This window comes from Lactuca serriola, chromosome 2 (genome assembly GCF_051521515.1).
Source record: "Lactuca serriola cultivar US96UC23 chromosome 2, Lser_US96UC23_V15, whole genome shotgun sequence".
NCBI classification, from domain to species: Eukaryota; Viridiplantae; Streptophyta; class Magnoliopsida; order Asterales; family Asteraceae; genus Lactuca; species Lactuca serriola.
The window spans coordinates 35,090,254-35,162,342 of NC_136409.1; the positions used below are offsets into that span (position 1 = coordinate 35,090,254).

A 72,089-nucleotide genomic window follows, 5' to 3' on the forward strand; every position below is an offset into this window, starting at 1 on the left:
ACATCTGGAATCACTTTTCAAGATAAAACAAAACTAAAAGAAAACTTAGCACACAAATTAAAACAAAAACAAAATTATTTTTGGATTTTTTGTTTTTCTGATTTTTATTTGATTTTTGAATTTTATGATTTTTGTTTGATTTTTGATTTTTTTTAATTCTCCCCCTAAATTTGCGCATAGAGAAAAACTATGAACAAATTTAACAAAAACAAAAATATTTGGAATCAAAGTTGTGAGACAACCAGAACGTGATTATCAGTACCATTTAACTGACGACGACCACGGGTATTGTTGTTCACTTAAATTAAGCAGCGAGATCTACGTACAACCTCTAAATGGTTCAATTTTAGTTGCACTAGAACGTATTCCCCACTTCTCAATATACCCTGGTTATCAAGAACTTCCTAAGGACTCCTTACTTTAGGTGAGTAAACAATTATTAAGGAGGAAGTCAGATTTAGAGATAGATGCATATGTTGTGTCCCAGGTCGGAACTCTTTCAATCACGCAGAGGGGACAACATATGACTAACAGAGATAGAGAGATTTAGAGATATAATAGTGCATATGTTGTGTTCCAGGTTGGATATATTTCAATCACGCAAAGGAGACAACATATGGCTAACAAATAGAAAGAATTTCATAGACAGGGAGGTGCATAGAAATAGAGTTGCATATCCTTCATTCCAGGTCGTATCTTTCGATCACAGAGAGGAGGAAACATATGACTAACAGAAATAAAGAAAGAAAATAATTTTCTATAGACCTAATTTATCGGAATTCCCCAGTTGCCCTGTCAATATCCGAATTAAGGACATAGTCCGCACATCAAGGAAAATAATTTTCCTGTCAAGCTCACAACCTCCATAATTACTATCAGCAAAAGCATATAAATCAAATTCATAATTTTTTGGATACCAAAGACCCAATTTTGGGCTGCCTTTGAGATACCGAAAAATTCTTTTGACAGCAATAAGATGTGAAAGTTTAGGATTAGCCTAATAACGTGCGCATTGACAAACTGCAAACATGATGTCTGGTTGACTTGCAGTTAAATATATCAATGAAGCGATCATCGATCTGTAGTGAGTTTGATCTACGAAGTCGCCATCAGATATCTGGATTCAGCAGGGGTCTCTCCGCTATCGGTGTCGGGGCAGGTTTTGCATCTCTAAACCCGAACTTCTCAAGAATATCCTCCATATGCTTTGCTTGATGGAGCAGTATCCTAGTTGATGTTTGTTGGACCTGAAGCCCCACAAACATGGTTATTTCTCCTAATGAGCTCATCTCAAACCTCTTATTCATAACTCCTTCAAACTCTTTGCACAGTTGCAGACACGTAGACCCAAAGATGATGTTGTCGACATAGATTTTGTCACACCGCAAAACCGGAACGGCGGAAACGTTCTGGGGTGGATGACGTCATGTCAAGTATCACAACACATGCATTATAGTAATCAAAGTACAACAAAACATTGCATTAATAGTAATAATTTTTACATTGTTACATTACAACAATTCAAAGTAATACAAGTAATAGAATAGATACAACATGATGCTAAGCTATCTTCATCAATAGCTCCGAGATGTACCTGTCTGATGCTAACCTGAGAATACAAGTTATTTGAAAAGCGAGTATCAGCATTTTTACAAATACTGGTGAGTTCATAAGCATTTAGTGACGTTTTCATTCAAATAACTTTAATAAAGTAGTAGTTTAAGAGATTTCAGTGTATTAAAGTCCTTTCCAGAAAATCCTATATTTTCTTTAATAAAAGCAGCTTTCTACCAAGAGTGGTCAGTGTTATGTGGTAAAAAGTTATTTTCCCTAAATTGCTATCATTATCAAAATACTGAATTTGATTATCGAGGAAAGCAAATGACATCAGGGAATAACATATGCCGCAGCATTGAGGACTGCTGACTAAGGCAAGGAATCATAGACTCCAGTAGAGTATCGAACGAACGACACGCCTGGTTCAGTCTTAACAAAGAGAGACACAGACCCCAGAGGGTACCAAATGAAAGGTACATCTGGTAAGGTCCAAAACAGTGAATACAGACCGCAGACAATATCAAATGAAAGATACGTCTAGCAAGGTCTAAAACAGTGAATACAGTGGATACTGTGAATACAGTAGATACAGACCCCATACAACATCAATGAGAGATACGTTTTGTAAGGTCAAAACAGAGGAGACAGACCCAAAATAGTATCAAATGAAAGGTACGTCTTGTAAGGTCAAAACAGAGTGACTCTGAACATGAATTACCAGCATACAGTGTAAATTGCTGGCGAAATACCGTTACCTTAAGGCCAAAGAATTATAAGGTAACCCGGGATACTCGTAACCATACTGACTAGAGTACCAGACGCCCTACAAGCGTCTAAAATGTGACATTTGTCACCCGTTGGCTTGGTAGGCCGGGACTGTAGCTAGCAGTCTGGGTGCGGGGTTGTCAATCCCGTATAGATCTATACACACAATGTCCGCTCTCCCTACAGGAGACTCTGGTTACCAACTAGACGACGGAGAAGGCCGTGTCCTAAAGATGCATCCCAAATAGCGGGTAGAGACTTCCAACTAGTGGGTTTCTAATGTAAGTGTTGAACTAGAGGTAGAGACTCATAACTGAACTGACTGAAGTAACCCATATGTCTATGCTTGTGTACATAGTATATAACTAATGAATCGAACGACCTTCGGATGGAAATCCGATCCCACCAGACCACATCTCAATGAAGAAAAGGAAATACGGCGGACAAGCCTTCCTAAGTCCTTCAATCATTATTTATATGCATCTATACAAGCACAAACATACATCTAGCTACGCTTGAGTGTGTATTAAGTGGAATCATATCGTGAAGTATAAGTGTACAATGTGGAATAACCGTCTTGTGAAGTATAAGTGTACAGTGAACTATCCGAGTCGTGAAGTATAAGCGTACAGTGAAATACTCGAGTCGTGAAGTATAAGCGTACAGAGTGGGATAATCAAATCGTGGAGTATAAGTGTACCAAGTATAAGTGTATCACGAAGTAGAGACGACAATAAGTGAAGTAAAAGCGTCTATCAAGTATAAGAGGCTACAAGTATAAGCGTTATAGAGACAAAATCCGATATAAGCGTATCACAAAGTGAAAGCGTTATCGAGTAGGAGTTTAAAATAAGTAAAAGTGAAGCAGCAGTAACAAGCAAGTAAAAGTATACGTCGTGAAAGTGAATTTTGATGAAAAACCTTTATACTCGGGAAAATCACAATTTGTATTCTTTTGTAAAATATGTTTGAAAACCTTTGGACATCTTTCATGAACCAGTTTAAAATGAATTTAGATAAATCAGTGTAATTAAGAGTTTTGAAACAAATGAAAAGCTTTTTGAAAACCATTGTAGTGTCCTACTCGGTTATACAGTGTATAATGGTAAAATCTTGTGCATGCGGGTTATCAATCACATGCGATTGATATGATAACTGGCATGTTTAACTTGTATCCCCCCCTATAAAAGATGTAAAAACATTAAAAGGTTCATTCAGGGGTATGAACTCACCTGGTGTAAGTAGATCCGACGAAGGTGCCGTTTGGGCGTTCGGTGTCACGTAAAGACTCAAACACACTCAATGACCTATATAAAATATGATAACATATGTTCACATACAATTAGTATATTTAATACTAATTAAACACGTATACACACTCAAAGGAGCGGAAAACACTTTGGTTGAGTGTTTGGGTGTCCCGGGTAGCGTCTAAAGGTGTGTATGGCTAAGGAATGGAGTTTACCCTCCGAGAGTAAACCCTTAATACCATGTTTATGGCCAAGGGACTACTCACCATGAGTTTACGGCCGTAAACTCATGGTGAAGGGTTCTAGGGTGTTTAAGGCTTCTAGCTTGTTCATGGGATTTTTCTAAGTACTTTTCCAAAAAGGCATGAGTGAGTTTAGGGCTTCTAAGGGCTTCATTAGGGAGTTTACGGCCTAGGGACACTCCTAAGGGAGTTTACGGCCGTAAACTCTCATTCTTTGAGTTTTGTGAAGTTTAAAGCCCCTAATGCCTTGCTAGTAATTTATAATGAAGTGTTATGCCATTTTGGGGGATTAAAACTATCATATTGGCACATTTAGAGGTGTTTACGGCCTTGGAACATAAATGGGCCGTAAAATCCTTTTTCCCCTTCATTTTGATGTGTTTAATTGATCCAAACCCAAAGCACAAGCCCCTAATTTATGTCTTAAGCCTTGGTATGAATTTAGGGCACCCTTTAACATGTTTTTATGAGTTTACGGCCCTGGAACTATTTCTTGGGAAGCTTTGGCCGTAAACTCCTAAATGGAGTGTATTTGACATGTTTAAGGTCCCCAAACTATTTTTATCTGATCCTAGGATTTATTCCAAGGCTATTGGTGAAGTTATATGGCTTTTAGACATGTAAAAGTTAGTTTACTCCCCATGTTTGATGGGTTTACGGCCCAAGCACATTCCTTGGCCGTAAACTCCTATTTGCTCCTCAAAATTTATGATTAGGGTGTTCTAAGTCCGGATTTGCAAGCCATAAGGTTGTATCTAAGTCCCAATGTTGGTTTGGAGGGGGTAAATTGCTTAAAAACCCACTTATTAAGTGTTTACGGCCCAAGCATGCTCCCTGGCTGTAAACACATGTTCTAAGTCCAATTCTATGCTATAAACACGAATCTTAATGTTTAGAGTAGGCTAGGGTAAGCGGACTTACAATTTGGAAGCGTTTGGTTGCGGATTCGGGGCGAAAACGAGTCTAGAGAGAGAGAGAGAGTATAGAGAGAGAGTGTTTAGGGAGTGTAAAAAGTCTCCAATGGACTCCACTCACCTTTATATAGGGGTTCGAGTTGGGGCTCAGTGGAATTCTACCCGATACTGCCGTCAAACGGGGCTTTTGGTCGCACCCGATTTAGGGGTCGTAATAATAAAACTTAACACTTTCCAAATAAATGGAAATGTGTGATGTGTGTTTTTATTCCCTTTTATCATGACTTAACGGCCTATTAAATAATAAACAAATGAAATGTTTATTTAATTGACGACCTCTAATTAACGGAACCTTTATAAACTTGAATATTCCGTTAACGGTAACAGGGAAAATGTAACGGGACAACTTGGGTTCTCACATCATCCCCCCGTTAGAGGGAATTTCGTCCTGAAATTCAGGTCTAGGCAATGAAGTAGGTATGAATGGCCAAGTAGAGGTAAGGGAGTACTTCCTATACGGTTGTCCTCGCATTCCCAAGTGATCTCTGGTCTGTGTTTGTCATTCCAATAGACCCTCACGTATGGGATGCGTACTCCGGCTCGTGTAGTTAGTAGGTTCCAACTGGTGTATCTACAAGGTTAGGGTTCTCAATGGATTCTATCGATATGAGTGGGGTACGAAGAGTGATGTCGGGAAATCACATATCAAGTCTAAGAAGTGGATCTATCGGGTGTGAATCTTGTGGGGTATTCGAAGGTAGCAGCGGCCTGAAAAGGGTTGGACCAAGTCTCCATGGGGATTCTCATATGGTCCTAAGCTCTCGGAATGGTAGGGCTTTTCAGTACTTAGAACATAGTGTACTTCTATGGCAAGATCATCACTGGCGTGATCGCCATTCCGAAGTTCCTAACATTCTCACTCGTACTGGTAGTGTAGTCCTTCAGGTTGGTTCTTAGGAATCTCAAGTGGTCTTCAGGTTTGTGTGTTCTGTCAACTGGATGATAGAGAATTTCTAGATCGTCGAGTGGGTTGCGTGACTATGGTTATCGGTTTGCTGTAGAGTCTCGTCTATCCCAAGCTCGTGCAAAATGAACTTGCACTAACGATTCTTGAGATACGGAAACCCTGAGGGTCGGGGAGATAGGGTTTTCACCAGACGAGTGTTGGACTATCTCGGGAGGTGGTTCTACCATTTCTGGGTGAGATAGTATTCGTGGAACACCTAATAGTCCAAGGATTCTCCAAGACTTTGGTTTATTCTAGCGTGGAAAGTGCATGCTCCTGCATAACCCTTTGACTAACACCAGGACTGGTGTCAAATCTATAACCTCTTCGGGATCTGGGTCAGGAGGCTTAACACAACTACTTTTGCTCCTTGATCAAGTATTCTTGGCTGCGAAGGTTATCCTGTGGTTCTTGGTATTCTAGTGTTTACTTTGGAGAATGAATTCTATCGTCTATAGGGTGATGACGATTTCCTCCATACGAGAGGGTAGAGGGTGATAGGCGCTACCTGTCTATAACAGGGTGGGCAAGGTGCCTGAGCAGTAAGAGCATCTACTGCAACTACTCTTCCAAAGGTTCTGAGTTTTCTCGGTCTAGGTCAAATCTAGTGCGTATAGGGTCTCATCACTCGGAACTTTAATAGCTCAACCCGCGGTGATTCTCTTGACTCCGGTTCCTATGTTATGGAATAGGGTGAAAAGCTTTTCTAAGAGGTTCGTGGTAGAGCTCATAGTTAGCCTAATCGCTAATACTTGGTGTATGCAGGCAATACACAATTGAGGTCGGCAGGATATTCAGCTATGCGACTCCACCCCAAACCCACAACCCAACGAGGAACAGGGAATATGTAACAACCCGAAGTTGTCCATCGCCGAAATCCGTTCCGCGCGTAAAAATCCACCTTTATCGATTCGTTCCGCTTTCGTTTTTGGACTAAGATATATAAACTATAAGTTTATTTTAATCTCGTAAGTGTTCAAATCCATTTAAAACTCATAAAAATGGCCCAAAATCATTAACTTGAAATTTCTAAATTATATCCCATCGGGTAACGGCAACTTAATCGGGTGCGACCAAAAACCCCGTTTAATGCCGGTATCGGGTAGAATTCCATCGTGTCCAAGTTTTTGGACCTATTTAAACGTGTTTAAACATTCATTTGAAGCTTTTGCTTCCTCTCTCTACTCTCTCTCTAACCTCTGTCCTAAATCCAAGTTTAAGGGTCCAAATCTCAAATTTAAGGCTTCTAATCACCAAGGTACCTTCCCTAACTTGTTATGCAACCTATTTAGCCTTCAAATTCGGGTATAATCTATGGATTAGGACCATTATCATGTGTTTACGGCCCTAGAACTATCCTAGGCCGTAAACTCATATAAATAGGGTTTTTGGAGCAACAAAACCCTTCCAAACCACAATTCGATCTTAGATATGGCTAGATGACTTTATGGAATGAGCTTAGAATGCCTTGAATCATGATTTAGAGCCTTGTTTAAGAGTTTATGGCCCTAGAAGGTGCCTAGGCTGTAAACACTAAATTAAGTGGGTTTTAAGCCCTTAAAACCTTCCTAGACTCAAACAAGGCTTAGATATGGATTATAGAATAATGGTATTTGTCTTAGAACATCATAAACATAATTTTTGGGGGAGTAAATAGGAGTTTACGGCCAAGGTACATGCTTGGGCCGTAAACCCCTCAAAAATGGAGAGTAAACTCATTTTTACATGTCCAAATGGCTTCAAACATAACCAATAGCCTTGTGGTAAATCCTAGAACCATCTAAAAATAGTTTGGAAGTCTTAAACATATCAAAATGCAACATACAAGAGTTTACGGCCATAGATCATGCCCTTAGGCCGTAAACTCCCAAATATGTGTTAAATGATGCCATTAAATCATAATAAGGTTTGGAAAATGAACTACAATCACATGTGATTGATTTAGGACCAAAACATCAAGGATCATGTGTGAGGGGGGAGTTTACGGCCGTAAACTCCATGTTTACAGCCGTAAACTCCAATAAATGGTCCCTTTGTGAGTTTTAATCCATTCCAAAGCCAAAAATGCAAGTCTAGCAATTATTCCCGATTGTTATGAAGCCATTTTGCACCCAAAATCACCCTCCATGAGTTCATGGCCGTGAACTCATGTGGATGGGGTGTTTAGGGCAGTAAACTCCTTTAGGAGTTTACTCTTGAAGAGTATACTCCATTCCCTAGTCATATAAGTCCTTAAACGCCACCCGGGTCCTTCCAAACACTCAAAATGGGGTGTTTCCGCAACTAGAAGTGTATGTCGTTGGCAAATAAATTAATCAAGTCCAAATTAAATACAAATATGTATCATTTCATAATCCATAGGAAACTTGTGTGTTCGCGAACCCAGAACTGACGTTTAGGATCCAATCTGACGCGTTTCTCAACCAGTGAGTTCATACCCCTACTCTTTTTCATGTGTATTTCAAATGGTTTTCAATGTTTTCAGGCGGAGAATACAAGCAAAAGTACAAGAAATCTTGTACTTAAACGTATTTTCATTCAAATGTTTTATTTCATGTATGATTTTAATAATGAAAATTGTGATAACTAATGGTTCGAATTGCAGGTTAAACAGTTAGACTAAACATAGATTTCTTTTAAAAGTGTTATAACTATATTCTCTTTGAATAAGAAATCATACTAATCATAACTAAGATTAATACTAAACGAATGCGAATACGATTATAACTAATAGAATAGAACGAATACGAATATATAACTATTAGGTTAGTACGAATATGAATGCGAATACGAATATAACTAATAGGATAGAACGAATACAAATATAACTAATAGGATAGAACGAATACAAATATAACTAATAGGTAGTACGAATATGAATGCGAATAAGAATATAACTAATAGGATAGAACGAATACGAATACGAATCTAACAAATAGCATAGTACGAATACGAATAGAAATAGGAATACGAATGCGAATTAACGCCTTTGGATGACACAAAGACTTCGAACATACAACTAGTGTACCCCTTGAGTGTCACCAGAGTTTCGAATTAAATACGAAAATACGCCTCTGGACCTCTTCTGAGTTTCAAATATATCCACCTCAAAATGTCGACAGAGCTTCGATTATACAACTAATGTACTCTTTTGCAACTCAATAGAACTTCAAAAATACTGTAATGTACGCTTCTGTGTGATTCCAAATATTCGAAAATACAACTAAGTTCGTAGATAATAGTCATTCGAATGTAGAATAACTAAGGGTTTAGAATACTTAACTAATACTATACACCTGGTAATTACTAGTACTTCGAAATCAAACCTAAGAACCAATTCAACACATAGGAAAATATGGGATTTTCCTGGATTAACATAATAACCAGTAATGAACTTAGATACAAATAGGCAACTCAACACATAGGAAAATATGGGATTTTCCTGGGTAGCATATCAACTCATAAACGGATAAAGTAACAAACGAATAACTAAAACTATAAGGAAAATATGGGATTTTCCTGGAATGATATAACCAACCGTTTTTTTTTTTTTTTTGAAATTGTAACAAAGGATGACCACACAGTTTTCATAAGGAAATATGGGATTTTCTTGATCAACAACTTTTCCATCAAGTAAAGGAACTCTTTCTTTTCAAACTAAACCGCTTATGAACTTACCAGCTTTATGCTGATTTTCAAACTGCTTGTATTCTCAGGTCAGCGATAGACAGGTACACCGCAACCTTTTGGAGAAGACGGAGCGTCCTGAAGATTTGTCTTTACTTTTGTCTATATTACATATGTAAAACACTTGTACAACTTTACTTTCAAATAGATGTAAACAATATTATGTAATGTAATGTTTTGTGATTATTGCTTTACTATGTGCATTGGATTTGATACTCAACGTGGAGTCAACCCCGGAAATGTTTCTGCCTTTGGTTTTCGGGGTGTGACAGATTGGTATCAGAGCCCTTGTTTATAGTGAACTGGTATACCAAAGCTTACATGGTATAAGACTATAAACATTAAAGGTCCTAAGTGCTCTGAACTAAAAGTATACTCTACCAATATAAGTATTTTTTTATGTATAAAAGTATACCGACCGTCGAGATCCGTAACTGCAAGTAGAACAAAATATAAGTAAATGGGTGTTGTACGCTGCGGTTAAACCTGGGCAGTTATGTAGTCATGTCTAGGATCGATATAGCCTGGCCAACTATATTCATTCGAGACACGGCCACCATGTGCTTGGGAGTGACTGTGGTACGCAGCATTCCAAAAACTTACCTAATATCCCAAACAACGAGTTGTGGCTACAGTGAACCATGAAATACTATGGGAGTATTTCTCGAGCCGATCCTTTGTAGAAATCCTCGTATACGTGTTGTTCCTTGATCATTCCTCTAGCGATAAAATTTTCTGCTTTGATCACTCCCTCCTATTTTATCGCTTACTATAATGTTGTATCTGTCTTGATGAGATATCCCCTGATCTATATCTCTTGATTCAATTCAGAGGACTTATGATCCTCTCTTTCCTGATCTTTTTAGATCAAGATGCATCCGAGGAAAAGACCCAGCTCAAAGACCAACAACCCTCCGCTGCCACCACCTCCTCTTCCAATCGATCTAGAAACACTTCAGGCAACCATTTCTGCCACCATATCAGCTCTCCTACCTCAACTAAACCCTAATGGTTCAGGGGGTGGTACCCAAAACCAAACCCAAAACCCGGAAGGTAATCAAGGACACCGGAAGGAGTGTTCCTATAAAGATTTATGAATGCAAAACCCACATTCTTCGATGGCACAGGAGGTGTCATTTTTCTGACTCGGTGGTTAGAGAAAATCGAATCTATCTTCGAGATTTGTGCCTGTTCGGAATTTGATAATGTAAAATTTGCCGCCTGTACGCCACCAATAAGGCTTTGACTTGGTGGAACGGCCGAGTCAAATCCCTGACTTTACCTATAACCAATGCTATGGCATGGGAAGTTATGAAGGAACTACTACGTGCGGAGTATTTCCCTCAGGGTGAAATCCAGAAGCTGGAACATGAGCTATGGAACCTGAAGATGAAAGATTCCGATATTGCCGCTTACACTTTAAGGTTTGACGACTTGGGACTTCTCTGTCCGGGAATGGTTACCCCGGAGAGCAAAAAGGTAGAAAGTTTCATCTGGGGATTAACCCAGCCAACAAAAGGGAATGTTATAGCAGCGAAGTCGGATACCTATGACAGCGCTAAATGTCTCGCGCAAACCCTGATCGATCATAATGATAACCAAGAAGAAGCAGACACCACTCCTGAGCCAACAGAAAAGAGTGGCGAGAAAAGAAAGTTTTGGAGAAAGAAGAAGAAGAGTCAGTCTTCCCCAGAACCCTCGAAGAAACAACAAATAGTGGCAGTCCATGCTGCCACTATCCCTGCTGCTGTTTCTGTTGTCAATTCCACATCTCAAGCACCTGTTACCGGTTATGTCGGTACCCTCCCGTGGTGAGACCGATGTAACTACCACCATCGCATCCCTGGCCCTTTTCGTGCAAAGTTCTGTAGAAGTTGTGGCCAGGAAGGTCACCTCGCACGAACCTGCAAAACCCCAACCCCGTCAACTAGTCAAGCTTCCGGAGCAGGTATCGGTCAAACCTGCTACAGCGTGGAGAGGTCGGGCACTATAAGCGAAAACTGTCTGAAGACAGTAACGTCTGGCAACACCGGGAGAGTCCTAACTATGGGGCAAGAAAGGACAGCCGCCGATCCCACCATTGCCACAGGTATATTTCTTCTCGATAAATCTTGTGCCTGTGATCCTTTTTGATTCTAATGCTGAAAGAATTTGCTAACCATTCATTCAAAATATCTTTCTAAACTAAATCCTTCGTTAGTAATCGAAACGTGCACCGTCGAGATGACCAACCAGTGAGAAAGAGAATGTTAACGTCATACCTATGGATGGTATCCTCAATCCGGATAATTATTCCTTTCTATTCGATCTAATGATAAACTTTTCATGAAAAACTTTGATGCAAACTCGGCATGGAATGCTTTAGAAAAAGCAAAATACTTCTCTCATGGTACATTAGACCCTTCGCGACCCTTGTGAAATCGATTATGTAACCTTCAAACTCGGAACTTAGTAACACCCATTTAATACTTCACGTCTCGGTCTTTGAGAAGTATCTACCCAACGAATCCAAAACGCGTCCCGAGAGTGAGGGTTCGCTGGAAGGTCAAGCGGAGACCCGACACCACTTGGAAGCGTGAAAACCGGGAGCAGCTGATCCACCCGCATCTCTTTTCATTTCATGAGCTGTATCATAAACTTTGAATTTCGGGACGAAATTCCCTCTAACGGGGGGATAGTGTAACAACCTGAAGTTGTCCATCGCCGAAATCCGTTCTGCGCGTAAAAATCCACCTTTATCGATTCGATCCGCTTTCGTTTTTTGACTAAGATATATAAACTATAACTTTATTTTAATCTCGTAAGTGTTCAAATCCATTTAAAACTCATGAAAATGGCACAAAATCATTAACTTGAAATTTCTAAATTCTATCCCGTCGGGTAACGGCAACTTAATCGGGTGCGACAAAAAACCCCGTTTAATGCCGGTATCGGGTAGAATTCCATCGTGTCCAAGTTTTAGGACCTATTTCAACGTGTTTAAATATTCATTTGAAGCTTTTTCTTCCTCTCTCTACTCTCTCTCTAACCTCTCTCCTAAATCCAAGTTTAAGGGTCCAAATCTCAAATTTAAGGCTTCTAATCACCAAGGTACATTCCCTAACTTGTTATGCAACCTCTTTAGCCTTCAAATTTGGGTATAATCTATGGATTAGGACCATTATCATGTGTTTACGGCCCTAGAACTATCCTAGGCCATAAACTCATATAAATGGGGTTTTTGGAGCAACAAAACCCTTCCAAACCACAATTAGACCTTATATATGGCTAGATGACTTTATGGAATGAGCTTAGAATGCCTTGAATCATGATTTAGAGCCTTGTTTAAGAGTTTATGGCCCTGGAAGGTGCCTAGGCCGTAAACACTAAATTAAATGGGTTTTAAGCCCTTAAACCCTTCCTAGACTCAAACAAGGCTTAGATATGGATTATAGAATAATGGTATTTGTCTTAGGACATCATAAACATAATTTTTGGGGAGTAAATAGGAGTTTACGGCCAAGGTACATGCTTGGGCCGTAAACCCCTCAAAAATGGAGAGTAAACTCATTTTTACATGTCCAAATGGCTTCAAACTTAACCAATAGCCTTGTGGTAAATCCTACAACCATCTAAAAATAGTTTGGAAGTCTTAAACATATCAAAATGCAACATATAAGAGTTTATGGCCATAGATCATGCCCTTAGGCCGTAAACTCCTAAATATGTGTTAAATGATGCCATTAAATCATAATAAGGCTTGGAAAATTAACTAGAATCACATGTGATTGATTTAGGAGCAATACATCAAGGATCTTGTGTGAGGGGGGAGTTTACGGCCGTAAACTCCAAGTTATAGCCGTAAACTCCAATAAATGGTCCCTTTGTGAGTTTTAATCCATTCCAAAGACAAAAATCCAAGTCTAGCAATTATTCCCGATTGTTATGAAGCCATTTTGCACCCAAAATCACCCTCCATGAATTCACGGCCGTGAACTCATGTGGATGTGGTGTTTAGGGCAGTAAAGTCCTTTAGGAGTTTACTCTTGAAGAGTAAACTCCATTCCCTAGCCATACAAGTCCTTAAACGCCACCCGGGTCCTTCCAAACACTCAAAATGGGGTGTTTCCGCAACTAGAAGTGTATGTCGTTGGCAAATAAATTAATCAAGTCCTAATTAAATACAAATATGTATCATTTCATAATCCATAGGAAACTTGTGTGTTCGCAAACCCAGAACTGACGTTTAGGATCCAATCTGACGCGTTTCTCAACCGGTGAGTTCATACCCCTACTATTTTTCATGTGTTTTTCAAATGGTTTTCAATGTTTTCAGGGGGAGAATACAAGCAAAAGTACAAAAAATCTTGTACTTAAACGTATTTTCATTTCAAATGTTTTATTTCATGTATGATTTTAATAATGAAAATGGTGATAACTAATGGATCGAATTGCAGGTTAAACAGTTAGACTAAACATATATTTCTTTTAAAAGTGTTATAACTAGATTCTCTTTGAATAAGAAATCATACTAATCATGAATAAGATTAATACTAAACGAATGCGAATACGATTATAACTAATAGAATAGAACGAATACGAATATATAACTATTAGGTTAGTACGAATACGAATGCGAATACGAATATAACTAATAGGATAGAACGAATACGAATATAACTAATAGATAGTACGAATACGAATGCGAATAAAAATATAATTAATAGGATAGAACGAATACGAATACGAATCTAACCAATAGCATAGTACGAATACGAATAGAAATAGGAATACGAATGCGAATTAACGCCTTTGGATGACACAAAGACTTCGAACATACAGCTAGTGTACCCCTTGAGTGTCACCAGAGTTTCGAATTAAATACGAAAATACGCCGTCTTGACCACTTCTGAGTTTCGAATATATCCGCCTCAAAATGTCGACAGAGCTTCGATTATACAAGTAATGTACTCTTTTGGAACTCAACAGAACTTCAAAAATACTGTAATGTACGCTTCTGTGTGATTCCAAATATTCGAAAATACAACTAAGTTAGTAGATAATAGTCATTCGAATGTAGAATAACTAAGGGTTTAGAATACTTAACTAATACGATACACCTAGTAATTACTAGTACTTCGAAATCAAACCTAAGAACCAATTCAACACATAGGAAAAAATGGGATTTTCCTGGTATAACATAATAACCAGTAACGAACATAGATACAAATAGGCAACTCAACACATAGGAAAATATGGGATTTTCCTGGGTAGCACGTCAACTCATAAACGGATAAAGTAACAAACGAATAACTAAAACTATAAGGAAAATATGGGATTTTCTTGGAATGACATAACCAACCGTTCTTTTTTTAAATTGTAACAAAGGATGACCAAATAGTTTTCATAAGAAAATATGGGATTTTCTTGATCAACAACTTTTCCAGAAAGTAAAGTAACTCGTTCTTTTCAAACTAAACCGCTTATGAACTCACCAGCTTTATCCTGATTTTCAAACTGCTTGTATTCTCAGGTCGGCGATAGACAGGCACACAACAACCTTTTGGAGAAGACGGAGCGTCCTGAAGACTCGTCTTTACTTTTGTCTATATTACATATGTAAAACGCTTGTACAACTTTACTTTCAAACAGATGTAAGCAATATTATGTAATGTAATGTTTTGTGATTACTGCTTTACTATGTGCATTGGATTTGATACTCAACGTGGAGTTAATCCCGAGAATGTTTCCCCTTTGGTTTTCGGGGTGTGACAGAATAAGGAGGAAACACACACCTTAAATCTTTTTGATCTCGATTATATGTCACCTTTATGCGTATTCCTGGCTATAGTGGTTAGTCCCATGAGTTTGTTTCTCTGGGTTCACGAACCGGATGTGCGAGGTGGGAAGGGTCTCCCGGGGGAATCTACGGAGTATGCTTCGGTTGGTTGTCGTCTACTGGAGTTTCTATAGTGTCCTTCACTTTGGTGTTCATCTGACTACGAGGGGTTGGTCGATGGTGCGTGGTACCTTCTCTTAGGTATTTGGGAAGGTTTGAGATAAGAGGGACGATTGACGGATCGCATTAGGTTTGATCATTTAACTTAGGTTTAGGTTCGGATGAACCTTTATTTGACGACATGGCTATGGAGAAAGTTCCTTTACATAGCACTAAAGATGAACACATGGTTGAACGAAGTCAAACCATGATCGATAGGGTCGTCGAAGTTGGCACACCTCGACATGATATATAATGAAGATCGATAGAGTCATGTGCCGAACAGGCACACAAGTTCTAGGCGTCTCGGGTTTCGTCCTATGTATCACTACTGCAGATACTTGGACTGATAGAGTCGACGCGGAACTATAGAGAGTTCTAAGTGTTTCCGAATAGAGTATCTTTTCATGAGTGGATTCTCACAAGGCATTTCTATAATCGCCTCACATAAACCAGTCATGTATATTTAAGGTGGGGAGGACTATTGACTGAGCAACCTCGCCCTAAATGCACAACAAAACGAGGAACAGGAAATGAGGCGGCATTCGCTCACTCAAGGTCTGTACATCTTAAATATACATGGCCGTAACGTATATATTTAGCCATTATAGTTTTACCGGATGAATTTTTAAATTTTATAACAGTGCTGCGACTTTCGCCTTACTGGGAAGAATTTACATTTTGAATTAAACCTTTTAATATATTTAGTTTAGTTATCTGAGATCGAGAGACGTACCAAAATCTAACAAGTTCCTTGATGCTTCTTCCTAAGCAGTAGAGTCAGGCTCCTCCTGTGTCTTTGTCTTTCCCTTCGGTTGGGCAGTCCTTCTTGAAGTGTCCCATTTCACCACATAGGTGGCAAACTTTACGGGTCGCCATATTGGTGGTTGATGTAATGAACTCAATCGGGGTTCTGCAGACGCGAGCAGTATGCCCCAACATGTGGCACCTAGCACAATAGAGTTCCCGGCAGACACCATGATGATGGTAGCTGCACTTGCTGCAGTGGGGAAGGTCTCCTAGGTATGGTCTTCTTGAGGTCGGAAGGGAAGGATTGACAGGGGTATAGACTGCCTCAGCTCGTTGCCCTTCAGAAAGTCATTGAGCCGAGGTACTTCCCTCCTCTATCTTGAGTTTTCTCTTTAGTGGTTTCAGTTGAGGTTCTTGGGTGACTGAGTATGAAAGTGTTGGTTGCTGCTGTCCATTGCCAGGATCGGAAATCCCGGCAGGCACCTTGCTAACATTGGCGTTGTTAGCATTCAGATGAGCCATGACAGCTGCTACGGCTGCTGAGACTGCAGCTTCGAACGTAGCTTCATCGAATAAGAGAGTAGGTTTCTTGCTTGTGGATTGGTTACGCTTCTTCGGTGGCATGGTTTTCCTACACGGAAAGGAATACAAGGTAATGAGAGACGATGGTTAACCCTGGACATTTCTGTCCTGGACATATTAGGCATAAATTTTTCCCGTGCCTTGAGTACTGGTCGTCTAAGTGTCGACCTACATCCCTATGATGTAGTCCTGGTAATCAAGGTAAGAGTATGAGTATCGGAAAAAGCCATAATATGCGAGTTGTTCCTACTAAGTTACCTTTATACTGGGAAAGGTTTCACTCTCCGGCCTAGAGAGATTTGAGAACGGTTCGGAACGAACTGCTGAAAGAGAGGCTCACAAGGGCAAATGACTAAATTCTCTCAATAGAGATGCGGGGATCTGCCCTAATCGTGTATCTGGCAACGGGAAACGAAGATTTACCTAACACATAGCGTGAGTAGTGTAACCACTAACTCACTAAATTGTATTATTTTAAGGGTGTATTAGCGTGACGAACACGAGGAAAAGACAATTTCCGGGTTCCATGTACTGGCTCTCGTTGTATGCCTCGTATCTTTGACTGGAATCGGTGTTGGTTTCCTTCGGGTAGCTACCTAGGGTTTTCTCCTCGTATCGACATATTGAATTTCTATTCCGCCTTCCTTCTGATTCTGACTCTGGGGGTCACCACTTCATGATGGATGACTGGGAATCTCCGAAGTTTAGGCGAATCTATTACCACTGTCCTTAAAAAGATATAGGCACTTGGTGAATTCAATAGTCTCAACCCCGTTCATCTATTTCCGAACTGGAAATCTTCTCAATGAACTTCTTCGGGGTCGGAATCAACTCTTTTGTCAAGCAATGAAGTAGGTAGGGTTTTCTACAGGGTGCGTGCGAGAATGGAAATGTCTAAAGAATCCTAAGAGATTATTAACATTTCACTATATGATCCATATCGAGTCCTGCTAGAATTACACAGGGTATACAAATCATATATAACTTAGATCCGATAGGCCTTCGAATATGTGATACTACTCTATATCCACATCCCAACGAGGAAAAGGAAGTAGAGCGAAACCACACATTCATAGCCTATGGGATCCTTATTATATATAACCTTGGGAGTATACTCTCTGTAGTTGTAGGTATATCAATAAGGATCTTTTTAGTTATTCACGCAAGGTTGTTAATGGATTCTAAAATACCCCTATGGTATTTTAATTCTTGTTTGATTCTTATCTTCTAGTTATGATTTTGGGATTAGTGTGAATCTTTTAGCGTTCTAAAATACTCCTATAGTACTTTAACTTTATGTTTGGCTCTAGCATTCCTAGTTGGTAAGTTTCAGACCTGTTGCACACCACTATCACTCCCGAGCACACGTTCAATGCATCTCGAATAAGTGTAGTTGATCAGGTTACATTTATTCGAGCTTACGATTACATAACTTCCCAGGTTTGATGGTGATGCTCAACATCCGAAGACTTTTATTCTTGTTCTTCTTGTGATACTTTTGTTCGAGTGTTTAGGTTTTGGATGTTATTATACTTTGGTAAAATATGGTTATATTTTAAAGTATAATTCTTGGTCAGAGTGTTTTATCCCATTGTGTTTATAGGTTGTATATCTTTTATGAATTGATATACTTAGCTCACTATACACAATGCTCTGATACCAATCTGTCACACCCCAAAACCGGAACGGCGGAAACGTTCTGGGGTGGATGACGTCATATCAAGTATCACAACACATGCATTATAGTAATCAAAGTACAACAAAACATTGCATTAATAGTAATAATTTTTACATGGTTACATTACAACAATTCAAAGTAACACAAGTAATAGAATAGATACAACATGATGCTAAGCTATCTTCATCAATAGCTTCGAGATGTACCTGTCTGATGCTAACCTGAGAATACAAGTTATTTGAAAAGCGAGTATCAGCATTTTTACAAATACTGGTGAGTTCATAAGCATTTAGTGACGTTTTCATTCAAATAACTTTAATAAAGTAGTAGTTTAAGAGATTTCAGTGTATTAAAGTCCTTTCCAGAAAATCCTATATTTTCTTTAATAAAAGCAGCTTTCTACTAAGAGTGGTCAGTGTTATGTGGTAAAAATTTATTTTCCTTAAATTGCTATCATTATCAAAATACTGAATTTGATTATCGAGGAAAGCAAATGACATCAGGGAATAACATATGCCTCAGCATTGAGGACTGCTGACTAAGGCAAGGAATCATAGACTCCAGTAGAGTATCGAACGAACGACACGCCTGGTTCAGTCTTAACAAAGAGAGACACAGACCCCAGAGGGTACCAAATGAAAGGTACATTTGGTAAGGTCCAAAACAGTGAATACAGACCGCAGACAATATCAAATGAAAGATACGTCTAGCAAGGTCTAAAACAGTAAATACAGTGGATACTGTGAATACAGTGGATACAGACCCCCGACAACATCAATGAGAGATACGTCTTGTAAGGTCAAAATAGAGGAGACAGACCCCAGACAGGATCAAATGAAAGGTACGTCTTGTAAGGTCAAAACAGAGTGACTCTGAACATGAATTACCAGCATACAGTGTAAATTGCTGGCGAAATACCGTTACATTAAGGCCAAAGAATTATAAGGTAACCCGGGACACTCGTAACCATACTGACTAGAGTACCAGACGCCCTACAAGCGTCTAAAATGTGACATTTGTCACCCGTTGGCTTGGTAGGCCGGGACTGTAGCTAGCAGTCTGGGTGCGGGGTTGTCAATCCCGTATAGATCTATACACACAATATGTGTATGCTTGTGTACATAGTATATAACTAATGAATCGAACGACCATCGGATGGACATCTGATCCCACCAGACCACATCTCAACGAAGAAAAGGAAATAGGGCGGACAAGCCTTTCTAAGTCCTTCAATCATTATTTATATGCATCTATACAAGCACAGATATACATCTAGCTATGCTTGCGTGTGTATTAAGTGGAATCATATCGTGAAGTATAAGTGTACAGTGTGGAATAACCGACTTGTGAAGTATAACTGTATAGTGAACTATCTGAGTCGTGAAGTATAAGCGTACAGTGAAATATCCAAGTCGTGAAGTATAGGCGTACAGAGTGGGATAATCGAATCGTGGACTATAAGTGTACCAAGTATAAGTGTATCACGAAGTAGAAACGACCATAAGTGAAGTAAAAGCGTCTATCAAGTATAAGAGGCTACAAGTATAAGCGATATAGAGACAAAATCCGATATAAGCGTATCACGAAGTGAAAGCGTTATCGAGTAGGAGTTTAAAATAAATAAAAGTGAAGCAGCAGTAACAAGCAAGTAAAAGTATACATCGTGAAAGTGAATTTTGATGAAAAACCTTTATACTCGGGAAAATCACAATTTGTATTCTTTTGTAAAATATGTTTGAAAACCTTTGGAAATTTTTCATGAACCAGTTTAAAATGAATTTAGATAAATCAGTGTAATTAAGAGTTTTGAAACAAATGAAAACCTTTTTGAAAACCATTGTAGTGTCCTACTCGGTTATACAGTGTAAAGTGGTAAAATCTTGTGCATGCGGGTTATCAATCACATGCGATTGATATGATAACTGGCATGTTTAACTTGTATTCCCCCCTATAAAAGATGTAAAAACATTAAAAGGTTCATTCAGGGGTATGAACTCACCTGGTGTAAGTAGGTCCGACGAAGGTGCTATTTGGGCGTTCGGTGTCACGTAAAGACTCGAACACACTCAATGACCTATATAACATATGATAACATATGTTCACATACAATTAGTATATTTAATACTAATTAAACACGTATACACACTCAAAGGAGCGTAAAACAATTTTGTTGAGTGTTTGGGTGTCCCGGGTAGCGTCTAAAGGTGTGTATGGCTAAGGAATGGAGTTTACCCTCCGAGAGTAAACCCTTAATACCATGTTTACGGCCTAGGGACTACTCACCATGAGCTTACGGCCGTAAACTCATGCTGAAGGGTTGTAGGGTGTTTAAGGCTTCTAGCTTGTTCGTGGGATTTTTCTAAGTACTTTTCCAAAAAGGCATGAGTGAGTTTAAGGCTTCTAAGGGCTTCATTTGGGAGTTTACGGCCTAGGGACACTGAAAAGGGAGTTTACGGCCGTAAACTCTCATTCTTTGAGTTTTGTGAAGTTTAAAGCCCCTAATGCCTTGCTAGTAATTTATGATGAAGTGTTATGCCATTTTGGGGGATTAAAACTATCATATTGGCACATTTAGAGGTGTTTACGCCCTTGGTACATACCTGGGCCGTAAACTCCTTTTTCCCCTTCATTTTGATGTGTTTAATTGATCCAAACCCAAGGACAAGCCCCTAATTTATGTCTTAAGCCTTGGTATGAATTTAGGGCATCCTTTAACATGTTTTTATGAGTTTACGGCCCTGGAACTATTTCTTGGGAAGCTTTGGCCGTAAACTCCTAAATGGAGGGTATTTGACATGTTTAAGGTCCCCAAACTATTTTTAGATGATCCTAGGATTTATTCCAAGGCTATTGGTGAAGTTATATGGCTTTTAGACATGTAAAAGTGAGTTTACTCCCCATGTTTGAGGGGTTTACGGCCCAAGCACATTCCTTGGCCATAAACTCCTATTTGCTCCTCCAAATTTATGATTAGGGTGCTCTAAGTCAGGATTTGCAAGCCATAAGGTTGTATCTAAGTCCCAATGTTTGTTTGGAGGGGTTAAATTGCTTAAAAAACCACTTATTAAGTGTTTACGGACCAAGCATGCTCCTTGGCCGTAAACAAATGTTCTAAGTCCAATTCTATGCTATAAAAACGAATCTTAATGTATAGAGTAGGCTTGGGTAAGTGGACTTACAATTTGGAAGTGTTTGTTTGCGGATTCGGGGCGAAAACGAGTCTAGGGAGAGAGTATAGAGAGAGAGTGTTTAGGGAGTGTAAAACGTCTCCAATGGACTCCACTCACCTTTATATAGGGGTTCGAGTCGGGGTCAGTGGAATTGTACCCGATACTGCCGTCAAACGGGGCTTTTGGTCGCACTCGATTTAGGGGTCGTAATAATAAAACTTAACACTTTCCAAATAAATGGAAATGTGTGATGTGTGTTTTTATTCCCTTTTATCACGACTTAACGGCCTATTAAATAATAAACAAATGAAATGTTTATTTAATTGACAACCTCTAATTAATGGCACCTTTATAAACTTGAATGTTCCATTAACAGTAACGGGGAAAATGTAACGGGACAACTTGGGTTGTCACAGATTTGCACCGGGATTTGATACGCACCAACATGCTTTATGAACAAGGTTTGGTCGATTGTTCCTCGCGAGTAGCCATGTTTGAGCAAATGCTTTGTGAGAGTCACATACCATGCTCTAGGAGCTTGATGCAATGCATACAGAGCCTTGTCTAACTTGTAGACACGGCTGGGAAACATCGAGTTAAAAAACCCTGGGGGTTGATCAACATAGATTTCTTCCTTCACCTTTCCTTATAGGAAAGCCGTCTTGACGTCCATCTGATATACGAAGTTCATGTTGGAGGCGTAAGCAAGGAAGATACGTATAGCCTCCAAGCGAGCCACCGACGCATAAACTTTAGTGTAATCAAGACCCTCGATCTGTCTGAACCCACGAACAACCAACCTAGCCTTAATTCGTACAATAATCCTTGAATCATCATGCTTATTACAAAAGACCCAAAGTGTGTCAAGAGACTTCTAGCCATTGGGTAACTCAACCAGCGCCCAAACCCCATGCTTTTCAAATTGATTCAGCTCTTCATGCATAGCATCCACCAAGTTGGGTTTATTCAAAGCCATTTCTACATTCTTTGGTTCAATTTGAGAGATAAAGAAAGAATAGAGACACGTATTGACATCTCCACTCTGACTTCTTATTCTAACACCATCGCCCAGCTGCCCAATGATATTATCGATCGGATGATCGTGTTGAATACGGGAAGGTATCTCTTGGCTGATATCATTGATTGAAACGGGAAGATTATGAATGTTGATAGCTCCATCATTTGCTGAGGAATCCACTACAGACGAATCAGTATCATTAGTTGGATTTACCACAAACTCATGAGCAATTTGTTCAGGAAAGAGTAATTCTATAAGTGTTTGAGTAACAACGGAAGCATCACAGGTCATGAACTCTCTTTCAACAGGAGTAAGAGGTGTAACATCAGCATCTGGAGCAATTTGTTGACTTGAAGATTCTGGAGAAGCAATTGGAACAAATGACTCCACCGAAGGATTAATAGAAGAAACCATTGGCGGTCTGTAAACAACCTTTTCATCTTTGTCTTCAATTACATTCTTCGAGCCAGAAGTAGAACTAGTTAGGTCATCAGATGACACACTAAAAGATTTAAATAATGTTGTGTGGTCGAAGAACCAATCAGGACCCACTCTAGCATCCATTTCATTCTCCTCAAACCATCGTACATCAAAGGATTCCACAATTTTCTTTGTCTTCTTGTTGTAGACCCTATATGCTGTGCGAGCAACATACCCTACGAAATAACAATCATCAACTTTGGCATTAAATTTTGGGTTGGACTCCAGGTGAAGAAGTGTGAAAGGGCAACCAAATACGCGGAAGTGGTTGACTGATGGCTTGTGTCCATATAAGATTTCATATGGAGTCTTCATCTGGGCTTTGTTGATCAAGACACGATTTTGAACATAGCATGTAGTGTTGATCCCCCCCCCCCAATCAAACAATAAATGCTTAGAAAAGCAAAGTATAAACCATATTTTTAACCCAAAAATCTCCCCCTTGCTTTATAACTTTCTTTTGTAATTGACCCAACAAACTCCCCCTAAAATGTAGCTGACTTTTCTTGTAAATCTTCATTGGCAGCTTGGCTTCAGCGTTTATCTTTGATTTCTTCACAACTTCAAGATAACTTGATGAATCTTCAATAAACGACTTCATCTTGAGCGCATGGGCTTATCTTCAAAATTTAACATTTAACGCATGTTGGGTGAGGAGGCTTCTGGTACTGATTCTTGAAAGATAGCGCTTTCAGCTTGAGAATCTTCAAAGAGAACATCAGATAGAACTAATCATCTAGATCACTTCAGCAGGTTCAAGATTGCAGCAGACTAATTGAGGAGGCTTCAATGCAATCCGTCACATAATCTTCAATTTCAGCTTCACTTTGCTTCAGGGGTTGAAAGATTGAATGTCGAAAGAATAATCTTCATTTTTTTCTCCTTCGAATGAGAATTCTTCGATGATCATGGATGAAGCCTTGGCTCAGAAAATATTCGATACAGTCTCCATGAGTCTCATCTACACCTGGATTCACTTTTCAAGACAAAATAAAACTAAAAGAAAACTTAGCACAAAACTTAAAACAGAAACAAAATTATTTTTGGATTTTTGTTTTTTTGTTTTTTTTTTATTTTTGTTTGATTTTTGAATTTTCTGATTTTTTGTTTGATTTTTGAATTTTGTTGGATTTTTGATTTTTTTTTTAATTCTCCCCCTAAATTTGTGCATAGAGGAAAACTATGAACAAATTTTACAAAAACACAATTATTTGGGATAAAAGTTGAGAGACAGTCTTAACTTTGTTTATCAGTACCTTCACCTTCATGAATATATCTGGTCAATTGTCGGTATTGTGGTCCACTTAAACACGAAGGATATTGACAAACTTTTCCAAATATACCATGTAGCTGACGACGACCACGTGTATTGTTGTCTACTTAAATTAAGCAGCGAGATCTACAAACAACCTCTAAATGGTTCAATTTTAGTTGAACTACACCATGTTCCCCACCTCCCAATATACCTTGGTTAACAAGAACCTCCTATGGACTCCTTACTTTAGGTGAGTAAACAATTATTAAGGAGGAAGTCAGATATAGAAATAGGTGCATATGGCTAAATAAGATAGAGGGATTGAGAGATAGAATATTGCGTATGTTGTGTTCCAGGTCGGATCATTTCAATCACACAGAGGAGACAACATATGGCTAACAGATAGAAATAGTTTCATAGATATGGAGGTGCATAGAAAAAGAGTTGCATATGTTGCGTTCCAAGTTAGATTTCTTCCAATCATGTAGAAGATGCAACATATGACTAATAGATAGAAAGCAAGAAAATAATTTCCTACAGACCTGCTTTATCAGAACCCCAAGTCGCCCTATCGGAACATGAATTAAGGACATAAGTCCGTACATAAAAGACAAGTTGAACCACTTTTCTAGATGCGTATTAATTTAGTGTATCCCATGGGTTCCCGTGTTTATCTCACTGCTCAATCTACCTGAGCGTCGTATGGTCAGTCCAAACAATGCAACCTAAATCCACACTGTCAAATCCTTCGTGCCTACCAGCACATAGAACAAAGAGTCTAGACAATTCAGATTCAGTCCCTCACACATGTTTTAGACTGCCCGTTATCACTTTCTTGATATCATTTCCCAAATAATGCCTACTAACGAACCAGAGTAAGATAAACTCAGGAGTATAGAGAAGAAAATGCAAACCATAATTCACCGATTGAATTTGCATCTAGAAGGTCTGAGAACAACACCCATAATCTCAGAACAGATCAGAAAATTCTTCATGTTATTAAGCACTAACCCCATTTGTGATCACTTCCTTTCCTCCTTTCCCGCAAAAGGACACATACTCTCAAACAAAGGTCTGAATGTTGTACATTTGAGAGATATCCCCTATCATATGCCTAGAACAGCCACAATCAAAAAACCGAAGTCTGATGATATGCCTCCATAGATGCTCTGACACAGATCGGGATCAGTTGGTCTTTGGAACCTAATCCATTTTGAAACTAAGTTGACCTTTTTCATCCTTGCACGGTACTCTCTCCCTCGACATATCCTACTTATCATAAACAGAAGAAGTAGAAATATTAGAAACATTAGGAGATTTGGGAAAGTGAGCCTTTGGAACCCATTTGTGGTTGGGTTTAACCCACTTCTTTTTCGATTTGATGGATGCCTCAGTACTTGCTTTTGAACTGGAAGTCGATCGTTGAGCATCTCTTGAACTTGACTTCTGGGCCGACATTCCCTTTTGCCCTTAGGAAATAATTTCTTGGACTTAGGAGTTGAATTCTTGGCCTTCTGTGTGTTCTAGTCGCCATTGACTGAACGTGACCTAGAGGGGTTTCTTTTGGAAAATCTCCCTCTTGGTGCGTTCTGCCACCGTTGTGCACAGTAGGGAACGTATGCGCGATTTGGACAGTTTTGGACAATGTGTCCAGGTGTTCCACAGTGAAAGAAAGTCTTTTTCTTCACTATGAAGTTGTTTCTTGTCACACCCCAAAAACCGAAGGCGGAAACATTTCCGGGGTTGACTCCACGTTGAGTATCAAATCCAATGTGCATACTAAGTAAAGTAAATCAACCATTACATTACATATATAAAAGTTTTACATTCGTTTCAAAAGCATAAGTTATACAAGTGATACATATCATATATAAACAACACGAAACGAGTCTTCTGAGAGCTCCGTCTTCGAACAAAAAGATCTTCGGGTACCTGTCTAACGTGGACCTGAGAATACAAGCTGTTTGAAAATCAGCATAAAGCTGGTGAGTTCATAAGCGGTTAGTTTTTCTGAAAATGTACGAGTTCCTTTGGTTTCTTGAAAAAGCATTTATCCAAGAAAATCCCATATTTTCTTATGTAAAGTTAGTTTCCAAATCCGAAAAGTAAAGTAAACGATGTACAATGAAAACATGATTGTTCTTGTGAATTGTAGTTCAGTCATTTAACTTGTTACACTTTTCTAGTTACGTACTACGGTTACTCAGGAAAACCCCATGTTCTCCTGACAGTGTGTGTGAACTATTACCGATTCTGATTATGTCCAGTTTCCTTCCCAGGAAAACCCCATGTTTTCATGAAAGTGTGATTGTGTGTGTGTATCTTTACCGATTCTGGTTATGTTTAGTGTTCTCCCAGGAAAACCCCATGTTTTCCTGAATGTGTGTATATGTGTGTATCTTTACCGATTCTGGTTATGTTCGGTGTTCTCCCAGGAAAACCCCATGTTTCCTTGAACGTGTGTATATGTGTGCCTGTCATCCTTGAACGCACATTAGTTTTATTACGTACATAAAACTAATAAATACTCGTAAAGTGTTAATAATCCTGATTGCGAGTCCTTAACCATACTCAGACTAGATATGACTCGGACCAGGGCCAGTATCCTTTTTATGACTTTCGTCACCCTTGAACCTTTCGGTTCGGCTGTAGCTAGCACCCATGTATGGGATTGTCAGTCCCGTATAGATCTATACACTCAAGCCACACTCTCCTACGTTTGGAGATTCTGGTTACAGGGTTAGTCCTCCACAATTTCGTTCCAAGGAAGTGTTACAAGGACGTGTCTCCAATCTTTAAGATTACTCTTTACTTTTCGACTAGGAAAGTAGTATCCACGACTAGCTAAGTTCTAACGTACTTGTCCTTTACACTCGAGCCTAGGTGTTTTATTAAGGACATTACACTCGAGCCTAGGTGTTATCTAATGATGACTGTCCTTTACACTCGATCCTAGGTGTATTATTAAGGACGTTAAAAATGATATATGTGCTATCTTATAGTGATTGTCCTTTACACTCGATCCTAGGTGTATTATTAAGGACATTACAATTGATTTGTGTATTATTATGGTATTTATCTATCACACTCGAGCCTAGGTGTATTGTTAAGGACATACAAATGTTTTATGTTTTCTGATGGTGTCTGTCTTTTACACTCGAACCTTAGTGTTTTATTACAAACATTACAATGGTTTATGTGTTCTATCAGTTTAAATGTGAACAATCAAATATAAGGTATAAAATACATCAATGTATAATAAGAATTGAAAATCGGGTTAAAACAAATAACTCTGCAAGTTAAAACAGTTTGTTAAAAGGTTTTGAATTCTTAAAAATGTACAATTTATGAAACCATTTAACTGAAATCATGTGTTTAAGTACAAGATATTCTTGTACTTTTGCTTGTACTCCCCCCCCCCCCTGAAAACATTCAAAAACCATTGAAAAAGGGTAGGGGTATGAACTCACCGGACGCGGAAATGTATCGAGGCCTAATAACACGCGAGGTTCCTATGTAACATGAAATGGCATACACATATATCTAATTAGATTCATAAACTCTAATTAGATATGAAGACACACTCCAACGAACGAAAACACCTCAAAACAGGTGTTTGGAGTGACCCGGGTGACATCTATGGACTTGAAATGAAGCGAGGGACTTGGGATTTGAGTTTACTTTCCAAGAGTAAACTTCCTAATGAGTTTACAACCTTAAACAACACTCACACATGAGTTCACGGCCGTGAACTCATTTAGGCATGGATAATGGATCTTAAATGGCCAATATCACTTGGGAAGAGTTGGAACAATTTTACCTAAGGTTTGGAATTAATTTAAAACATCAATTAATAACACTTAGGGGAGTTTACGGCCCTAGCATGGAGCTTACGGCCGTAAAATCTCATACTCCGTTGAATAAGTGATTTTAATGTCCCAAAGTTAATCACATGTGATTCTAAAAATTCCTACAAGCCTTGAAATGAATTTGGGGCACCAATTGACATACTTTTAGGAGTTTATGGGCATGGAACACATGCTATGGCCGAAAACTCTCAAATGATAAGCTTGGTTGTGTTTAAGGCCCCTAAACTATTTTTGGTTGGATCTATGATTTATTCTAAGGCTTTTGGTGTTGTTGGATGGCTTTCTAACACATTGGAAATGAGTTTACACCCATGTTTGAGGAGTTTACACCCCAAGCACATGCCTTGGCCATAAACTCATACAAATTCCTCAAAATTCATGTTTAAAGTGTTCTAAGTCCATTACCAAATTTCTAAAAGTCATATCTAGGTCTAGATTGAGTCATGGAAGGGTTTAAGGGCTTAAAACCCCTTTAAATATGGGTTTACGGCCTAAGCACCTTCCAGGGCCATAAACTCATATACATGGCTCTAAATCATGATTAAATCTCTAATTTGAAGGTCCAATATGATACACAATGAGTATAGGAAGGTACCTTGAAGATTTGAAGCCTTAAACTTGAGATTTGGACCTTTAAATCCAGTTTGAGGAGAGAGGTTGGAGTGATAGTTGTAGAATGAAGCAAAAGCTTCAAAATGAAGACTTGGATCACTTTAAATAGTGTCCAAGTTCGGGACACGGTAAAATTCTACCCGATTCCGACGTTAGACGGGGCTTTTGGTCGCACCCGGCAAATTTGCCGTAACCCGATATGGTTGATTCTAGAAATGTTCCGATCATTAATATGAGGCGTTAGAATGAGTTCTAAGGGTATTAAGACACTCATTAAGTCATAAAATAAAATCCACATTAATGACTTAATAAAATGTCGGAATCGGAAACAAAATCGGAAACGGCGATTGGATGATCAGAACGAGTCGCGAGAAGGGTTACATTTAAGGATATGAATTTCGGGTTGTTACATTATCCCCCCGTTAGAGGAAATTTTGTCTTGAAATTCAAAGATTCGAACATAGATCACGAAGTGAAAACATATATGAGGATGAATCTACTGCTTTAGGTCTTCAAGCTCCTAAGTGGAATCGGGTCTCCGTTTGACATTCCAGCGAACCCTCACTGTCAGGATGTGGCTTTGTTACACATGGTTAACCTCTCAATCCACGATCTCAATTGATTCATACACGAAGGTTCGGATTTTCATTGGTTTTGACCTCATCAAAGGGCGACTAAGGTTTTCGTCAGGTTAACACTTCTCACAAACAACGATGTGGAATATCGGATGCTCGCTGCGGAGTTCCTGAAGATAGCTCGGAGAGGGATATGGAATCGATTCCTAACGAGGATCTCGAAGAGTCTAAGGTTCTACAAGTTAAGTTTTCCACACTTCCCAAGGCGTATTATGTCTTTCCATGGTAAAACCTCCAACATGTGGGTACATTTTTCACATGGCAGAGTAACTAAGGGTCCGATGGTTCTAAGAGAAACTTCTACACGAGTCTACGATTATAGCCGGTGGAACCCAAGAATCGACAGGTTTCCATGGGTGTTCTCGGTTCCGACTAATTCTTTATTGCCTTTGCTTTTTGGAAGGGTTTACGAGTATAACTGCTTTGCTTATCTACATGACCAAGAAAATGGTTTGACCGAAGGGCGCCACTACTACCTCGTAGTGATCGTATCAAGCCCTGATTGCTGACTTGCACACATCCTGCTCACTAAGGTTTGGCTACAAGGAAATTCCTGGGATTAGGTCGATTCGAGACTGGACTATGCGTTCGGAAAGAATTCTCAAGAATTCTTTGGAAACAGTATCGGGGAAAGAATCGTAGACTTCTCGTTTCTCAATGATCACTTGGACGAGAGATACATGGGAAGACTTTTTAAGCTTTGATGTACGAAGATCATGAAAGTCGAGTCGGGGAAAGGTTAGAAAGAAATGACTTTCTCGAAACTAGGAAAGACAGCATGAATGAGGCTCAGTCATTACATGCTAAAGGTGACATCAAAGCATTTCATAAAAAGTTTGCCAATAGGTCGAATGGAAAGAATAATCGCTCGGATTAAGAATACAATCTACAGATACGACACAAACTTTCTCGTTCTCACGTGATAACCATCTCGAAGGTATACATTTTCGGTTACTCGCAAACGACGGGGTTAGAAGATGTTCCAATGGATGGTTAATGAATTGCTTTTGGTGCTAGAATCGAAAAGAATCACAGACATATAAATTTAACAAGGGGAAGTACACCTGTGGCGACAGTGGGATCGGTGGCTGTCTCCTCTTGTCCATCGCTAGAACTCTTCTGGTGTTTCCAGGTGTTACAGCCTTGGGACAGTTTCGCTTAAGATGCCCAACTTCTCCACAACCATAGCAGGCCCGACCAATGCCCGCTCCGGAAGTTTGACTCGTTGATTGGGTTGGTGTCTTACAGTTTTTCACCATGTGACCCTTTATGCCACATTTGTTGCAAATTATCTCTATACATGGACCGGAAGGAAGATGATGATAGTTGCACTTGCCACAATTAGGAAGGGTTCCAGCATACCTATTAGCAGGTTTTTGGGTTGAGGATCCATCCACATAAAAAGTTGCAAGGGAAGTGACAACGTGAACTGCCACCGTTTGCTGTCTCTTCGAAGACTCGTGCGATGGCTGACTTTTCTCTTTCTTCCCAAGTTTTGTTTTCTCACCACTCCTCACTGTCGGCTCAGGAGTGGTAGTTGCCTCCTCAAGTTCTTCGCTATGATCGATTAGGATATGTGCTAAGCGTTTGGCGCTGTCGTGTGTATCCGGCCTCGCGGCTATGACGTTTCCTTTCGTTGGCTGGGTCAGCCCCCAGATGAATCTTTCTATCTTCTTACTCTCCAGGGTAACTATTCCCGGGCAGAGTAGTGCCAAGTCGTCTGTAACAACCCGAAATTTATATCCCTAAATGTAACCCTTCTCGCGACTCGTTCCGATCATCCAATCGCCGTTTCCGATTTCGTTTCCGTTTCCGGCCTTTTATTAAGTCGTAAATATGGGTTTAATTTTATGACTTAATAAGTGTCTTAATACCCTTAGAACTCATTCTAACACCTCATATTAGTGATCGGAACATTTCTATAATCAACCATATCGAGTTACGATAGCTTGATTGGGTGCGACCAAAAGCCCCATCTAAAGCCGGTATCGGCTAGAATTTCATCGTGTCCAAATCCCGAACACTATTTAAAGTGTTCTAAGACTTCATTTGAAGATTTTTCTTCATCTCACAACTCTCTCTCTAACCTCTCTCCTAAATTCAAGTTTAAGGGTCCAAATCTCAAATTTAAGGCTTCTAATCACCAAGGTACCTTCCCTAACTTGTTGTAAAGCCTCATTAGCCTTAAATCCGAACTTAATCTGTGAATTTGGACCTCAAACATGAGTTTACGGCCAAGGAGCATGCTTGGTCCGTAAACTCATAATAAGAGGGTTTTTATGCCTTTAAACCCCTCCTAAACAATATTGGGACTTAGATTCGACTATATGGCTTACTAATTTGGACTTAGAACACCCTAATCATAATTTTTGAAGAGTAAACATGAGTTTACTGCCCAAAAACAAGCTTGGGCCGTAAACTCCATATCATGGAGAGTAAACACATATTAATTTAGAAGGGTAAACTTGAGTTTATTTCCCAAGAACATGCTTGGGCCGTAAACTCATTGTTCTTGGAGAGTAAACTCCTCTAAATGTGTTAAAATGCCAGTTTAACGCACCTAAAGCCTTGGAATAAATTCTAGAAGCGTTTACAAACAAGTTTTGGACCTTAAAACATATAAAATCACCCTTTCATAAGAGTTCACGGCCATGAGGGTGTTCATGGGCCGTAAACTCCTAAAAACATGCCAAAAGTCCCCCAAAAATTTATACAAGGCTTAGGAAAAATCATTAGAATCATGTGTGATTAATTTAGGACCAAAACTTTAAGTATTGGATGTGAGGCGGGAGTTTACGGCCGTAAGCTCCATGTTTACAGACATAAAATCCAATAAATGGTCCCTATGTGTGTTATAATCCATTCCAAAGCCTAAAACCCAATCTAGCAATTATTCCCGAGTGTTATGAAGCCATTTTGCATCCAAAATCAACCTCCATGAGATCACGGCCGTGAACTCATATGGATGAGGTGTTTATAGTAGTAAACTCCCTAAAAAGTCTACTCTTGAAGAGTAAACTCAATTCCCAAGTCCCACGCATTAATACACGTCCGTAGATGTCACCGGGTCACTCCAAACACTTGTTTTGAAGTGTTTTCAATCATTGGAGTGTAATATCATATATAATTAGAGTTTATAAATCTAATTAGATATATTTGTATACCATTTCGTATTACATAGGAACCTCGCTTGTTGTCAAACCTTGAATCGACACTTAGCATCCGGAACGTCGCGTTTCTCAACCGGTGAGTTCATACCCCTACGCTTTTTCGATGGTTTTTCAAATGTTTTCGGGGGGGGGGGGGGGAATACAAACGAAAGTATAGGAATATTTTGTACTCAATGACATGATTTCAGTTAAATGGTTTCGTAATTGTACATTTTTAAGAATTGAAAACCTTTTAACAAACTGTTTTAACTTGCAGAGTTGTTTGTTTTAATCCGATTTTCAATTCTTATTATACAGTGTTATATTGTATACTTTACATATGATTGTTCACACTTATATTGATAGAACACATAAAATATTGTAATGTTTGTAATAAAACACCTAGGCTCGAGTGTAAAGGACAGATACGTAGAACATAGCTAGTCGTAAATACTACTTTCCTAGTCGAAAGGTAAAGAGTAATCTTAAAGATTGGAGACACGTCCTTGTAACACTTCCATGGCACGAGATAGTGGAGGACTAACCCTGTAACCAGAATCTCCGAACGTAGGAGAGCGTGGCTTGAGTGTATAGATCTATACGGGACTGACAATCCCACATCTGGCTGCTAGCTACAGCCGAACCGAAAGGTTCAAGGGTGACGAAAGTCATAAAAAGGATACTGGCCATGGTTCGAGTCATATCCAGTCTGAGTATGGTTAAGGACTCGCAATCAGGATTAGTAGCACTTTACGAGTATTTATTAGTTTTATGTACGTAATAAAACTAATGTACGTTCAAGAATGACAGGCACACATACACACACATTCAGGAAAACATGCGGTTTTCCTGGGAAGAACACTGAATATAACCAGAATCAGTAATGATATTCATACTCACACATTTAGGAAAACATGGAGTTTTTCCTGGGGAGAACATTGATCATAACCAGAACCGGTAAAGATACACACACAGTCAGGGAAACATGGGGTTTTCCTGGGAAGGACACCGAACATAATCAGAATTGGTAATAGTTCACACACACACAGTCAGGAGAACATGGGGTTCTTTCTAAGTAACAGTAGTACGTAACTAGAAAAGTATAACAAGTTAAATAATTGAACTACAATTCACAAGAACAATCATGTTTTCATCGTACATCGTTTACTTTACTATTGGATTTGGAAACTAACTTTACATAAGAAAATATGGGATTTTCTTGGATAACCACTTTTTAAGGAAACCAAAGGAACTTGTACATTTTCAGAAAAACTAACCGCTTATGAACTCACTAGCTTTATGCTGATTTTCAAACCGCTTGTATTCTCAGGTCCGTGTTAGACAGGTATTCGAAGATCCTTTTGTGCGAAGACGGAGTTCTCAGAAGACTTGTTTCATGTTGTTCATATATACTATGTATCATATGTATAAATTTTTCTTTTGAAACAAATGTAAAACTTTCATATATGTAATGTTATGGTTGATTTACTTTACTTACTATGTACATTGGATTTGATACTCAACGTGGAGTCAACCCCGGAAATGTTTCCGCCTTCGGTTTTCGGGGTGTGACAGATTGGTATCAGAGCCCTTGTTTATAGTGAATGAAGTATACCAAACCTTACATGGTATAAAACTATAAACATTAAGGGGCCTAAGTGCTCTGAACTAAAAGTATCCTTCAAAATATAAGTATTTTCAAAAGTATATAAGCATACCGAATTGTCGAGACCCGTAACTACAAGTAGAACAGAACATAAGTAAATGGGTGTTGTACGCTGCGGTTAAACCTGGGCAGTTATGTAGTCGTGTCTAGGATCAATATAGCCTGACCAACTATATTCATTCGAGACACGGCCAACATGTGCTTGGGAGTGACTGTGGTATGCAGCATGTCTAAAACTTACCCTAATACCACAAACATCGAGCTAGTATCGTAGCGAATCATGAAATATTATGGGAGTATTTTTCGAGCCAATCCTTGGTAGAAATCCTCATTCATGCATTGTTCTTTGATCATTCCCTTAGCGATAATTTTTCCTCTTGATAACTCTTTCCTGCTTTATCGGTTATTCAACATATAACTGTCATATCTCTTGATTCAATTCAGTGGACTTATCATCCTCTCTTTCTTGATCTTATTAGATCAAGATGCCTCCAAGAAAGAGACCCAGCTCCAAGACCAACAACCCTCCGCCACCACCTCCTCCCCAAATTGATCCAGTAGTATTCCAGGCAGCTGTTACAGCCGCAGTGACAGCTGCCATGTCTCAACGGAACTCTAGCGGTTCCGATAGTTCGGGAGGTGGTACCCAAACCCAAAACCATGAAAGTAGTCAGGGACACCGAAAAGAGTATTCCTATAAAGATTTCATGAACGCCAAACCCACGTCCTTTGATGGCACTGGAGGTGTCATTTCCCTCACCCGATGGTTCGAGAAGATCGAATCCATCTTTGAAATCTGCGCCTGTTCAGATTCAGACAAGGTGAAGTTTGCCGCCTGCACCTTTATCGACAAAGCCTTGACTTGGTGGAACGGCCGAGTCAAATCCCTAACCTTACCTGTAGCCAACGCCATGGGTTGGGAAGCCATGAAGGAACTTCTGCTGGCTGAGTACTGCCATCGGGGCGAAATGCAGAAGTTAGAACATGAACTTTGGAACTTGAAGATGAAAGGTTCCGACATCACTGCTTATACTTCTAGGTTCGACGACTTGGCATTACTCTGCCCGGGAATGGTTACCCCGGAGAGTAAGAAGATAGAGAGATTCATCTGGGGGCTGACCCAGCCAACTAAAGGAAACGTCCTAGCTGCGAGGCCGGATACATACGACAGCGCCAAACGTCTAGCTCAAATCCTAATCGATCATAGTGAAGACTTTGAGGAGGCAACTACCACTCCTGAGCCGACAGTGAGGAGTGGGGAGAAAAGAAGACTTGGGAAGAAAGAGAAAAGTCAGACATCGCACGAGTCTTCAAAGAAACAGCAAACGGTGGCAGTTAACATTGCCACTTCCCCTGCGACTGTTTCTGTTGTTGGATCCTCAACTCGGAAACCTACCAGTAAATATACAGGAACCCTTCCTAGTTGTGACAAGTGCAACTATCATCATCTTCCTTCCAGTCCATGTATCGAAGTAATTTGCAACAAATTTGGCATAAAGGGTCACATGGTGAAAAACTGTAAGATACCAATTCAATCAACAAGTCAAACTTCCGGAGTGGGCATTGGTCGGGCCTACTATGGTTGTGGAGAAGTGGGGCATCTCAAGGGAACTGTCCTAAGGCTGTAACACCTGGCAACACCGGAAGAGTTCTAGCGATAGGACAAGAGGAGACAACCACCGATCCCACCGTTGCCACAGGTATATTTCCCCTCGTTAAATTTATATGCCTATGATTCATTTCGATTCTAACACCGAAAGAAATTCGTTAACCATCCATTTGAACATTTTCTAACCCCCGTCGTTTGCGAGTAACCAAAAATGTATATCTTCGAGATGGTTATCACGTGAGAACGAGAACGCTGGTGTCGTATCCATAGATTGTATTCTCAATCCGAGCGATTAGTCTTTCCATACGACCTATTGGCAAACTTTTTATGAGATGCTTTTATGTCACCCTTAGCATGTAATGACCGAGCCTCATCCATGCTGTCTTTCCTAGTTTCGAGAAACTCGTTCGTTCTAACTTCCCTCCGATCCGACTCTCATGATCTTCTTACATCAAAGCTTAAAAAAAAGTTTTCCCATGTATCTCTTGTCCGAGTGATCACCAAAAATCGAGAAGTCTACAATCCTTTCCCGATGTTGTTTCTAAAGGATTCTTGAGAATTCTTTCCAAATGCGTAGTCCAGTCTCGCATCAACCTAATCCCGGGAATTTACTCGCAACCAAACCTCAGTAAGCACGATGTGTGCAAGTAAGCAATCTGGGCATGATACGATCACTACGAGGTAGTAGTGGCGCCCTTCGGTCGAACCATTTTCTTGGTCATGTAGACAACCAAAACAGTCATACTCGTAAGCCTTTCCAAAAGCTAAGGCAATAAAGAATTAGTCGACACCGGAAACACCCATGATCGTAGACTCACGTAGAAGTTTCCCTTAGAACCATCGAAACCTTAGTTACTCTGCCATGTGAAAGTGTACCCACTTGTTGGAGATCTTATCCTGGAAAGACATAGTACGCCTTGGGAAGTGTGGAAAACTTAACTTGTGGAACCTTAGACCCTTCGAGATCTTCGTTAGCAATCGATTCCATAGCCCTCTCCGAGCTATCTTCAGGACTCAGTAGCAACCATCTGGTGTTCCGCATCTTTATTCGTAAGGCTTGCCGACCTGACGAAACCCTAGTAAATTCCTTTGAGGAGAAGAAAACCAATGAAAATCCGAAGCTTCGTGTTTGAATCAATTGAGATCGTGGATTGAGAGGTTAACCGTGCGTAACAAAGCCACATCCTGACAGTGAGGGTTCGCTAGAATGTTAAGCGGAGACTCAAAGCAGTAGATTCATCCTCATATCTCGTTTCACTTTGTGATCTGTGTTCGAATCTTTGAATTTTGGGACGAAATTCCCTCTAATGGGGGGATAATGTAACAACCCGAAATTCATATCCCTAAATGTAACCCTTCTCGCGACTCGTTCCGATCATCCAATCGCCGTTTCCGATTTCGTTTCCGTTTCCGGCCTTTTATTAAGTCGTAAATGTGGGTTTTATTTATGACTTAATAAGTGTCTTAATACCCTTAGAACTCATTCTAACACCTCATATTAGTGATCGGAACATTTCTAGAATCAACCATATCGAGTTACGGCAGCTTGATCGGGTGCGACCAAAAGCCCCGTCAAAAGCCGGTATCGGCTAGAATTTCATCGTGTCCAAATCCCGAACACTATTTAAAGTGTTCTAAGACTTCATTTGAAGCTTTTGCTTCATCTCACAACTCTCTCTCTAACCTCTCTCCTAAATTCAAGTTTAATGGTCCAAATCTCAAATTTAAGGCTTCTAATCACCAAGGTACCTTCCCTAACTTGTTGTAAAGCCTCATTAGCCTTCAAATCCGAACTTAATCTGTGAATTTGGACCTCAAACATGAGTTTACGGCCAAGGAGCATGCTTGGGCCGTAAGCTCATAATAAGAGGGTTTTTATGCCTTTAAACCCCTCCTAAACAATTTTGGGACTTAGATTCGACTATATGGCTTACTAATTTGGACTTAGAACACCCTAATCATAATTTTTGAAAAGTAAACATGAGTTTACTGCCCAAGAACAAGCTTGGGCCGTAAACTCCATATCATGGAGAGTAAACACATATTAAAGGGGTTTTTAAGCCCTTAAACCCTTCCAAAACACCAACAAGGCTTCGATATGACTTGTAGAATTATGGATTTGGCCTTGGAACACCTTTAACATCAATTTAGAGGGGTAAACTTGAGTTTACTTCCCAAGAACATGCTTGGTCCGTAGACTCATTGTTCTTGGAGAGTAAACTCCTCTAAATGTGTTAAAATGCCACTTTTACACACCTAAAGCCTTGTAATAAATTCTAGAAGTGTTTACAAACAAGTTTTGGACCTTAAAACATATAAAATCAACCTTTCATAAGAGTTCACGGCCATGAGGGTGTTCATGGGCCGTAAACTCCTAAAAACATGCCAAAAGTCCCCCAAAAATTTATACAAGGCTTAGGAAAAATCATTAGAATCATGTGTGATTAAATTAGGACCAAAACTTTAAGTATTGGATGTGAAGGGGGAGTTTACGGCCGTAAACTCCATGTTTACAGCCGTAAACTCCATAATGGTCCCTATTTGTGTTATAATCCATTCCAAAGCCAAAAACCCAAGTTTAGTAATTATTCCCGAGTGTTATGAAGCCATTTTGCATCCAAAATCAACCTCCATGAGTTCACGGCCGTGAACTCATATGGATGAGGTGTTTATGGTAGTAAACTCCCTAAAATGTCTCACGCATCAATACACGTCCGTAGATGTCACCCGGGTCACTCCAAACACTTGTTTTGAAGTGTTTTCGCTCATTGGAGTGTAATATCATATCTAATTAGAGTTTATAAATCTAATTAGATATATTTGTATACCATTTCATATTACATAGGAATCTTGCGTGTTGTCAAACCTTGAATCGACACTTAGCATCCGGAACGTCGCGTTTCTCAACCGGTCAGTTCATACCCCTACCCTTTTTCAATGGTTTTTCAAATGTTTTCAGGGGGGAATACAAGCAAAAGTACAAGAATATATTTTACTCAATCACATGACTTCAGTTAAATGGTTTCATAATTGTACATTTTTAAGAATTGAAAACCTTTTAACAAACTGTTTTAGCTTGCAGAGTTGTTTGTTTTAATCCGATTTTCAATTCTTATTATACACTGTTATATTGTATACTTTACATATGATTGTTCACACTTATATTGATAGAACACATAAAATATTGTAATGTGTGTAATAAAACACCTAGGCTCGAGTGTAAAGGACAGGTATGTAGAACATAGCTAGTCGTAAATACTACTTTCCTAGTCGAAAGGTAAAGAGTAATCTTAAAGATTAGAGACACGTCCTTGTAACACTTCCATGGCACGAGATAGTGGAGGACTAACCCTGTAACCAAAATCTCCGAACGTAGGAGTGCGTGGCTTGAGTGTATAGATCTATACGGGACTGACAATCCCACACCTGGCTGCTAGCTACAGTCGAGCCGAAAGCTTCAAGGGTGACGAAAGTCATAAAAAGGATACTGGCCATGGTTCGAGTCATATCCAGTCTGAGTATGGTTAAGGACTCGCAATCAGGATTATTAGCACTTTACGAGTATTTATTAGTTTTATGTATGTAATAAAACTAATGTACGTTCAAGAATGACAGGCACACATACACACACATTCAGGAAAACATGGGGTTTTCCTGGGAAGAACACTAAATATAACCAGAATCAGTAATGATATTCATACTCACACATTCAGGAAAACATGGAGTTTTTCCTGGGGAGAACATTGAACATAACCAGAACCGGTAAAGATACACACACACAGTTAGGGAAACATGGGGTTTTCCTGGGAAGGACACCGAACATAATCAGAATTGGTAATAGTTCACACACACACACAGCCAGGAGAACATGGGGTTCTTTCTAAGTAACAGTAGTACGTAACTAGAAAATTATAACAAGTTAAATAACCGAACTACAATTCACAAGAACAATCATGTTTTCATCGTACATCGTTTACTTTACTCTTGGATTTGGAAACTAACTTTACATAAGAAAATATGGGATTTTCTTGGATAACCACTTTTTCAGGAAACCAAAGGAACTCGTACATTTTCAGAAAAACTAACCGCTTATGAACTCACCAGCTTTATGCTGATTTTCAAACCGCTTGTATTCTCAGGTCTGTGTTAGACAGGTATTCGAAGATCCTTGTGTGCGAAGACGGAGTTCTCAGAAGACTCGTTTCGTGTTGTTCATACATACTATGTATCATATGTATAACTTTTGCTTTTGAAACAAATGTAAAACTTTCATATATGTAATGTAATGGTTGATTTACTTTACCTACTATGTACATTGGATTTGATACTCAACGTGGAGTCAACCCCGGAAATGTTTCCGCCTTCGGTTTTCGGGGTGTGACATCGTCGAACCTGGAAGTATAGGCAGTGATGTCGGAACCTTTAATCTTCAAGTTCCAAAGTTCCTTTCTAACTTCTGCATTTCGCCCCGATGGCAGTACTCAGCCAGCAGAAGTTCCATCATGGCTTCCCAACCCACGGTGTTGGCTACAGGTAAGGTTAGGGATTTGACTCGGCCATTCCACCAAGTCAAGGCTTTGTCGACAAAAGTGCAGGCGGCAAACTTCACCTTGTCTGAATCTGAACAGGCGCGAATTTCAAAGATGGATTCGATCTTCTCGAACCATCGGGTGAGGGAAATGACACCTCCAGTGCCATCAAAGGACGTGGGTTTGGCGTTCATGAAATACTTATAGGAACCCTCTTTCCGGCATCCCTGACTGCTTTCTTGGTTTTGGGTTTGGGTATCACCTCCCGAACCACCGGAACCGTCGGAGTTCCGTTGAGACATGGCAGCTGCTACCGCGGCTGTAACAGCTGCCTAGAATACTACTGGATCAATTTGGGGAGGCGGTGGTGGCGGAGGGTTGTTGGTCTTGGAGTTGGGTCTCTTTCTTGGAGGCATCTTGATCTAATAATATCAAGGAAGAGAGGATGATAAGTCCTCTGAATTGAATCAAGAGATATGACAGATATATGCTGAATAAGCGATAAAGTAGGGTAGAGTTATTAAAGCAGGAAAATTATCGCTAAGGGAATGATCAAAGAACAATGCATGAACGAGGATTTCTACCAAGGATTGGCTCGAGAAATACTCCCATAGTATTTCATGATTCGTTACGACGCTGGTTCGATGTTTGTGGTATTAGGGTAAGTTTTAGGCTTGCCGCTTACCACAGTCACTCCCAAGAACATGTTGGCCATGTCTCGGATGAATATAGTTGGCCAGGTTATATTGATCCTAGACACGACTACATAACTACCCAAGTTTAACCGCAGCGTACAACACCCATTTACTTATGTTCTATTCTACTTCTAGTTACGGATCTCGATGGGTTGGTATACTTATATACTTTTGAAAATACTTATATTTTGAAGGATACTTTTAGTTCAGAGCACTTAGGCCCCTTAATGTTTATAGTTTTATACCATGTAAGGTTTGGTATACTTCATTCACTATAAACAAGGGCTCTGATACCAATCTGTCAAACCCCGAAAACCAAAGGCGGAAACATTTCCGGGGTTGACTCCACGTTGAGTATCAAATCCAATATGCATAGTAAGTAAAGTAAATTAACCATTACATTACATATATGAAAGTTTTACATTCGTTTCAAAATCATAAGTTATACAAGTGATACATATCATATATAAACAACACGAAACGAGTCTTCTGAGAACTCCGTCTTCGAACAAAAAGATCTTCGGGTACCTGTCTAACATGGACCTGAGAATACAAGCGGTTTGAAAATCATCATAAAGCTGGTGAGTTCATAAGCGGTTAGTTTTTCTGAAAATGTACGAGTTCCTTTGGTTTCCTAAAAAAGCGTTTATCCAAGAAAATCCCATATTTTCTTATGTAAAGTTAGTTTCCAAATCCGAAAAGTAAAGTAAACGATGTACAATGAAAACATGATTGTTCTTGTGAATTGTAGTTCAGTCATTTAATTTGTTACACTTTTCTAGTTACGTACTACGGTTACTCAGGAAAACCCCATGTTCTCCTGACTGTGTGTGTGTGTAAACTATTACCGATTCTGATTATGTTCAGTATCCTTCCCAGGAAAACCCCATGTTTTCCTGAAAGTGTGTATGTGTGTGTATCTTTACCGATTCTGGTTATGTTCAGTGTTCTCCCAGGAAAACCCCATGTTTTCCTGAATGTGTGTATATGTGTGTATCTTTACCGATTCTGGTTATGTTCGGTGTTCTCCCAGGAAAACCCCATGTTTCCTTGAATGTGTGTATATGTGTGCCTATCATCCTTGAACGTACATTAGTTTTATTACGTACATAAAACTAATAAATACTCGTAAAGTGTTAATAATCCTGATTGCGAGTCCTTAACCATACTCAGACTAGATATGACTCGGACCAGGGCCAATATCCTTTTTATGACTTTCGTCACCCTTGAACCTTTCGGTTCGGTTGTAGCTAGTAGCCAAGTGTGGGATTGTCAGTCCCGTATAGATCTATACACTCAAGCCATGCTCTCCTACATTCGAAGATTCTGGTTACAGGGTTAGTCCTCCACTATCTCGTGCCAAGGAAGTGTTACAAGGACGTGTCTCCAATCTTTAAGATTACTCTTAACTTTTCGACTAGGAAAGTAGTAACTACGACTAGCTAAGTTCTAACGTACCTGTCCTTTACACTTGAGCCTAGGTTTTTTATTAAGGACATTACACTCGAGCCTAGGTGTTATCTAATGATGACTGTCCTTTACTCTCGATCCTAGGTGTATTATGAAGGACGTTACAAATGATATATGTGTTATCTTATGGTGATTGTCCTTTATACTCGATCCTAGGTGTATTATTAAGGACATTACAATTGATTTGTGTATTATGATGGTATTTATCTATCAGACTCGAGCCTAGGTGTATTGTTAAGGACATACAGATGTTTTATGTTTTCTGATGGAGTCTGTCTTTTACACTCGAACCTTAGTGTTTTATTACAGACATTACAATGGTTTATGTGTTCTATCAGTTTAAATGTGAACAATCAAATATAAGGTATAAAATACATCAATGTATAATAAGAATTGAAAATCGGGTTAAAACAAATAACTCTGCAAGTTAAAACAGTTTGTTAACAGGTTTTCAATTCTTAAAAATGTACAATTTATGAAACCATTTAACTGAAATCATGTGTTTAAGTACAAGATATTCTTGTACTTTTGCTTGTATTCCCCCCTGAAAACATTGAAAAACCATTGAAAAAGGGTAGGGGTATGAACTCACCGGACGCGGAAATGTGTCGATTTCGGTTGCTAAACGTCGAATCGAGGCCTGATAACACACGAGGTTCCTATGTAACATGAAATGGCATACAAATATATTTAATTAGATTCATAAACTCTAATTAGATATGAAGTCACACTCCAACGAACGAAAACAGCTCAAAACGGGTGTTTGGAGTGACCCGGGTGACATCTACAGACTTGAAATGAAGCGAGGGACTTGGGATTTGAGTTTACTCCCCAAGAGTAGACTTCCTAATGAGTTTACAACCTTAAACAACACTCACACATGAGTTCACGGCTGTGAACTCATGTAGGCATGGGTAATGGATCTTAAATGGCCAATATCACTTGGGAAGAGTTGGAACAATTTTACCTAAGGTTTGGAATAACTTTAAAACATCAATTAACAACACTTATGGGAGTTTACGGCCCTAGCATGGAGCTTACGGCCGTAAACTCTCATACTCCCTTGAATAAGTGATTTTAATGTCCCAAAGTTAATCACATGTGATTCTAAAAATTCCTACAAGCCTTGAAATGAATTTGGGGCACCAATTGACATACTTTTAGGAGTTTATGGGCATAGAACACATGCTATGGCTGTAAACTCTCAAATGATAAGCTTGGTTGTGTTTAAGGCCCCTAAACTATTTTTGGTTGTATTTATGATTTATTCTAAGGCTTTTGGTGGTGTTGAATGGCTTTCTAACACATTGGAAATGAGTTTACACCCATGTTTGAGGAGTTTACGGCCCAAGCACATGCCTTGGCCGTAAACTCATACAAATCCCTCAAAATTCATGTTTAAAGTGTTCTAGGTCCATCACCAAATTTGTAAAAGTCATATCTAGGTCTAGATTGAGTCATGGAAGGGTTTAAGGGCTTAAAACCCCTTTAAATATGGGTTTACGGCCTAAGCACCTTCCAGGGTCGTAAACTCATATACAAGGCTCTAAATCATGATTAAATCTCTAATTTGAAGGTCTAATATGATACACAATGAGTATAGGTAGGTACCTTGAAGATTTGAAGCCTTAAACTTGAGATTTGGACCTTTAAATCTAGTTTGAAGAGAGAGGTTGGAGTGATAGTTGTAGAATGATGCAAAAGCTTCAAAATGAAGACTTGGATGACTTTAAATAGTGTCCAAGTTCGGGACACGGTAAAATTCTACCCGATATCGGCGTTAGACGGGGCTTTTGGTCGCACCCGGCAAATTTGCCGTAACCCGATATGGTTGATTCTAGAAATGTTCTGATCATTAATATGAGGCGTTAGAATGAGTTCTAAGGGTATTAAGACACTCATTAAGTCATAAAATAAAATCCACACTAATGACTTAATAAAAATGTCGGAATCGGAAACGAAATCGGAAACGGCGATTGGATGATCAAAACGAGTCGCGAGAAGGGTTACATTTAGGGATATGAATTTCGGGTTGTTACATTTCAACCTGCCCCTGCTGGCATGTCCTTGCCTCGTTTCTGGTTGTTCCCACAAGTACACTGGCAACAAGTCGTCGATTATTTCACTTGATTTGGTGGCTTGTACTTCTCAACAACAGGTTTGTTAGGAGTAACTGAGTTAGAAGCAACAGACTGAGAGTTCAAGGAGTCATTAGATTGTTCAATAGTTTTCTCCGTGTTCTGTTCCTCTACTACTTTACCTGCATAGGAAGTAGAATCATTAGTATCTTTCATCTCAACACCCTCATTTGGCCCTGATTGTTCAGTATTAACTGAAGTTGGAGCAGGGGTTTGGCCATACCGAGCAGGCATTTCTTCCTCATTGGTCTCAAGGGGTGGGTTATAGTTGTGATTATAAGGAGTTGGCACACTGTGATACCCTAAACCCTTGGTTTGATTATCTTTAAAACTCAATTGTTTTTCTACTAAGGACTCGACTGTCTTACTTGAGGCAATATACTTTTTGAACTAACATCTGTTTTTCCACAGTTAATTTTCAAAATGTCAAGTTCTTCAGTTACAGCAACAAGTTTGGTTTTAAGATAATCGTAATTTTCACACTTGTTGCTGTAATCTTCTTGAAGCTTTCAGAAATCCTTGATTTTGGCTTCTAATTGTGCTTTTAAGGGTTTTTGACCTTTCCTTAAAGTATATCCTTCATATTTAAGGTCCTCATTTTCTCTTTTTAGCAAATCAATTTGTTCACAAAGAAATTTAATTGTAGCTTCACAAGATGGAGTACATGAAACTTCATTTACCGGAATGGATGAGGAACTCATTTTCATAAAAAATATGCCCTTTGACTAAAAACACAAAAGTCAACCCTAAAAGTCAAATTTAAAAGGTTAAACTTAAAAGTCAAACTTGAAAAGTCTAACTTCAAAGTCTAACCGAAAAGCTAAATTTGAAAATTTTATAGTCAAACGAGAAAGTCAAAATTTAATGTCAAAGGTCAAACTTTAAAGTCAAAGTCAAAATTTTAAGTAAAAATTCAAAAATTAAAATCTAAAATTTTTGGGTTGAAAAAGGATTTTAAAAATAAATAAAAAATTATTTTGTGCTTAAAAATGTCAAAAATGCGAAAAAGGAACCGAGAAAGTGAGTCTTTAAGAATTAAAAACGGAAGTAATGGAACAACACGGAAGCCAAAGGAGTTGGTAAGGCGTGTGGTTGAGTTGGGAGGAGACTCGGGTTTGATCCCCGACACCCTCACTTTCGATTACAATTTTTATTGGAAGCGCACTGCAAGGACGAAAGTTGTTGAATAGGTGCAAGGTGTGAGGACGACTACCGTTGCTGACAGAGGCCGAACCAAAAACCAAGAACGAGGTGCGAACCGGAAACGCTGACCGTACATGTGCGAGGCTGACCGTACACCGAACCATACACGTGTGAGATTAACCATAAACTGAAGACCGCAAACCGAGACCGTAAACTCTACTTGAAATGCGAAGAAAAACGACGTTTTTCACCATTTTTGCTCCAAAACTCTATCAAAAACTCGTTTTTTATCAAAAACACAAAGAACAAACCCCCCTTATTTTTCCAAGATCTATCCAAAACGAAAAAATCCTTCCAAAATAAGATCAAATAAGCTCCATATCTGATAAAATTGATTGATACAACCAAGCTCTAATACCACTTGTATGTCCCCAAAATGATTGTGTATCAATCAGATCTGTTTGATGGTGCGGAATCCCAATCAAACGAATGATGTAAGATCAAAATATAAGAGAAGGAGAAGAAGAAGATGATGAATCTTGAATGTATTGATGATATGATTGAATTCCTTACACAAGATTCACTTTCTCTCTTGGTTCTCTCTCTAGAATACACCTTAGAATACACACAGTTAAGCTCCTTGTCCTTACACCCACATGCACTCCTCACCCTATAAATATGAGACATGGGCCGTGAACAGGTTCACAGCCGTAAACCTGTTTACGACCGTAAACACAGCCGTAAATTCTTAAAACATTACAGAAAAATACAATTGCCAAGAAAAGCAAAGTCTAAACCATAATTTTGACCCACCACTATGTGTACATACAAACCCTAATGCTTGGATCTAGGTTTCTCTAATGAATATGCTTTTCATCCAAGACTTGCAAACCCTAGATCTATGGTAAACAATTCAAAATTGACAACACAAAAGGAGATCTAGATGATTACCACTTCTTGAAAGCTTGACTCTTGTTATCCTTGGAGCTTAGAGTCACAATTGTCACTCCTCTAATGGCTTACAAACAATAAAAAGCTAGAGAATGATATGGAGAGAGGTAAGCACACAAAATTGGCTCTAGGAACTTCTTAGGGTTTCTGGTAGCCGATTTTTGTAGCCCCTGGGTCCTTTAAATACTTCAGCTGCTAGGGTTACAGCATGAAACCCTAATTGGATTACTTAGGCCTTAAGCAGTCCAAGGATCCTTCTAGATTAAGGGTTGGATGAATTCAAGGAGTCCATACACCTTAATTTCGTCCACCCGATGATCCATAAGGATCGACAACCCAAAACCAACTATCACAAACTTGACAGTTCTAGTCCCTTTTATTTAATTATTCTCTTTTAGCCACATAATTAATTCTTAATTAATTCTTGTGCAATATTAATTAAACTATATGATTTCTCTTTTAATATATTAATCATATAATATATTAATAAATCATAATAACCTCTTTATTTATAAATCATCCTATCATGTTGCTCTGGTGAAGGCAACCCAAAAGGACCATGCACAACCCGGTGAAGTACTTACCAAATATAGTTACATGCTTAGACACTAATCCAACACTTTATCACCTAGATTACGAAATTTTTGGAAGGGATATTTCAAAATCTTTAATTATCCATTTAAACTATTAATAAGATAATTACTAAAGATAACATTATCCTAATTCCTATATTTTGAAAACTAATCTTGGGGAGGAGGGTACTTTCGAAAACCTTAGGGTTAACCAACCCTAAAATCGAAAATATGAGGCCAAATAAAAGGGTTCAAGAAACCTAGCAAATTTTAAAAACTAGGGTTTTGAAACCCAAATTTTGAAAATCCAATCCTAGGGTTTATTTTCCATAAACCCTAATTTTTCAAATTCATACTTTTATATCAAATCTAATTGAAAACAACAACCAAAAGCTCTGATACCGTTGATGGGTTTTATACAAAGAATCCTGTGTGTGCATGCAACCCTAGTTTTGGATCTATGTTTTCTCTATTAGACATACGACATATGAACACAAAAAGAAAAAACAGCATGCATCTACTATTTTTGAAAAATCACCAATCAAAGAATAGAATACATACCTTTGTTGCTATAGAGTAATAACAACTAGTTTCTCGAACTTGCTTTGCTCTCGAGAACAAGTACCACAAATGTAGTACCTCTAATGGCTCTCAAAAACACTTGAGTGAGATGATGAATATGAGAAAGAGGAGGGAGCGTAACTAGCTCCAAAACTCGGCTCTACTAAGGTTTCTCCAAGGTTGGACAAAATCTAGAACCTAAGGGGCTTTATTTATACCTGAGGCTAGCTAGGGTTTCAGGGTGGAAACCCTAATTCCTTAGCTTAGGGCCTAAGTAAGTCCATGGATCTCCTATCGTTTAGCCCTGGATGAAAATTCCTAGATCCTTCTAGGGATTTTCGGCCCTTGCTTCATAAGATGATCCAATGGCCAAAGCCTCAACTCTCAAATAATTACAAAATAGTCCCTGCACTTTTAATCAGTTCCTTTAATCATAAAATTAATTCCAAATTAATTTATGATAAAATACTATTTAACAATATGACTTCTAATTAATATATTATTCTTATAATATATTAATAAATCATATTTATGCCCCAAATCATTATTCTCAATAATAAATCAGCCTCACTCCTTAACAGTCATCCTGTCTAGTCACCAGTGTGAAGGCAACCCAAACGGACATTGCTACTACCAAATCAAGTACATACAATTATAGTAATGGGCTTAGAGACCTAATGTAACATATGTTGTTGGACGTTATATATATATATATATATATATATATATATATATATATATATATATATATATATATATATATATATATATGTATATGTATTAATCTAGGACTACTTTAATAAATTTGAATTACTAAATATTTAGCGCTACTTTGCACAGTTCAAAATTTTCATTGACGGAGCTTCAAAATATTTCTGAATTCTTTTCCTTCCAACCTACAAAAGTTTAGGCTGCTTTTTATGATAAATTTACTCATTAGAAATAGGGGTTAGATTTTCTATAATCATCATCTCTGATGCCTAATTGATAGAAATCTTTGTTTATTACATTTGTGCATTGACTTTGGCGATATAGGTTGTTACTCATCTAAAATTTATTTTTATTTAATTTACTATTTTCGTTATCATTGTTTCTTGTTCTCTGATCATCTTCATGTATATTATCATCTTAAATTACAAGTAAATTAGTTTTGAGTGTATTCAATAGTTTGCATGCGTAGTAATGCCTTCATCTATTATTTATTTTTATTGTTTGTTTGTTCTCTCTGCTCATCAGCAGTTTATCATGTTTAATACATTGGTATTGACTATAGTTTTTTTTTTGTTTATTTTTAAGCAAGAAATATGTTGAACTTGAAAGCAAAATGAGCATCAGGTGTGAAGCCAATTAAATTCATTGCACCACAGGTTTTGAACTACAACAAGACTTCAACTGCAAAATTTGTAAGCAGACAATTACAAGATGAAGAAATCGACTTCCCAATACCAACAAAAACATCCAATTCACCTATAACGTCTAACACCAAAACCCCTAAACCTAAATCATTAACACCAACCATGACTATCACTTCCTCGACATCACTTACAACATGTAGGGTTTCAAAGTACTCCATAAAAGCCCAAGACTTATCTTTTCCCTATAAATCGTCATGTATTATTCATAATTAGGGCTAAAAGTTAGGTAAAATGTAGCCGCCCCATTTTGAGGTTTCTTGTAGAGTTAAATTCTTATTCCTTAAAGTGTAACATGTTCCTCATAATTGAATAAATCGAGAGATCATTCGACATATCTTCATATTTTGTTTGTTCTTATTTTCTGAATCTTGTTCATGAAATCATAATTAGGGTTTTAATCCCAACAAGTGGTATCAGATCGGGTCTTTGAAGATCTATTGATTTTTGAAGTATCGGTTCTTCATTTGATGATTTCTACACTCGTTATTGAAGATTATTGGTGTTTTGGCAGCGTGGAATAAAGTTGTTATTCGTTCAACTGTTTATGAAGATTTCTGATATTCTTTGGTATATTTCTGTTCAAATTCATGTTTTTATTGTGTTCGATCCTACTGTTCATTTTTTTTATTTGGATCTGAAAATCGATTTTTCAAACCGATGTTAAGCCTACTGTTCATCCGGTTCAAATTGAGTCAAAATCTTATTTGCTATTGTCCATCGTGATATGTTTCCGTTCACAACAATTTTCCTTGACCTAAATGGTAAATGTTTTCTCTTTCCTGTTCTATCTTCTTGCCGCGTCTTCAGTTCATTGACTCGATTCCAAAATTGTTATTATCAATAGTCTAAATCAAGTTTTTGTTCATGTTTGACATTCGAATCCAAGTTGTTTGATTTGCTCTTCATCAATTTTGGTCAATCGATTGATATGGTTGTGATAATTTTTTATTCGGGAATTAAGATCGAATTTTCTTGATCTGGAATCGATTGTAAGAAGTAGTTCTTCGTGGTCAGTGCTGGAATGTCAAAAATTTGTTGTTTAAAAGTCATTGGGTCTTGCAATTGCGGCTGAAGTGATCAATATAAATGAAATTGAATTCACGATCGGAATCAGAACGAATGGAATCAGAATCTTGACTACAATCAGGAGTGTAATGTTGAGATCGAAAGAAATCGGAGTGGTTATGTGCTTTTTCGCAATTGCTAGTCAACAGAAAAGTCAAAATCACTATGAATATTCATACCTACGAATGAAATCGGAAATCAATCTTGGAATTGATCACCGTTTTTGTGATCGAAAATGGCTTTGTGTTTGGAATCTTGTAGCCTAGTGGTCTCGTATTCGGAGCTTAAGAATCGGAACCAAAGATATGATTTTGTACCTATTCCTAATTGGATCTCAAAATCGAAAGGTCAAAATTTGACTGTGATTCGCATCAGGGTCATGAACGACTGATTTGGAACGAATGTCATTACCCGTGAACATTATTGGATTCGTAGCTCCCTCAAACATCAGGAAAAGCAAACCTCTACTTGGATTCGTAGTTGACAAACATTCGCTTTGGGTAAAATAAACGGACTTAGAACGAACCTTGAACGAACTTGGGTTTGTGTGATTGTGCTTGGAAAGAAAGAGAGGAAGACAGAAAGCAAACCTGTGATTGGATTCGGTTTGGCTAAGGATTCGCATTTGGTCTGCGATCTATTGATTTGAAACGAAAGGTCATGGAATCAGATTCGCATCGTGATGCTTGGAACGAACTTGGATTCGCTTTGGTATGGGTGTGCTCGGAACGAAAGTCTACACGGAGTTCATTGGAATCGATTTTAGGCTTTCGTTTGCGAACATTCGTTTGAGAGGGTGTTTGGCTTAACTTTTTAAATGACTTTTGACTTTATCTTTTAGAAAAAGTCTCAAAAGATGTTTGGCAAAGGAAAAAGGACTTTTGTAAATGACTTTTCCTATAGAGTAATTTGAGTCTTTTTGAAAAGTCACAAATACCTGACTTTTCCCAACTTTTCACCAGCTAAAAATATTAAATTACCAATATACCCTTCATCTACCCTAAACATGTCTTTTTTTTTGTCATTTTACATGTAAAAGTTAAACCAAACATTTTAATTTTTGATTTTTTCCATTCAAAAGTCAATCCAAACACATTTTAAAAAATAACTTTTGTAAAAAGTTCTTTTACAAAAAGTCCTTTTACAAAAAGGACTTTTGCCTCACAAAAGCTAAGCCAAACACCCCCTGAGTCATCGTATTCATCTGTCAAAGCTTAAATGGGGAAGATGACACAAGTTATAATTTTGGTCCCTGCTGATTTAGCGTTTTCACACTTTTGGTCCTTTTTTTTCATAGTTTGGCATTTTTGGACCATTTCTAGATTTTCTTACAAATAAAGGGGAATATGGTGCAGAATTATTCATTTCGTCCCATGTATTTCTACAAAGAGACAATTTCAGCCCATTTTTCGAAAAGTTTATAAATTTGAGGGCTGGTGAACAGTTTTGAATTATTTGATCCACATATTTTTTCGTGAACAGAAAATTATGGATTCCATCAAGTGTTGGCGGTTCAGAAAGTCGCTTTTCGTGATAACGTCAAATTTTCACAAGTTTTTCGGATTTTATACTTCATTGTTTATATCAGTTTGTCATGGGGGAGCACAGTAATTATTTAACCATTCAAGATTATTCTCATGACCATTTGAAGTCTTTATAATCACGCACTACAAGAGATATACCCTTTTACGATGCACAAACCACAACACTCATTGATTTATGTTACGCAAAAGCGAGTGACATTAAAAAAGTGTCATGTCTTAAAAAACTTTAAGGATTTAGGTCACGCATTATTACGTGCCCTTAAATTAGTGTCTAGTGTAAAAAAAAAAAATACAAATCACGGAGGGCACTTTATCTAAAATGTGCATCCTCTGTGAATGTCGTTTTATATTTTTTTTAAGAAACGCGCGTCTCCTTAGTGAAAATGAAATCCCCAAATTTTTTAAACCCCCGCCTTCTTTTCCCTCGTCTCTACCCTTCAAGCCCTCACCCAAATCCACCGCCTCCAATTCTCGTTGCCTCTTCTTGCCTTAGACTGCAGCGATGCACCTTCCTTCTCGAAGAACGCTTCATTTACCACCATCGTCCAATTATGTGAGCCCAAGGAATTGATGGAGATGAAGAAGATTATGGATCAATCCCTTCACATCATGTTTAAGGTTAAGGGTTTGAGATTTCTTCCAAATCGATCCTCACAATAAATGGTTCGGCGACTTCAACTCCTTTCGACTGTAGCATCAATCAACAACTACGACTCATCAACCGTCAATCGAAGCTACCAGTTGAACAACCTCTAATCGACACCTCCACCTTCTCGTCTCTCCTTCTCCACCAGGTTTCTCTCATCTCTATCCTCCACCATATGAAGATATACAAAGATGTGCAGGGGTAACCGAAGGAAACCCTAAATCCCTCTCGCAGTCAACCACTACAACCCTAAATCTCTCTCTTCTTTACTGATGGATTATCCAGATGATTGGCAATAACTTATTCCTTTCTTTATGACAATAACTTTTTAGAATTGGCAAATTTTTTTTTCATGCTTCCACGTGTTTATGGTAATAACTTTAGGTTTTGATGTCTTGAATAACAGTAGCAAAACTCTTTCTTGGAACATGTGGTTTATATCAATGGGCGACCATTTGTTTTGCGTGAGGTTGAGAGACCCTTCTTCAATCTTGAATACACGGTGTATGCTTATTTTTTCTGCTCAAACCCTAACTTCCACTTTAGATTTACAGTATTTTGCTATATTCTTTTGTTGATAAACATGCTAATTTATCCCATTCTATATCTAAACTTTGATGTTATGAATAGGGTATCAATAGGGCTAGGGTGGAGCAAATGGAAGACCGGTTGAAGGAAGACATATTGCTAGAAGCCGAAAGGTACTCCTTTTAACATTTTTCTGTGTTTTATACCCATTTTTCTTATCATCTCAATACCGATCTCGATTACAAATATGGAAATAAGATCCTAGTAACTAATGAACTACCAGATCGACATATGGTGGATCAATGGGAGCCAGTCACACCGACTCTGTCAAAACATCAATACAGGCTCACCAAACTATAAAATTAAATGTTCATTTTGAATACCTGTTTCATAATTCCTTTCACTATTGTAGTTCTATTTAGATATCCAAACAAGAAAATTCCTTGTTGACTACGAACGCATTCCAGTAACAGATGAAAAATCACCCAAGGAACATGATTTTGATACGTTGGTGAGTGCTATTTTCATTTAACAAAATGAAAATATTTAACCTAGATTATACTTTATGTATGATTTGTGTTTTATGATCTTTATAGGTTGATAGAATTTCAAGAGTTGATCTCAAGAAAGAAATAATCTTTAACTGCCAAATGGGGCATGGGCGTACTACCACAGGGATGTTCATTGCCACATTGATCTATTTCAATCGAATAGGAGCTTCTGGTACTTTTTTTTTTTTGTCTCTGTGAAGTTTATGTTTTAGGATTGCATGCTTTTACAATATCAGGCGGACGCAGGATTTTACAGTAGGGGTTGCACGGGAGAGTTAGGGGTTGCATGGTAGTAGAAAAATAAAGATTTAGAAAAATTTTGAAAATTTTTCGACTGCGGACGGAAAAGTTAGGGGTTGCCGGTGCCAATGTGGATCACCCCTAGGTCCACCCCTGATATATGCAAATGAACCTTTTTCCTTATAAATTTCCCATTACAACAACATTCTTGACTAACTTTTTTTTGATTGACATGGTTTTAGGGTGGTGTTGAAGGCAAACGACAGGTGGACCAAGTGATTGACAAGTGTGCCTCCATGCAGAACTAAATCTACTTTAGGGCGGGTTCCCAGTCTATGGTGTTGCAAATCCAACTGTGGAAAGAATTGAATCTGTTATGCAAAGAATAGGTAGCTCTAAAGGTGGCTTGGGTAGACCCGTGCTTTGGCACAACATGAGAGAAGAACCTGTTATTTACGTTAATGGAAAGCCCTTTCTGCTTCGTGAGGTGGAAAGACCCTACAAAAGCATTCTCGAGTATACGGTATATAATAATAATCCTCTCTCATTTTTAATGTTTATTATTTAAATATACTCAAGTGTCAAGTGGTTTAATGTAGTGAATTGACTGTGAAAGAGTGGAGAGAATAGAAGCTCAACTGAAAGAAGATATTCTCAAAGAATCTGAACGTTATGGATGTAAGGTATCTACCTGATACCTTGCTGCAACCTTGTTGCCTAAGAACAGAAAACAAAACAGAACAGAAAGGAAAAAAGGAAAAAAAACTACATAGCTGGCAACAGGTGATAACAGGGGAAGAAAAAAATGGGATTTTTGATTTTGCTTGGTGGAAAAGAAAACTTTTATTGCTAAAAAACTTCTTTCTAAATACCTATAACGTAGCATATTTATACTAAAAGAAAAAGAGTTTGACTCATAGTCTAAAACTAGGAAACAAAAATAATAAAAGCATTTTTCCTAAAATGCCCCTGTGGGCTTTTTCCTGAATTACGCCAACAATGGAGGTGATATTATAGCAATTCACGAACTACAATCTTATTTTGTTACAAAAACTTAATTAAATTGGAACTTTCCCAAAATACCCCTTAGGCTATTTTTTTTCCCCAGTTCTTAGGGGACGGTATAATGATGGATGGTCAAGCTAAAATTTGGTTTTGAATTTAATTTGGTATGGAAATGAGAGGTTTGAGAGTGGTAGATGGTCAAGATATAAGAACTTTACAAGTCCATTTGGAATATTACTCTACATATAATATTCTCTCTTTATTTCAGAAATCAATGTGAGGAGATGTTTTGTTATAATAGTGCAAAATCACTCTCTGAGTGGGTGTCTACTTCTTACTTCTTCGTATTACTAACTTTTTCATCTTATAATATGTTGGATGCTGCTACATTTTAATACTGTCTGGAGGATATTATATTTTTTATTTGTGATAATAGCAGTGTGTTTTGTTTGTAATGGGATCAGTGTAAATTTTTGTCTGTTTTGTTGTTTTTCTGGATGATAGCTAGGTACCTGAAGCATTGTTTAAAGGTGGATCAGTAGTCTACATGTCATTGCATGTCTTTGTCTTGATGATGATGAAGAGGTAAGGTAAGTAACTCAAAATACTTACCAATCATTTAATTTGATAATATTAGAGATAATGGTAGTATAGCATCAACAGAAAAAGCAGGACATTTATTACATGCAATTTTCCTCTTGAAACAATGGTGTATGAAAATCTTGATTAATAGATTCTGGTTTACAAGGACCTTTAAGCTTTTTAGCTTTGGAATTTGGATTGGTCAGTGATGCGTTGCTAGATGAACGAAAAAAATATAGATAGGTCAAGGTGTTTGTTGGGTAATACTTAATACTTAATATCTGATGAAAGTGGAATGGGTAAAAATTAAATAGATGAGTATGATATGACAGTTGACAAGGTCATGGTCATTGACGACATAAATAAAAGGGGAAAAGTTCATTCATATCCTTCCAAACTTTAAATATTACGTCAATGTCCTTATAAATTTTAACATTGCATATACATCATTTTAAAACTATAATATTTACATTTATATCCAAGTTTATATTTTTATTTAAATTAAACTAATATAATATTAAAAACCTATAAAAATTCAAAATTATATATATTGTTACTAAAATACCCTTTTTAAATAAAAGATTATATATAGACGTTTTAATAAGGATTAAACAAATGACAGTACAATAACTTCGACACCATTTCTTCAACATGTTAAACAACTGCAGTTGATATAGCCACTGTTTTTGAAGGTTTCACAAACTACGTATCACAATTATGTCACTTGAGGTTTTATTTAGCGAGGAAAAGGATACGGGTAGTTGTTGCCTTGTTGGGTGTGTATCCCATTTTTCCTATTGGATACGATGAATTGCTTTTAGTTGTTTTCACTTTTCAGTGCTACTCCTATAAAAAAGAAGATAACAAATACACAAAAATGGTTACAATCAAAAGCTGAAAATCAATCATGATAACAAAACACAACCAAACAAATACATAATCGTTATAATTCTGAAAAGAAAAGACTCTTCGTTTCGTTGTAGGATAATAATGTTATTTATGCGTATTAATGTTTAGACAATAAGTGGTCATGAATCAAAATTTTTCTCTGTATATATAATGACGAATGTGTTGAAAAGTTTAATTAGTTGTATAACAAGATTATTTTTTATTAAAATGGTTTAAATTTAATATTTTATTTAGACAAGTTTTTTAATATTATATTAGTTAATTTTAATTAAAATATTTAGACAAGTTTTTTAATATTTTGTTTTGTTCTCCCTAGCTCTTATTATATGTCATTTATGATATTTATGTATACATTTTATGTGTTTTTTTAGGATCATTCCATGTGAATGGTATTCCAGTTCATGTGTTGTTCGATTTGGGGGCTACCCGATCATTCATCTCTCTTGCCCTTATCAAGAGGTTTCCTGAGTCTTCGAGCATGTTGGATGTAAGTCCCTAATCTGCCCGTGTATCAATCAGATCCGTTTGATGGTGGGGAATCGCAATCAAACAGATGATGTCAAATCAAATAGAAGAGAAGAAGAAGAAGAAGAATATGAATCTCTGTATGAATTGATGAGTATCAAAGTTCCAGATACAAAAGATTCACACACACAAAACTTATCTTTGGCCGTAAACTCTCTTCTGTTCATCAATCTCTACTCCTCACCCTAACACCTATATTTATACATAATAAACATGGGCTTGGTGGACATGGGCCGTAAATGGGTTTACGGCCGTAAGGTGTTTACGACCGTTAACTGAACCGTAAACATGACCGTAAACTCCAAAAATATTACAGAAAAATATAATTGCGTAGAAAACCAAAGTATAAACCATATTTTCACCCAACAATCTCCCCCTTGGTTTATAGCTTTCTTTTCTTAAATGACCCAACAAGCTCCCCCTTAAAAGTAGCTGGCTTTTATTGTTAATCTTCTTTGGGAACTTGGCTTCAGCATTAATCTTCAATAAATGACTTCATATTGAGCAGTCGGGCATTTCTTCAGAATTTGGCTTTGAACGCACGTCGGGTGAGGAGGCTTTACGTACTGATTCTTGAAACATAGTGCTTTCAGCTTGAGAATCTTCAGAGAGAAACATCAGAGAGAACAAATCTTCTAGATCACTTCAGCAGGTACAATAATAGCAGCAGACTGATTGAGGAGGCTTCAATGCAATCCGTCACATAATCTTCAATTGCAGCTTCACCTTGCTTCTGGGGTTGAAAGATTGAATGTCGAAAGAATAATCTTCATTTCTTGCTCCTTCGAATACGAATTCTTCAATGCTCACGGACGAAGCATTGGCTTAGAAATCTTCAACACAAACTCCATGAGTCTTATCTATACCTGAAATCACTTTTCAAGACAAAACAAAACTAAAAGAAAACTTAGCACACAAATTAAAACAAAAACAAAAATATTTTTGGATTTTTGATTTTTCTGAACAAGAAATAAAACAGAAATAACACTATTTTTGGTTTTTTTAATTTTTTTTATTTTTCTTTGATTTTTGAATTTTTTGATTTTTTTTATTTTATTTTCATTAATTTTAATTTTTAATTCTCCCCTAATATTTAAATTAGAAGAAACTATGACAAATTTAACAAAAATAAAAATGATATCTAATTTTAAGAGTGGTTTAAGATCAAAGTTTTTAGACAATCTTTATCCACTTGTCGGTACCTTTCATATTCACATCTTTGTCTGGTCGATCGTCGGTATTGTGGTCCACTTAAACACGAAAAATTGTGACAAAATTAGGACATACTATTAATTGTTACAAGACAGGGTAAACTTAAGTTCCTAAAAATTATATATGATCCTAATTCCTTAGATACTATATCTTAAGGACCATTCATGTGACGACGACCAGGGATATTGCTGTCCACCTAAATTGAGCAGCGAGATCTATAGACAATCTGTATGTGTTCATTTTTAAGTGTACTAGAACGTGTTTCCCGCTTCCTGATATGTCCCAGCCATCAAGAACTTCCAGAGTACTCCTTACACCGGGTGAGCAGACACCATTCAGAGAGAGGATAGATTCAGAATTCTATTACTTAATACTTCATAGGGGTTGAGAAGTAGAAGGTTGCATATGTTGTGTACCAGGTCGGATTAGAAGTCACGCAGAGGAGACAACATATGGCTAACAGATAAGAAGTATTTCACATATATAAGCTGCAAAGAAATAGAGTTGCATATGTTGTGTACCAGGTCGGATTGGAGGTCATGCAAAGGAGACAACATATGACTAACATACGGAAAGAAAGAAAATGATATTCTACAGACCTAATTTATCGGAATTTACCAGTCGCCCCATCCAACCGGAATTAAGGACAGAATCCGCACATCGAGGAAAAGTTATCTCCCTGCTCAACCTATCCAAGTGTCGTATTGTCAGGCTGAACGGATCTAACTAGGTCAAAATTTGTCAAAACTAAGAATTTCTTAAGTTCAACCCTGCCTAGTCAAGTCGATTTAAAATTTTTCGTGCCTATCGGCGCATCAAACCAAAGCATAGACCCTTCAACTTCGGGTACGTTACGCAGACTCAGGTTGCCTGTTATCACTTGATAATATCACTTCCCAAAACATCTCCTGCAAGCACATTCCATTAACACCATATTTTTTGTTTTCTTATTTTCTAATGTTTTCGGACTTTTTTTTTTAAATTTTTAAATTTTTGTTTTGTTTTTATTTCTCCCCCTAAATTTGTGCATAGGAGAGAAACGAAAGTAAATGTGAAAATTTAAACTATCCTAAATCAAAAATTAGTCTTTAAAGCGAATCAGCTTAAGAAAAACTCAGGAGTATAGAGAAGAAAATTCAAACTATAAGTCACCGATTGAATCTGCATCCAGAAGGTCTGAGAATAGCACGCGTAATCTCAGAACAGATCCGAAAATTCTTCATGTCATTAAGCACTAACCCCATGAGTGTTCCCTTCCTTTCTTCCCTTCCCGCAAAAGGACACATACTCTAAAGCAAAGGTCAGAATATTGCACAATTGAGAGATGTCCCCAATCATATGCCAGGAGCAGCTACTACCAACAAACTGAAGTATGATGATATGCCTCCATAGCTGCTCCAACACAAAGTGTAACAACCCGAAATTTCATATCACTACTTGTAACTCAAATTGTAATCCAATTCGATCAACCAAACGCCGTTTCAAAATCCGTTTCCGATTTCGCCATTTAATTAAGTCATTATCTTGTATTAATCTAAAACGACTTAATGGGTGTCTTAATACCATTTGAAATCATTCGAACACCCCATAATAGCTATCGGAATAATTCTAGAATCGACCATATCGGGTTACGGCAACTTGGTCGCGTGCGACCAAAAGCCCCGCCTAACGCCGGTATCGGGTAGAATTCACCGTGTCCAATTCCCGAACACTATATAAAGGACTCAAAGCTTCCATTTGAATCTTTTGGCCATCTTTCCTTAATCACTCTCCAACCTCTCTCCTCATCCATAATCAAAGGTCTAAAAACAAAGATTTAAGGCTCCAAATCAAAGAGGTAACATCCCTAACTTGTTATCTAACCTCTTTAGCCTTCAAATTGATGTTTAATGTGAGAATTAGGACCTAGAACATGTGTTTACAGCCAAGGATCAAGCTTGGGCCGTAAACACTTAAAAAGGGGGGTTTTAAGCCAATTAACCCTTCCAAATCATTGTTGGGACTTAGATACGACTATGAGACTTACAAGTCAGGACTTGAAACATTTAAAACATGAATTTTGAAGGACAAAAGAGAGTTTACGGCCAAGACATGTGCTTGGGCCGTAAACTCCTCAAACATAGGGAGTAAAGACCTTTTCACATGTTAGAATGCCTTAAAACTCAACCAATTGCCTTGGAATAAATCATAGAACCATCTAAAAATAGTTTGGAGACCATAAACATATCAAAATACCACATATAAGAGTTTACGGCCATAGAACATACTCCAAGGCCGTAAACTCCTAATTATATGTCAAATGATGCCCTTAAACCATCCCAAAGCTTGGAAAATTAACTAGAATCACATGTGATTGTCCTAAGCACCTCAAATTAATTTTGGTTTAAGCTTGGGGGAGTTTACGGCCGTAAACTCCATGTTTATAGCCATGAACTCCCATAGATTGTGTATAAATCCAAACAAATTAGTCCAAGGCATTTTAGTAATTCATTCCAACAATCCCCAAGTCCAAACAAGCCATTAAACCCTCAAAATCACACCCACATGAGTTCACGGCCGTGAACTCATGTATGTGTGTATTATATGGCCGTAAACTCCATAAAATGTTTACTCTTAGGGAGTAAACTCAAATCCCAAGTCCTTAGTACCATATTACGTCCGAAGATGTCACCCGGGTCACTCCAAACGCTCGTTTTGAGGTGTTTAACCTCGTTGGAGTGTAATGTTCCATATAATTAGTGATTGTAAATCTAATTGGATATATATGGACATTATTACATTTTACATAGGGACATCGTGAGTAATCAAGCCCCAAAAGAACGTCTAGTGTCCGAAACTGTCGCATTCCCGAGTCTGGTGAGTTCATACCCCTACCCTTTTTTCACTGTTTTTCACTGTTTTCAGGGGGGAACACAAGCAAAGTACAAGGGTTTCTTGTACTCAATAACTTGTTTTCGTGTGTGTATTTCACATTTTATATGCTTTTAATACTGATTAATACAACTGATAACCATTCGAACATGCAGATCACGTAAACATTTATTTGTGAAATGGGTTTTATAAACTGATATGTTTTATATATTTCACAAATGGTTTTTCCACATTTTATCAGTTAAAAGCATGACATTAGAACACATGAACAATATAACTTGTACACTCTTTGTCCTCGGTAACACTCCATAGAGATATGCGAGTAAAGGACTATTATATTATTACTTGTAAATTTGTTATTCCTGTATGATTGGAGACACGTCCTCGGCGAACACTCCACAAAGATACGCGAGTGGAGGACTACACCCGTAACCAGAATCTCTGGGATTTAGAGAGCGTGACTTGAGTGTATAGATCTATACGGGGCTGACTACCCCACACCTGGCTGCTAGCTACAGCCGAACCGAAATGGTTCTAGGGTGACGAAAGTCATAAGGATGTGGACTACTTATTGCCACAAGTTCAGTCTATAGTATGGTTATGGAACTCGCAATTAGGATAACAGAGATTTACTTATAGTAATAATGAACAACTTTATACACTTCACAAGATAACAAGGTTTTAGTATACATCTCTTACATTGATAACCAACATTCATGAAAGTATGGGACTTTCCTGGGGAAACATTGAACATAACCACGTTAACAGGAAGACATGTTTTACATCTTTTACATTGGTAACATACAACCAGGAAAGTATGGGACTTTCCTGGGAATCCATTGGTACATAACCAGAACAATATAAGAAAACAGATAACCTAAATGTACATTTTTCACAAGGGTAACCGTGTTTTTAGTGTACAACTTTACTTACATAACGTGAAACAACAACTAACCTTTTTAAAGAAAATGTGAGATTTTCTTGGCGTGTGTTACATTTTCAGAAACAGAAAGGAAACATGAACATTTTCACAAAACAAAAACCACTTATGAACTCACCAGCGTTATGCTGATTTTCAAAACCGCTTGTGTTCTCAGGTCAACGTTAGAACAGGTACCAAAGATCCTTTTTGCCAGAAGTCGGAGTGCTCAGAAGACCCGTTTCATTTTGTTCATATATATATATATATATATATATATATATATATATATATATATATATATATATATATACTATGTATCACAACTGTACAACTTTACTTTTGAAATAATTGTAAAAATTTTCTATATGTAATGTAATGGCTTTACTTACTATGTACATTGGATTTGATACTCAACGTGGAGTCAACCCCGGAAATGTTTCCGCCTTCGGTTTTCAGGGTGTGACACAAAGCGGGATCAGTTGGTCTTTGGAACCCAGTCCATTTTGAAACTGGGTCGACCTTTGTCATCAGTGCGTGGTACTCTCTCCCATGACATATCCTGCTTATCACAAACAGAAGACGATGAAATATTAGAGTTATTAGAAGATTTGGGAGTTTTCACCTTTGGTACCCATCTATATTCGGGTTTAACCCATTTCTTGTTCGATCTGATGGGTGGCTCAGTACTTGCTTTTGATCTTGATGTCGGCCTTTGAGATGACTTTGATTTTGGCTTCACGGGAGCATCTCTTGGATTTGGCTTCTTGGCCGGCATTCCCTTCTTGCCCTTAGGATTCCGATTCTTGGCCTTGGGAGTTAAATTCTTGGTCTTCTTGGCTTTCCAGTCGTCAATGTCTGATCGTGATCTCGAGGGGTATAATTTGGAGTGTCTCCCTCTTGGCACGTTCTGCCAGCCTTGTGCGTAGTAAGGAATGTATGCGCGATTTGGACAATTTCGGGCAATGTGACCAGGTGTTCCACAGTGAAAACAAGCCTTTTTCTTCACTGGGAAATTGTTTCTTCCTTCCCCTGGTGGCATATCTTTGCCTCGTTTCTTGTTGTTCCCACATGCACAATTGCAACAGGTACTTTGTTGCGTTGGAATTGGAGGCCTGTATTTCTCAACAACATGTTTGTTAGGAGTAACAGATTTAGAGTTCAAGGGGTCGTTTGTTTGTTCAGAAGAACTCTCGTTGTTCTCATCCTCTACTACTTTACCTGCACATGTAACATAAACATCTGTATTTTCAACATTAATAACTCCTCCTGACACAAATCCAGCTCGTTTGCCATATCGAAGATGTGGCTCCCTGTCAGTTTCGTCCTGTGTCATACGGATGGATGTGTAGTTATGATTATAAGGAGGAGGTACACTATCATACCCTAGACCCTTGTTTTGATTTTCTTTGAATTTTAATTGGGTTTCATATAAGGACTCGACTGTCTGACTTGACGCAGTATAATTTTTGAAACTGACATCAGTTTTTCCACACTTAATTTTTAAAGCGTCAAGTTCTTCAGTTACAACATCAACTTGTCTCTTAATATAATCATAATTTTCACACTTGTTGCTATACTCTTCCTAAAGTTTCCTAAAGTCTTTGGTTTTTGCTTCTAATTCAGCCTTCAGGGGTTTCTGTCCTATCCTGAGTTGATATCCTTCATATCTCAGGTCCTCAACTTCTCTTTTAAATAAATCAATTTGTTCCCGAAGAAATTTAATCGTGGCTTCACAAGCTGGAGTACATGTAACTTGAGTGACCGGAATGTTTTCAGAACTCATTTTCTCTACACTTCAAAGCATCAAGTTCTTGAATTACATTAGCAAGACTAAGATGATTGAGATCTTTTGTCTTCTTGATGATGGCCACATTCATATCCTACGGTTTTGGAAGTGAATTCAGTAGCTTTTTGTTAATCTCAAACAAGAATATCCCAACTATATTCATCTCAGTAGTAAGTGTAGTAAATCGCTGCAATTGAGTTTTGAAGGTTTCTCTAGGGATATAATCAAAAATTTTGAAATTTTGTCTTAACATATCCTGACGACTATCTTTCATGTTTTCAACTCCCTTGTAGACCTTAAAATCAGTTAAAAAGCACAACTAAGACCCAAAATCAAACTTAAAAGTCAAACCCTTTGATTATAAACCTCAAAAGTCAACCTTAAAAGTCAAATTTAAAAAGTTAATCTCAAAAGTCAAACTTGAAAAGTCAAACTTAAAAGTCAAACTCTTTGATTATAAACCTCAAAAGTCAACCTTAAAACTCAAATTTAAAAAGTTAAACTCAAAAGTCAAACTTGAAAAGTCAAACCGAAGAACTAAATTTGAAAATTTGAAAATTAAACGAAAAAGGTTTAAAGTCAAAGGTCAAACTTGGAAGTCAAAGTTAAAATTTAAGGTCAAAAGTTAAAAAATAAAAGTCAAAAACTAAAATATAAATTTGTTATTAATTTTAATTTAATTTATTACTTATTTATTTATTTATTATTATTATTTTTTTAATTTTTAAATTTTTTTTATTTTGGATGAAAAAAAGAATTTAGAATTAAAAGGAATTGAATTTTGGGCTGAAAGTGTAAAAAATGCGAAACTTTAAGCGAAAAAGACGGGTTATGTATTAAATTTCGGAGGAATGACACAAGAAGCTTGCTAGTTGAGATGGTAAGGCGCTGTGTAATGGAGCTGGAGGTCCGGGTTCGATCCCCGGCACCTCCAATGCGCGTCTTGTTTTTGATGTGATGCGAAGCTAGTTGCGAGGATGAGCTGCGATGCCGTAAACCACCGAGGCCGAGGCTGCAAGCTCGGGCCGTAAACGTGCGAGGCCTCGGACCGTAACCTCTGACCCTGAACTCTTCGGAACCCTAGCTGCCGGCCGCAAAGAAACCCTAGCCGCAAGCTGTTTACGGCCGAGAACCCTTTAAAAAACGATGTTTTTCATCCCTTTTTGCTCTAAAACTCGATCAAAAAACCCTTTTTTATGAAAAACACGAAGAACAAACCCCCCTTATTTTTCAGAGATCTATCCAAAAACGCAAGAATATTTCGAAAATAAGATCAAATAGTGCCCCAAATCTGACAAAATTGACTGATACAACTTGGCTCTGATACCAATTGTAAGTCCCTCATCTGCACGTGTATCAATCAGATCCGTTTGATGGTGCGAAATCCCAATCAAATGGATGATGTCAGATCAAATAGAAGAAGAGAAGAAGAAGAAGAAGAAGAAGAAGAATATTAATCTTTGTATGAATTGATTAGAATTAAAGTTCCAGATACAAAAGATTCACACACACAAAACTTATCTCTAGCCGTAAACTCTCTTCTGTTCATCAATCTCTACTCCTCACCCTAACACCTATATTTATACGTAATAAACATGGGCTTGGTGGACATGGGCCGTAAATGGGTTTACGGCCGTAAGGTGTTTACGGCCGTAAACTCAACCGTAAACATGACCGTAAACTCCAAATATATTACAGAAAAATATAATTGCCCAGAAAAGCAAAGTATAAACCATATTTTGGCCCAACATTGGATTGCCCTTTAGAGGTCGAGATTGCTGACGACCGATTGATAGCTTCATTTTATTTACTTCTTTTTATAGTTTATTTTAGCACATTTCATTCACATTTTAGTTGATTTCCATGCATATTTTACTTTTTGTTATTTTATGACCATTTCGGGTACTTTCTAGCTTCGTGAGTATAATTGCAGATTTTTTGGATACTAGCGGAGCGGGATTTTTGCTAGGCGATTGGACTTGAAGGGCAATGAGTATTTTGAGCTTGATGGCTACGGAGGTGATTCATGGAGAGGGCTTGTTAATTTCTTGAAAGCTTGGAAGATTTGAACATTAAATTTTCAAGGCGCGGGAGAATTTTCGAATGTGCGGAGATCGTTGATCGGGAGTTTGCGGAAGCTATGAGTGATTTGGAGAAGGGAAATTGGGCTCAAATTGAAGAAATCTTGAAGAAAAATGGGCTAGAAGCTGATCGGGCTCAAACTGGGCCAATGTTTAAGTAGTGGAGGCCCAAGACTTGAAGAAAGCCAAAATTCTGTCACACGTATGTGGCCCGCGTAAGGTTTCCACGTGGCCCACTTGGATTCCTCGAGGGGCATTTTTGGGATTTTGTTTAGAGCTCTACATTGGGAAGGTTGGTCTGCCTCTTTAGCCTTATCTTAGACATCCGATTTGGACACATTCTCTCTGGAGTTTAGAAGACTTTTGAAGGCCAAGAACTCCTCAAGAATATCATCTTTTCATCTCTTGATTCTTGTCAAATGTTGGGTATAATCTTTACTAACTTTGTTTTCTTGAGTTTAGCCATGCTTGGCTAGACAAATCTTGGTTGCTTTAGTGAAATCCTTTGACTATTTGTTGAATGTTGAAGACTCCATGAACTTGTGTTTGAATCTTTATGAAAATGTTTTGTGTTTTAACATCTTATCACTAATTGTATGTTTTTATTCATGAGTTTAAATGTGTTGTGTGTTGATCAGTTGGCTAATTTGTTGATTAAGTAAAGGATCTTCAAATTAGCAAGCAACGAGTGATTTTTATGTTAGTTTTACTTCACACAATCATAAAAACATTTTCTCCAACATGGTAGTGGAAGCTTTTGATGATCCTCTAGGATTTGGTGACTTTTTAATTATTAATGCTAGTTGACTTTCACTAATTACATGCTTAATGGAAATTGTGACTTTGACTAAGAAAATTGTTATGAGCTTCTCTAAGCATTTCAACAACTAATAAAAGTCAAGGTAATCTCAAGCTTCTTGGATTACTATAGCCAAATTAAGGATTTAAAACAAGTATTGCACCATTGAATTCTAATGATATGTTCACCAAAAAGTCAAAGTGAGGAAACCTCAAGTCAACTATCTTTCTCTTATTGATTTTACATCAAACTCTTGTTTTTGTTGAAATTGTCTATTTTAATCTTAGCTTATTTTTAGTTTATTTCAAGTATTTCAAAAGACTAAACCCCCATCATTACTTTTATTTTCATTTTACAAGTATTTTTATAAAGAGAGTTTTTATAGAGTTATAAAATTAAAACAATCTTCGTGGATTCGACCCCTTTACCCTATACACTATTTTAGTGTAAAAGATTTAGAGTTATTAATTTTGTTGGCCTCGACAACCAACAAATTTTTGGCGCCATTTTCGGGGATTGGTTTATTTTTAATCAAATTGTTTCCCTATGCCCATACCCCAACGTACAGGTGCATTGATTTATAGTTCGGAAATTCAAAAAGAAGCAAGGTGTTTGGCGAAGGAAAAGGGAATAGAACGTGGCCAAACTTCAAATCCTCATGGGGATTCGGAAGTTGAAACTGCTTCATCAACTGATACGAAACCCGATTCTAGCCTCGATCCTCGCTAATAAATTCCCGAAACACCACCTGTACAACAAAATCCACCCATTATTCAACCAATTACAATGGGGGACGGATGAAAAGCTCTCAAAAGAACCTTAAGGAAAATGATGGAAAGTGATGTTACCTAAATTCCAACTATAATGACTTGAATTTTAAAAACAAGTTTTGATTTTTCAAGCACAATAATACCCATACAATATTCTCAAAATCTCATGTTTAACAGATGTCATCGCAATAAAACATATCCCAGAATTTCAAAAACGTAATCTTCTGCCAGTGTGTACAAATCATGCCGACGCCTTCCCGCCATCCTGAGAAAACCTGAAACACATAACACATAACACTATAAGCACGAAGCTTAGTGAGTTCCCCAAAATACCACGTACAACAATTCGCCATTCGAGGCTATACTTTGTAAGACCCTCCGGTCAATGTGTCTCAACGGGACCCTCCAGTCCTGTAGCTCGTTGGACCCTCCGGTCTGGTCTAGCTCGTTAGATCTTTTGGTTCGGTCTGGTTGTGAGCCTTCCGGCCTCACGGATCGTTGGACCCTTCGGTCTGGTCTATGAACTCCGCATAACATAAATCACAAAGACATAATGCATAGCATACCACATACAACAGAATAACATAATACTCAATGCAAGCACATAAGACCTTTCGGTTACACTTAACTACCACTTAAGGTAAAGTATAGTGAGCAGACTCACCTTGGTTAGCAGGTAAGATAAGCATCTCAATCATTATCCATCTTATTACTCTTTATACCTTAAGTCCATTTTCCCTCTTTTGACCTTTAGGATGGGTAAAGACCATTTTACCCCTCTTTGGCCCCACATGCCTCCTTACCGGCCCACTCATGAAGTCAACAGAAGTCAACCTGGGTCAACATTCCATGTTGACCTGACTCGTCGAGTACACACCTGTGACTCTCCGAGTCCCCTCGAATTTTCCATGATCATCCTAGGGTTCACTAAGCTCATTGAGTTGACACCCAACTCGACGAGTCAACACTGACCAAGACTACTGGGTCACACCCGCTACAGCTCGTCGAGTCATCCTAGGGACACGCCGAGTTGGAGCCATTGGATTACTCAATCAGCCACCTGAGGTCAGATCTGCAGCCCTAACTCATAGATGTAACCTTCTACTACGCTAAAGTCACGGAAAGGTCCGATCATGATGTCCATGCATGGTGTATTTTGCATTATAAACCAGAAAAACTCCATTAATGGTTCCTAGCTTCAAACCCCAATGGTTACTCCACCATGGCTTCTCACTTTCGGACTCTCTGGACCCTCCAAAGTCCAGATCTATCCTACCAACTTATAATAGAAGTTTGATGCATTGAAAACCCCACCGAGAAGGTAATACAAGCCCTAATCCACAAAAGAAAGAACTACTCAAATAGGGAAGAAAGGGGGGGGGGGGTCCGAATTGATACCTCCAACTGATGCTCCTAGGTTGTAAATTGTGGATCTACAACCTCCTCTGGCCCCTTTAGCTTGAAACCTCCTTCTTCCTTGCAACCATCCATAAAGAAGCTCAAAATGGCTCTCTCGCTTGCCCAAAGCACTCAAGACTCGTTTAGGTTTCTCTCTTATGAAAGGTAGCTGCAATAGGAGGCCTTAAGTGCCTTTAAATAGGTCCCAAACCCCAGAAGTTAAGGTTTCTCTGCCCAGCACCTACTCAGCGAGTTCCTCCCCTGACTCGTCGAGTCCACTCATTAAACCATTGGAGAAACATGAATCGACTCGGCGAGTTGGACCCTCAACTCGTTGAGTCTCTCCTTCAAACTCAAGTTTAACATACACAATCATCCCTAAAAATCCGGATGTTACAATTCTCCCCCACATAAATTAGATTTCTCCATCGAAATCACTCCTCAACAAACAGATCTTGTGCTAACGATTGGATCTCATACCACACAACAATCACCCTCTCTGGACACCTAAATCCAAACAGGGGTTTCCAATCCCGGAAGAAAACCAACCCTTTTGATTATCTCTAGACATAATCCAACAATCGTCTACCGATCACTCATACCAAAGATAGTAACGATCCAAATCACGCCCCCAAGAAACGGGAGGGTTCACGTCCCACCAGGGCTCATCCACTGAACTGCGATCGAAACCTATCCAAACAATGAATTCTCAACACTCTGCTCTCAGACACAAGAGAATAATCATGCTTGCATAGAAATGTCCTCAGACACCTAAAATCATAAGCCTCAGCTCCATTCCTCATACCCCTTTTTAACACTGAGTACCAGGTCTAACCTCGACCCAATAGTTGGACCTCCATGGTCATCCATTGCATTATCCCAACTGTCTCAATGGTTTCCTTCATACTTTCACTACATCTGCCCACTGTGACACACATGTCACGAAGTTCGCCTTACCCCAAGCAAATGCTACACTCCCAACTAAAGATCAAATCAACCCCGACGTTTGTCGTCTACTGCTCATAGTTCCATGCATCTCGTAGTACCTCCCGTACCTGAGTACTAACTTACACTGGTCTAAGACATCAGATGATAAACAATTTCCCCCATCATGGAATCCACCTCGGAATCCAAAATCTCATCTCGCTTACCCAACGTACCACCAGAGCCAAACTCGAACTTGAGAGTTTGGTCCAACCCAGAGTTGGAACCACTCGTCCCAATGAGGCACTCAACTCATAACCCATGATCCACGACCCACGCATATACCACTTCTCCAATTCCCCTGGGTTGCGACAACCACAACTCCAATCTAAGTGTATCAATTCCCGACAAACATGGAGACCCCAGTCTCGTCCCTGGTTCAACCACCATGCCCCCAAAAACTCAATTATTAGTGCTACCCAAGCCTAAAACTCATTTGCGTCTTACTCTGACCAGAGAGTACTCATCACGACACCCTCTCGCTGGCTATTGCGTACCACGGCTCCCCACAGCATCACAACAAACTCTCGCTGACTAGTGAGTACTACAGCTCCCCGCAGCATCAGAACAACCTCTCACTGACTAGTGAGTACTACGGCTCCCCACAGCATCATCACAACCTCTCCCTGACTAGTGAGTACTACGGCTTCCAGCAGTATCACCACATCCTCCCACTGAGTAGCTGGTGTATACTATGGATCCCCGTAGTATCACCGCACCCCTTCGCTAACTCATGGATGTTGCAGCTTCCTGCAGCCTTGCAACACTTTCTCTTACCACCCACGATCCAATCTGAAGTTGACGCTACATAATGCATCTGTTAACCTACAGTCCACGGCCCAACATAGCTAGGTGCTCACATATCCATCCAAAAGTAGGCATCACTACTCCTGATGAAAACCGTCATGACAAACTCCTTTTCTCATTGCAATCCTCTTTCTTAAATAATCTCGTTTAATCTCCAATTACCCGAAGTACTCCCACCGGAACGATAAATACTTGCTACATCACTTGCCAACTCTCAACTCAGAACTCAGAATAATCTAGAAATAAGGACACCATACCCAGATACCTTGGTACACCAACACAGAATCTCCCGATGTTTTGCCCAATTCACTGATCTCATACTCGAGACCCCATGCTTGGATACATCATTGCTCTTTCATAATCTCCCAACCGATCTTTCTCTCGCACCACTTGAAACCTCCGAGTATTCCATCTCCCAATTTGAAACATCGAGGCATCGTCAATGGTTCAGAACATGTTATCAACAACCCGGAACTCCCCCTCTACTGATCACTACTCATGTCGACCCTGAGATTGGTTGACGAATCAATTGCTACCCTCCCAGTGGTATAGATTACAATCTATACCTTCACTTGCAAATCTCAACTATTGAATCCGCAAACCAGCGACTCGATCGCACTCGAACTCGACGTACGTTAAACCCGGAAAGAATTGACCACAAGGAATCTTCCAATTCACTCATCCTTTCTCACACGCATACTACATGTGTTATCCCGCTCTGCACCTAGCCCTGATCACCAATAACCCTGGACTCATGAATCCGCACTACAGGTCTCTATGTCCAGATCTTTAACCGTTCTCGAACAAATCTCTGACCTCCCTAATAAAATACCAGGTTCTCCCCCAGTTAGGGTTCGAAGCATCACCAATTAGGGCACCCACAGTCTATCACACAGATTGTTCCCACTAGTAACAACGCACATACTCTTGGAAGGTGCTACACCACGCTCGATGATCTCCCCGACAGAGATGAAGCAACTCGCAATACCCCAAATCTCAGATGAAATCCTCAGAACTTCCTATCATGACTGCATCTAGTGATTCAGAATCTCACAACATTCCATCGCCGGACCTCCCAACTGTCCAGTATCAACCCTGATCTTAGTCTGGAAATATTGAACTATCATTCTCCTCATCCTCAACTTCTCAACCAATGCTCCATCACGACATTTATGATAAGAGAAAAACCCACATTACTACTCTCGATACTCATCAAAGATAATACGAGCCACTGCCCTTATATTCTCCTCTTGATCGACCGACACTGTAGCTAACACATGCCCTACTATACTCAAGTAGGGTGTATCCTGGTCCTTGACTATCTCAGTCCCCAATAATGACCTGTTCAAGATATATATGTACCTCGCGGTAGACCTACTACCATATACTCTGATTGAAGATCACTATCAGTGCAATCCCACAGGGCTCACTCCCGAACTCAGAAACCGAAATCTCAACACCTCTTAAGTTTCCCACAGGAAACAAAATTTGCATCACTTAGGTCACAGAAAGTGACATC

The 72,089-nt window shown here is 38.5% G+C and overlaps 1 protein-coding gene across 1 annotated transcript; it reads right to left on the reverse strand.

Annotated features, from left to right (window-relative positions):
• Positions 1-22,224: 22,224 nt before the first annotated feature.
• On the reverse strand, positions 22,225-23,391 carry LOC145089157 (uncharacterized). Its single transcript, XM_079027635.1, has 3 exons — positions 22,641-23,391; positions 22,474-22,556; positions 22,225-22,383 (listed from the first exon to the last, which is right to left on the reverse strand). The coding sequence occupies exons 1-3, from the start codon at positions 23,389-23,391 to the stop codon at positions 22,225-22,227; spliced, it is 993 nt and encodes a 330-aa protein (XP_078883761.1).
• Between the last annotated feature and the right edge of the window lie 48,698 nt (positions 23,392-72,089).

Bases quoted from the DNA above. Each gene is read 5' to 3' on its own strand.
- LOC145089157 (XM_079027635.1), bottom strand. From the start codon at position 23,391: ATGAAGACTCCATATGAAATCTTATATGGACACAAGCCATCAGTCAAC. The intron at 22,557-22,640 runs GTGTTAGAATAA...CAAAGAATGTAG, and splicing joins CATTGGGCAGCTGGGCGATG to AAATGGCTTTGAATAAACCC. The intron at 22,384-22,473 runs GTTGAGTTACCC...GTACGAATTAAG, and splicing joins AGCATGGGGTTTGGGCGCTG to GCTAGGTTGGTTGTTCGTGG.